The sequence below is a fragment of the Carassius auratus genome, chromosome 38, assembly GCF_003368295.1.
Source record: "Carassius auratus strain Wakin chromosome 38, ASM336829v1, whole genome shotgun sequence".
In the NCBI taxonomy this organism is placed as follows: domain Eukaryota; kingdom Metazoa; phylum Chordata; class Actinopteri; order Cypriniformes; family Cyprinidae; genus Carassius; species Carassius auratus.
Window position 1 is genome coordinate 1697288 of NC_039280.1, and position 65272 is coordinate 1762559.

The following is a 65272-nucleotide window of genomic DNA, read 5'->3' on the forward strand; positions in this document are numbered from 1 at the left end:
CTACGAACTCCCGAACAGACTAAAATGATTCGCGATCCCCAAACTGACTCAAATGATTCGTGATCCCGCTACGAACTCCCGAACTGACTCAAATGATTCGCGATTCTGCTCCGAACTCCCAAACTGGTTCAAATGATTCATGCCCCATACTTCGAACTCTGAAAATGACTCAAATGATTTGCAAACCCGCTTTGAACTCCCAGATTGACTCAAATGAATCACGCTCTGATCTCCCGAACTGACTCAAATGATTCACAATCTGAAGTTCCCATCCAAATCAAATGACACTGTTAACGCTACTATTGACTTAGTTCTCTAATTTCATAACATTTACTGAAATGAAGGTACGAAAAGTATGTTGTTAACAAATAAAATATGAATATTTCCATTCCAAACGGCTTTCCACGTCGAAACATCCATCGAACATAACCAGTTGAGCAGATCACGCTGTCACTAATTGATTGCTTTAGTCTTTATCCACTCATCATCATCATCCACCAATCAGAACACACGAGAACTCTTTGACCACAGCTGCTGTGCTTCAAAAGCTCAAAAGCAAAACACTGGTTTTCTCTGAGATGGTTGGATCACGTCAGATAGTGGTTAATCATGCAGATCATGACTTATATCTACTCTTCCTCTCCCTGCAGTTTGGTAATATAAAGATTCCTCCTTTGAACTCCCACCTCTTCTGTGGGTTTTATTGTTCTGGGCTCCAGGGATCTCAAAAAAGAAACATTTTCAGTCTCCAAGGTGAACGTTATGACAACAAACTCTTAGAAAAAAAGGGTTCATTGGGGTTCTATATAGAACCATAGGGTTCTTTACTCAACTCCAAAGAACCTTTTATGCTAAAAAGGTTATATAATGACAAGTTCTTTAGGCTATTATTCATTCATTCATTCTTGAATTTTGTGATCATTCTATGGAGTCAATTAAACGCGTATATATACGCAAAAAAATATGGAGGAAAATAAATTTGCTTTTTGCAAACAAAAATTAAGAATTGCAAAACATAAATGAAACAGCGCAAAAGCAATGATATCGTAATACATATTTTCCATGGTCATATCTATTAATTTATTTGCAATGCTGCTTTTATTTTGCGTGTCAGTCTAGTTTGAACTTGCGATCCCATTTTCCTTTGCCAATTACTTTTCTGCCAGGCAGCAAGGAACTCGACCGGAAGTTGAAGTCGGGTGGGGGCTGCAATCTTTTAGCAGAACTTCACTTGCGTTAGCATTCCCATTGACTCCAGTTTGCATGCACAGCCACTTAGAAGATTTACATCTGCCAGACAGGTTGCTGACGTCGTCAAGCTTCGTTTGAGTCTGCGAGCCAGAAACGGAAGTGCTAAAAAACGCTAAAAATGGGCTTCACTTGGGGTCGCTGTGTCCATTTCTTTTACTGTCTATGTTTTCTGCACGTCTCTCTTGGTGGCATTGTTTTGACGTGGGGGTTGACTCAAGGGACGGGGGCATGTATAACATGCCTCCCTGGAAGTGACGTCATTGGCCCGAGACGCAGCTCACTGATCCAGGTCCTGTCATGATGAGCAGAGACTTTCGAGTGGATTGTTTCTTTTTATTCAGTAGCATTAAAACATTCATTTTTTCATTTTATTTACTTTATTAACAATCATGTGAAAGGTCTCTCCTCAACGACCAGCAGTTTGCAGCATCCACTTTGATATATTATATATACCGTATTTTCCGGACTATAAGTCACACCATTTTACATAGTTTGGCTGGTCCTGCAACTTATAGTCAGGTGCAACTTATTTATCCAAATTAATTTGACATGAACCAAGAGAAAACATTACCGTCTACAGCCGCAAGAAGGTTCTCTTGGTTCTTGGTTCTAAATAAATGTGAATTATAGTCCAGTGCGATTTATGTTTTTTTCCTCGTCATGACGTATTTTTGGACTGATGCAACTTATACTTAGGTGCGACTTTTAGTCCGAAAAATACGGTAATGATAAAAATAATAATAGCCTTATATGAACATATATTACATAAAAGACACGATCAACGGACTGTGGGATGGATAAAAAATATTTTATCAATCTCTGATAATCTCAGGTTGCTCTGGTCACCCTGATTCATTGAACCCGTGGCCACGACATTATCACGTTACCAAGAATTAATACCTCATGGCAAAACTAAACCAAAAAATAATCTTACAATGAATATCATTTATTAATTTTAGGCCAGTGTAGTTATGTAAATGAAAAAGAATTTGTGATCAATATGAAACTTGAGTCCTAGACCTCTTTAATAATGTATGATGATGTGATAATGATGAAGTGAATTGCATTATTTTACATTAAAACTAGCAGTAACTCTGAACTAATGTGAGCAAAGAAGGCTTCTGTGTGCTAGCGTCCTCCCACAAGTTAAGAGATTTTAAACAAACACTAGCAGTTAACCAAATGAAACAATACACATTTTAATGCTATAAAAGTGTGCACATCGAGAGAAATAAACAGCAGATGTTCATGTTAACAGCTTCTTTAACTTGAGCAAATGCAGCTAATACACATCCATTTGTTAATAAGGTAAATAAAACAAAAACATGAATGTTTTAATGCTATTGAATAAAAAGAAACAATCCACTCAAAAGTCTCTGCTCATCATGGCAGGACCTGGATCAGTGAGCTGCGTCTCGGGCCGATGACATCACTTCCAGGGAGGCATGTTGTACACGCCCCCGTCCCTTGACTCCGCCCCTACGTCAAAACAATGTCACAAAGAGAGACGTGCAAAAAAGTGAAGCGCAAAGGGAAAATGGTATCGCAAGCTCAAACTAGACTGACAAACAACATAAAATCATCGTTGCAAATAAATTAATAGATATGACCATGGAAAATATGTATTGCAATATCATTGCTTTCGCGCTGTTTCATTTATGTTTTGCAATTCTTAAGTTTTTTTTGCAAAAAGCAAATTTATTTTCCTCAATACTTAAATTTTCGTTTGAAAAACTTTATTTTCTTTTGCTAAACTTACATTTTCCGCGTATATATACGGTGTTAAATTGACTCCATATCATTCACATGCATTCATAAATGCATTTGAATATACCGAATAATGCAGTAAAAAGAACACACTCAAAATACACAAGCTCAACTAGTATGTCTTCATCATGTAATTTTACATTAGCCTAGATGCTTGCACTTTTTAGGCACGATTTGTTTAGTTTTTGAATATACTTGATACTATTAAAAGGCACATCATTAAAACTAAAAACACGAGTTCACCTATCACACCTAAACATGCTTGGAAAACATAATTAGAACTACCTACTAAATTAATTAAAAATGCTTATCCATATACAGCTGTGATTCGCGAACCCCAAATTGACTCAAATGATTCGCGAACCCACTTTGAACTCCCGAACTGACTCAAATGATTCGCGATCCCCAAACTGATTCAAATGATTCGCGAACCTGATTTGAACTCCCGAACTGATTCAAATGATTCGCGATCCCCAAACTGACTCAAATGATTCGCGAACCCACTTTGAACTCCCGAACTGATGCAAATGGTTCGCGAACCCGCTTTGAACTCCCGAACTGACTCAAATGATTCGCGATCCCACTTTGAACTCCCGAACTGACTCAAATGATTCGCGAACCCACTTTTAACTCCCGAACTGACTCAAATGATTCGCGATCCCCAAACTGATTCAAATGATTCGCGAACCTGATTTGAACTCCCGAACTGATTCAAATGATTCGCGATCCCCAAACTGACTCAAATGATTCGCGAACCCACTTTGAACTCCCGAACTGACTCAAATGATTCGCGATCCCACTTTGAACTCCCGAACTGACTCAAATGATTCGCGATCCCACTTTGAACTCCCGAACTGACTCAAATGATTCGCGGACCCGCTTTGAACTCCCGAACTGACTCAAATGATTTGCGATCCCCAAACTGATTCAAATGATTCGCTAACCTGATTTGAACTCCCGAACTGATGCAAATGATTCGCAAACCCGGTATGAACTCCCGAACAGACTCAAATGATCCACTAACCCGCTACGAACTCCCGAACTGACTCAAATGATTTGCCATCCCGCTCCGAACTCCCAAACTGGTTCAAATGATTCACGCTCCATATTCGGAACTCCCAAATTGACTCAAATGATTTGCAAACCCGCTTTGAACTCCCAAACTGACTCAAATGAATCACACTCTTAACTCTATTGGCTTAGTTCTCTAATTTCATAACATTTACTGATTTTAAGCTACGAAAAGTATGTTGTTAACAAATAAAATATCAATATTTCCGTTCCGAAATGCTTTCCACGTTGAAACATCCACTAACAGGGGCGGACTGGCCATCTGTGTGATCTGGAGAACGGCTGGTACTCCCCACCACCCACCACGCACGCTGTCATCACTCATCACCTCATTCATACTATAAGTCCCACCTTAGTGGGCTATAAGTCGCATCAGTCTAAAAATACGTCATCAAAAAAACATATAAATTGCACTGGATTGTAAGTCGCATTTATTTAGAACCAAGAACAAAGAGAAAACATTACCGTCTTCAGCCGCGAGAGGGCGCTCTATGTCTTCAGTGGTAGACTACAGGAGCACCGAGCAGCATAAAGCGCCCTCTCGCGGCTGTAGACGGTAATGTTTTCTCTTGGTTCATGTAAAATTAATTGTAATAAATAAGCCGCACCTGACTATAAGTCACAGGACCAGCCAAACTATGAAAAAAAAGTGCGACTAATAGTCCGGAAAATACAGTAAGTATGGAACATGAGAGGAGAAAGAGTTACTTGCTAGGGATGATGTTAGGAAGTGATATTCAGGTTGCTACATTTTTAATGATTACAGTAGTTAAAACAGCTAAACTTCAACATTTTTGCTGTAAAATGCCACATGCAGTAGCTCATATTAAGAAATATTTTGTGCTTTTACTCATAAAAATGTTGGTAACGTTACAGTTAATGCTTACAGACTTTGAGGATTTTGAATACAGAAGTTACATTTGTAATGGTGTATTTTCATTTAGATGTGGTATTATTATTTGTGCAGTAAGATTAATTACTGCATTAATTAATTAAGATTATTAAGTAATAAATTCATTTTAAGACAGCATGGAATAGATTGTATAATATGCTGTTATAACAGCATATTATATAATCTATTCCATGCTATCTTGGAATAAAACCTTTATTTTCTTTAATCCATTTCATAATTAGTTTATTCAGGTTGAGCTTAGACTAAGAGCAGAGAAAACCCTCACTCCAGCTCAACTTTAAATTACTTTTAAGCGCCCCAAGTCAGATTTTTTTTTTGTCAAACCACCCTCAGAAGAAGACAAAATACCTGACAGTACAGAGAGTGTTTAAGTTGAGTGTTTAAATCAACAGTACACAAAGATGGCGCAGACAGACTGTTGTCTAGTTTGGGCCAGGTTTAGTCGAATGTCCAGGACCGTTTTTTATTCCCTGTCCGTCCCTGGGTGTGGTCTAGCAACACGCTTGGTCTTTGATTGGCCAATGCAATGTTTGGCGATGACGTTGAATCCCGGAAATCGAAACTTATCGATCTAAAGCGAAGAAATGAAAGTGAACTCGTGTCTGTGATCAGTGTCGGTGTGAACCACTGTCACTGTTAGTGCCGTGTTAAATTGATTTAAAAACACGCTAATGCGTCTTTTAGTGTTCGTCCGCTGAACATATGACGCTCTGCGTGGCGCTCACGTGCTGATCAACGCAGTGAACCTCTGTCACTGTCTCTTATCTTAGTTCTTTTTTAACTGTGCAATGGAGTCTCAGCCATTGAATTATGTTTCTCAGCTGAACGAGTACCAGCAGACGACACAGTGCACCGTGGAGTATGAGGAGGGATCCACAGATGGACCGAGTCACGACAAAACGTGTGGAGCTATCAATCATTCATTATATGTGCAGATGAAAAGAGGAGTATAAAATCATTATTGTTGACTTGTTTCTAATCACATCTGTGTTATCAGGTTCACTATGAGGGCTATAGTTAATGGACAGCAGTATCCTGAGGGCACTGGGAAAACCAAGAAAGAGGCCAGGCTAAATGCTGCCAAGAACGCCCTTGATGCCATAAAAAACACTCAAAATACTGAACCTGTAAGTATAAATATGTTATATAGTTTAGAAAATATTGTTTACTGTCTCTCTCTCTCTCTCTCTCTGTGTGTGTGTGTGTGTGTGATCAAAATAAATTTGAAAGGCTACAAATCCTATAAACAATATTTTGATAATACACCATACACTGATATATTCTTAAACATATACTTATAAATTTTCTTAGTGGTCTATGTAAAGATTAGTGTGTCACATTAAATATTACGCTTAATATTATACAAAAATATTATTTAAAAATGCATATTATACACACGTGGAGAGAATTGTTGGTAGCCTTGGTAAATATGGTCAAAGAAAGCTGAAATAATAATCCTGCATTTTTAATCCTTTTGATCATTTATTTAAAAAATCACAAAAATATATCCTTTCATTGAACTGAATCAAATTTTAAATGGGTTAAAATCTCATTATGAAATATGTTTTTTTCCCCCTCTAATACATGTTGGACACAATTATTGGTACCCCTAGAAATTCTTAAAATATCTGTGAATATAAAGGTGCATCTCAATAAATTATAATGTTGTGAAAAAGTTTATTTATTTCAATAATTCAACAAAAATTGTGAAACTTGTGTATTAAATAAATTAAGTGCACACGGACTGAAGTAGTTTAAGTCTTTGGTTATTTTAATTGTGATGATTTTCGCTCACATTTAACAAAAACCCACCAATTCACATTACCCTAATATTATGTATAATAATATTGTTATAAAAAATACACATATAAATAACATTCAATACTCTAAAGCATTTATAGGTTTTGCAATATTTTTTAATTACAATTTTCAATATTAAACAAAATACTTAGAATATTAAATAATTTAAGAATTACATTTAAAACATTATTAAATCAAATGTTGTATGTGTTTATATTATTTAATGGATTTGAGCTAATAATATGAACTAACAATGAATAGTTATATTAACTAACGTTAATGAACTTGAATAAATACTGTAACCAAAGCATTGCTCACTGTTAATTAATGCATTCCTAATGGGGCACTTCACAGATTTCATTTTCAATTTGTTAATAATAATAATGTTCTACAATCTAGATAATTTGTTAAAAAAATTAATGTGCATGTGTTTACCTGCAGACAACGTCATCTGTTCAAAACACTCCCAACAATATGACTGTATCTCAGAAGAATTATATTTGCTGGCTCAATGAGTATTCAATGAAGAACAAGTTATGTTTTAAGGCGCGTGAGTCCACAAAGACAGGAAACACTGCTCAGTGAGTATTTAAACATTTGCACACACATCTGTTCTTCTAATTCACAATGTCCTGCTGAGAAAAGATAGAAAAGTATAGTACCTTTTACATTAAAATGAGTGCAATCTGCAAAATAAATTCCAGCCACTAGCAAGTAATAACATTTAATTCTCTCTTATCTCTTTTGCAGATTGAATACTTATGTTTGTAAGTATGTTTGTGGTGATAAAGAGTTTCCTGAGGCTTGTGGAAATAATAAGAAGGACGCTAAAGAAGCAGCGGCAAAATGTGTTTATGAAGAGTTACTCAAAACACAAGATGTAGAGGTAACAGCATTTATCTACTTGGACTGTCTAATAATATTATTTATTTTTTGTTTGACTTTTTTATTTTTTGGAATTTAAGGTCTTCGATGTCAACAGCAATCGAACACAGAGGTCAGAGGTTGCATCTCGTGGGTAAATGATAAACAACTTCATGATAACTGACTTATATTTGATAACGTGTTCACCCTCAGGTCATCCGAGATCAGGATGAATTTGTTTCTTCATCAGGTTTGGAGAAATGTAGCATTGCATCAGTGTCTCATCAATGGATGCTCTGCAGTGAATGGGTGCCGTCAGAATGAGAGTCCAAACAGCTGATAAAAACATCACATTTAAGATGTTCACTGATGGACTGGAGTGCTGTGGATTATTTTTGTGATGTTTTTATCAGCTGTTTAGACTCTCATTCTGACGGCACCCATTCACTGCAGAGCATCCATTGATGAGACACTGATGCAATGCTACATTTCCCCAAATCTGATGAAGACACAAACTCATCCTAATCTCGGATGACCTGAGGATTAGCACATTTGTCATCTTATTTTTGGCTGAACTATTCCTTTTAATTAATATACTCTATATCTAACTGTTAATTTGATGTCTTGTCCTTTATTCAAGTGCTAGTCTGGACCGTGCCAGTTTGAGTTTAGCTGATGAACCTCGATGCACCATGCCTGACAACAACTACATTGCACTTCTCAATGACTACAGCCAGAGACGTAATCAGGCATTTGATTTTAACTTGGTGGAGAGACGAGGACCTCCTCACAACCCTGAGTAAGTCTTGAGCTCTCCAGATTTATTGGAGTTGAAAACAAGAAAACTTACATTTTCTTTTTCAGGTTTGTATATAAAGTTGTATTCAACGGGAAGGAATATCCTGAAGGACAAGGAAAGAGCGCAAAAGAGGCAAAGCAACATGCTGCTCAGCGCGCTTGGAGCGAAATGAATGACAATTCTGGATCGACCACACAGGCAAGATGCTTCAGAAATACAGATATATTTATAAGTCTAGATGTTCATGATGTTGTGTTTATTAATGCACATGCATGATATGAATCAACAGAGTTCTGAAGATGACAGCTCCTCACAAACTCAAGATACATCGTGAGTTTAAAAGAACAAAATAACAATACAGCTTTATAGAATTATATAGTAAGTGCATATAATGAAATAGAGATGCATTGTAGTTTACTGTTTATCTGTTTCATAGTAAATCTGAGGATGAACAAAACTCTTCAATAAGCTCGTCTGAAACTCCCAGCTCAAGTTCTTTCATCGTCTTCCAAGACTCATCTGCTGTCGGCTCTCCTATGGCTGAAAGCCCTGTAAGTCCAGTTTGTTTTACTGGTAGCATTTGCATTTTTGACTTTGAAATATTCACACACTAATATTTTATTGGCTATACATTTCATATTTTAAATGTATGAATTGCAAACTGTGTTACAGTGTGAGATCCCGAAAATGGATGTAAAGCCGAAAATAAAGTACACTTTTACAGATATTAAATATCATAACATACATTTCACATTATTATTATTATCAGTGACTTAAAATAACAACTTTCTCTTTTAGGTTAGCACCAGTTTTTCATATGTCACCAATCCAGCCTTGCCTGGCCAAGAGTAAAGAGGTATTGAAGCATTAATACGTTCAGGATAACAGTAGAACAATATTAAGTCATCGGACAAGTTAGTTTTTCTTTGAGGAATTAAGTTTGGTTTGCATATGTTCAGAGTATCCTCCAGGTGAATGCAAAAAACCAATGCAAAGGGACATGTAAAGTTCTATTAAAAAATTAAACTTGGTCTTTAATTTTCTTCTTCCAATGATTTCCACAGGTTGATCCCATCGTGGATGCCCACAGTCTGACAAAGCCATCTGAAGATCAACCTTCAAACCAAGCTGTAAAGTCAAGGTAAATCCTGAGCTCTTTTTTTTACTTTTTACTTTTTGTGTGTTTATAAAGCGTCTTTGTAGTTTCTGAAAACATTTTCCTTTAAAAATCCATTTTGTGACAGTGTTATGCTCCTCTTTGTAGGTTTTTAGAAGACTTTGACTCAATAAGTCGAATCGGCAAAGGTGGCTTCGGCCGTGTTTTCAAGGCACGACGAAAGCTTGAGGACACATATTATGCTGTGAAGATAGTGAAGAGTAAAGAGTAAGTACATGAAGATCATCTTAATGCAGTTTGATTGACTAAGACAGAGTGTTGACAGCAGAAATAGAAATTTAGTTTTTGTACCACATCTACATAACGTCAGGATATTTATTATATTTCCCCAGAAAAGCTCTTCGTGAGGTTGGGGCTTTGGCTGGTTTTAATAATGCCAACATCGTCCGGTATTACACAGCCTGGGTCGAGGACACGACATACAGATACGATTCTTCAGAGAGCTACAGCCATTCAGAGTAATTCACCAAAAACTCATTTAATATTCCTTTAATTGTGGGACATGCATGATTACTTGTTTTTGATTGTCAATTAGTCAGCAGTTGTTGTTTTCCTACTGCTTTAACCGTGAGTTGAATTGTAGTATGTGATTTACGATTAGTCGACACAGACCCAACACATTAAAGGGGTCATATGAACATTGTTGTGTATTTGTTGCAATGAAATGTGTTTGTGGTTTAAGGTTAAAAAAACCACAGTATTTTCCACATACCGTGCATTATTGTTTCTCCTCTATGCCACACCTTCTGAAAAATGTTGATTTTTACAAACCTCATCGTTCTGAAAAGCGAGGTGTGCTCTGATTGGCCAGCTATCCAGTACGTTGTGATTGGCCGAATGCCTCAAGCATGAGATGGAAATGTTATATCCCTTAACATACTGTGATGCCGTCTCCTGGTGCAAGGAGACAAAACCAATAAAACCCATTACAAACAGGACATTTGTTGCATCCAGTTGGGACAAAATTACTGATTATAATGATTTATACTGTGTTTTTATGTGTTGTGTTGCGTATAGCGCCATGTAAACATAAAACCATGTCTGCATTTTTAATCGCATAATATGATCCCTTTAAAAAATGACAGAACTAATCGAGTAATCATGCAAGCCTCTACCAGCATTTACATTTATGTGTTTGGCATTTGATGCTTTTATCCAATGCGACTAACATTGCATTCAAGGTATATACTTTTTAACAGTTCATGCATTTTCTTAGAATCAAACCCATGGAATTCCTCCATGCAACTGCTAACATGTACCATTTAACCAGCTGTAACATGTATATTTGTGTTGCTCTCTCTGTCTGCTGGCTTTAGTTCTGGCAGTGAACCAGTCACAAAATACCTCTACATTCAGATGGAGCTTTGTGAGGGAGACACGCTTTATGCCTGGATTGGTAAAATGAACTCTTCAAATGTTGATTGTCCTGAGCGGAGGACGGATGCAGCACAGATCGGCAGACAGGTGATGAAGGCTGTGGAGTACATACACTCCAAGAGCTTCATCCACAGAGACCTGAAGGTAGACATTTGGATGATCGGTTTAATGTTTTAATGGTTTTAGCCAATAATGATAACCCTGGATTAAAAATTAATCCTGTTTTCTCAACTTCGACAAGCTTGGTTTTGATCACTCTTTCCCGTTTCCTTCTTTCAGCCTTTGAACATAATGTTCAACAGTGAGGGAACAGTAAAGGTTGGAGACTTTGGCCTCGTGACCACAGCAGAAAATGACAATGACACACAACTGCTGGAACGGACTAAAGGAACAGGAACCAATTCTTACATGAGCCCAGAGCAGGTGAGTCCGGAGGCATGCCTTAGAATATGACCCGCGGTTCACAAACCAATTTACTGAACCCTAATGCTAGAAAAGTTGATTTTACATTCCAGAATGGTTGTAAAGAGTTTTCTGTCTTCATTGTTCCAAACCAAATGTTTAGGGGGCTCAAACATCCTATGACAAAAAGGTGGATATATACGCTTTGGGTCTCATATACTTTGAACTCATCTGGAAACTTGCAACGGTGTATGAAAAGAGCCAGGTTTGGTTCATCTTTTGGTCTTTTATATAATAATACAATCCATGTGTCGTGCATGAACTTGCGTGTGAAGTATCTAAATAACATTTTAATATTTCGCGACGTTTAGATTTGGGAAGATATAAGAAGTAGGAAATTTCCAACACAGTTCCCTAGGAAGTTTAACTTTGAGGTAAGTGTAATTTTATGATTGAAGAATTTGGAGAAGCAAGTGCTACTTTAATTTTCAAAATATCAATCAGAGTATTTACCCAAAGCTGACTCTTTTTTTCGCGACTGATGAAACAGCACAAGCTTATAGATCGAATGCTGAGTCCCCGTCCTGAAGAGAGACCAGACGCCTCCGAGTTGATCAGAGAGCTGGACCGATGTACTAACATCCTGAATGCAGATAAAGACAACAGGACCATTTAATGAGATCTCATCTCTTAAATGCCTATGCAATAATAGCAGTTGCTCATACTGTAACATGTAAGGTGAAGCATTTGGCAGATGCTTGCATAGAGCAACTTACAAAAAGGTTCATATGGCAAGAGTGCAATTCTAAAAACAAAGGGACGAAGGGGAGGTTGACGTTAAACAATGAAAATCTTGGCATCAGTTACTCATTTTTAATGCCGTTCTTCTGTGGAAGATATGTAGTTGAATGCCTGCTATGTTCTGTAGAACACAAAAAAAAAAACAGAAATGCACAAAGGTATAAAGTGATTTTATCTTGCGTCTAACACTTTTCTGTGCTCTCTGATCATGCTGTTGTATTACTTTAATTCAGTCTGTATGTTTCCATGAATTATCATGTCATGAATCATGTCAATCATCAGTGTTGATTCACTCCGTTTCTATTTGCATGAATTTCCTTTGGAACAGAAGTTGAATCCATTAATCTGTATTGGACAATATTCTGTAACAATAAATCATGGAGCTTTTAAACTTGTCTACAGTTAAAAGTGGTGCATTTGTATCCATGCTTTTCTCTTTTTGCTTACTGTGAAGGTTTTCTTATTTGCTCACATCTGATTTTATATTATTGGGATGTTCTTGTGAAAATATATTTTCTATCTGTTTAAGCATACTTAATTACTTCAATTGCTAGGCTGCCATTGTAAATAAGAATCCTGTAGAATTACCTACACATTCCCTCGTCTGAAAATTTCCAAATTGGGTCTAAGATATGATCAGTTTATTCCAGAACATTAGCTAAAAAGGGAGAGAAGAGATGAGATTTTTTAAGTTTAAAGTTCCGCTCAACAGTTAACTTTATATGGACATAAAAAATGTAAAACTTAGTTAAGTAACCATGTTCTAAATGGTTTTGGAAAACATTTACAATGTCAGTCCATGGAGAAAAATCACAATCTGGTGAGCAAATGGAGACCATTCAAGCGGAGTTGATTAGGTTAAAGGAACAATTGAAATCTCATACCTCTCATGGCTTAATCAGTTTGCCACCTGCCTATACCAGAGACTTCATTCCAATTGAATGCTCCCACATTACTACTCCTGAAACTGCTAGAAGATGGAACCATCTAAATGAAATTGCTCAGGAAGTTCCAGTGCTGCTGGATTGTAAAGACAGACTCCTGATAGGTTACAATTGCTCAAGAGCTTTGGCATCACGCCAAGTCATCACATGAGGTGATGACTAACCATATGCCATCAGGACATACTTTGGTTGGAGAATAGTTGACTCCACCTCGGATTGCAAAGTCAACTAAAGTTTCAGGACAGTGCCATTGTGTATCTGTTGAGGAACTCCCAATACTGAAACCTACCTCTGTCATCAGAGTCAATGGGAAAGGAGCATATCACAAGATGATATACAGTTCACTCAACTTCTGAATGAGAAAATTCACCAGAACTCAGTGGGACGCCGCTGGCTCTGGTGCGGAAGAAGCGCCTGGAGAAAGACTCCAAATTTAAGGATGGTTATGTTAAATTTATGGAAGGTGTCTTCAAGGATGGTGATGCGGAGAGAGTTGAACACCAACCAAAATCAGGAAATGTCTGGTATATTCCTCACCAGGGGGTATATCATCCTAGGAAACCAGAGAAGATCAGAGTTGTGTTCGATTGCTCTGCCAAATATGATGGCATCACATTAAATGATCACTTGTTAACTAGACCTGATCTTACTAATGGGCTAACAGGGGTACTCTGCAGGTTTCGCAAATATCCAGTCACATTCATTTGTGATGTAAAAAGGATGTAGGCCAGGAAGACAGAGATTACTTATGGTTTCTCTGGGGAAAATGGCAATACAAACACTGCAGGTTGGTGGTTGGTGATCCTGAAATCAGGGCAACACATGTGCTACAAACAAAGGTAGCAAATGATGACAGCTTTTTGGAGTTGTTCAATTGGTTTTCGAAATGGCACACTGCATTAAAAGTTGTTGCTCGAATTCAACAGTTACAGTTATAAATGTCGAAGGCATGAGAAATGTCAGCATCAGGCTTGTAAAATTGGCACAAAGGGATTCCTTCAAAGATAAGATACAAAAACTGAGACAAGGCAAATTGCCAAATACTCATCCTTTGTTCCAACTTGACCCAGTATTGTTCTCAAGTTGGGTCTATGTTGGGTCTTTTCTCAGAGTGCATGAAGATTGGATGATGCCTCCTTGAGAACTTTCTTGATTCCATATCAGTCATAAATAGTCGCCCACTCCACCATGAAATCCTCTGTTCCTCTGCCTCCACCTGGGAAATGTGCGCCAGTCGACCTGTATGCGAAGAAAAGGTGGTGCAGAGTACAATATCTGACACAGCAATTTTGGAGTTGATGGAGGAAGGATTATCTGATGACATCACTCTTAGACAACAGTGGCGTTCTCTAAGACGAAATGTAAAGATCAGAAATGTCGTCATTGTCAGGGAGGAAGAGATTCCCCGCAATAAATGGAGACTTGGACTAGTGCTCAATGCTTGTGCAGATGAAGACGGATTGGTGCAAAAAGCCAAAATTCAAATAGGAAATAGGAAGTTAGGGAAAAAGGGTCAAAGACTGACCAATCCATCAATTCTTGCACGTCCTATTCATGAATTAGTGGTACTTGTAGAGAACAAATAAATCTGATGTATTTTCTAATCTTGAGACTTTAAGTGTCACAAGTTCATCTGGTAGTCTTGAACCAAGAGTCGGAGATATATATACTTTATGTAATAATTTGTTCTAACATTTATATAATGTTTATCATAAATTGTAGTAATTTGGTGGAAGTGTCTATAATGTATGAATGTAATATTCAAGGTAATAAGCAGAGAATGTGCTCTCTTAAAATGCTTAAGGTTATGGGTTCATTAAGAAAGATATTATTTTGAAGAGTAACAGGTCATATGACCAGGTTGAGTTGAACGCGGGACCATTACATTATGGGTTGAAGTAACATGGATACAGAGAAACGCTAATGGCTCTGTCCCAAATGGCACCCTAAACCCTCACGTCTTCCTCTGACTCCGCACTTTCATTACGTAATGCCGCTTCGACTGTTGGATAGAAGTCTGCTGCGGAGCTCGTCCCAGTCGAGGGCACCCTTTTGAATGCTAAAATGATGAATGGGACACCTTACGGTCAGTCTCGTGGACTTAACAGGCAAGACCGAAAGTACACATGAATAGTTCCATTTGGGACAAGGTCCATGGTATGCAGAGCCTGAAAAAGAGTACACGGTATTTCATCTTTAAAACTTTTGCATTTTATGTTGGTCAGTTTGTCGCTTCAGTTAAGATTCCCCCCAGTTGTTGCAGAAAACATTATATTACATGGTATAATCATGGTCAGTGCAGACATGTAGTTGAACTTACTTTCTCATCGACTGTTCCTTGCTCGTCCACTCAGAGAAGTATAATAAAGATGATGTCCACTGCTGATGGTGTTCACAGGTGTCTGAGGAACGTCTACCATTTCTCCTACTATGACACTTCTCTTGGTTACTGCAAAACATAGGTTAAAAGACATTTGTGGCACATTTAAGAGAATATTCGGTTAATCCTGTATGTCTCTACATGCTCAGTGAAGTTGCAAAACAACTGTGATTCTGTGTTTTATTGTGGTGAGTTACATGTGTTTTGGTTGTGGTGGGCACCTGTTTAAGTCTGGTAACTGTAAAATGAAGAAACAGCAACTTCAAATGATCTCGGACATATTCTGAGACATATTTCACACGGGAAAAAAAAGAGACTGAATCCTGGGACAGTGAGGCTAATCTGGGAGCAGTTTGGGAAAGCATAGGGAAAACCTGTTCGCGACAGAGGAGAACATATATTGCCCTCTGTTCTTCTCTCTGTCATGCTCTCCCCTAGGCAGGGACACACTCACAATGCTGCGGGACCCGGGAAACTGTCCAGTGTCTGACAATGTGGAATTTCTGCTACAATGAATGGATGGGGTAGCATGCCCTCCACGCTGAGGTTTATGTTGCAGCTATCCCAGTCTTTCATGCTGCTATTGACGGGCATTCATTGGGAAAACATGATCTAGTGTTCAGATTTTTGAGAGGCACGAGAAGACTGAAACCCTTTCAAAAGGGCAGCCTGTCTCCAAACAACGGCTGCCACATTGGGTGGAAGACGCTTTTGCCTTGGCATATTCTAGCCATGGTATGGAATGTCCTATTTGTGTCCGAGCCCATTCGACGAGGGCTGTCACCTCCTCGTGGGCGTGGACTAAGTTAGTTTCTAAGATATTTGAATGGTGGCTGGATGGTCTTCTGAAGAATACCTTCACCAGATTTTTGACTGTGCTCGTGGTCTCGACTAGGTCCTATAGGGACATCGGGGGCGGGACCATCGTCAGGTTCAGACTGTGGAACCTCCATTCAGCCGTTCTCTATGAGTGTTATATTGTGCCCTGCATTGCCTCTCACATGCTTTTTGCACTGTTGTATTACATGCTTGCATGTGTTCACAGGACTGTAATGTCTTATCTTTGTAGGGAACTGTGCTGCATCTCTTTCTCAATAAGAGACCTGTCATCGGACATGAATTTTAAGTAACCTGATTGAAACCCCATACGGGAATCTACATCCAACCCCCTCTAGGCATGTCGCAGGGTCACATATGATTTGTTGGGGATTAATTTTTTGTGTCTTGCAAGAACTGTTCATGGCAACTCCGCCAAGGCTGAGCCTTTTTACTTCACTGTTTCCATGGCATTGTTCTATACAGTCCCCAAGGTGTTAACGCCATGCCGAAAGACCGTCCTCAAGAGGGAACATCTCCAGATAATGATGTAACCTCGGTTCCATGAGAGACAGGAACAAGACATGGCAAAGGGCGCTGTGTTCACTGCTCAGGTCTGCTGTACTGTCGTTTCAGTTGGAAGCTTCTACCGCCAATACGGCACATTATATATTAGCAGGGCCCCGCCCCATTTGCCATCTTGGCTGGCATTGGATAGTGAGAGTTGCAATTTCACTGACATTGTGCAATACGATTTTAGGTAGGTTAGGAAGGAAGGAGGTCTCCAAGGCGTTAACGCCATGTCTTGTTCCCATCTCTCGGGGAACCGAGATTACGACAGTAACCAGAGACGTTTTCTGGCAAATCAGCTGTCTCGCACGTGAATTTAACATATTCCAAGTTTCATTATGAAGTTGCAAACTAAAATACTAAAATGTAAAAACACATCTATGCTTACGAGAAATATTTTATCATTAAAATCCCATACATCCGCATATCTTGGTAGATAAACCGTTGTGATTTGCTTTTAATCAAAGCTCAGAGCACACCATAAATACCATATAGACTGTATAAGAAGAAGAATGAGCTTTATTGCCAGGTATGTTTACATATATATAAACTAACAGGGATAAAAACAGGTAAACACACAAGATCGATTTTAAAGTTTGTAAACTGAGAACAGCGAAACATGACATATATTTTATACTTTTAAATGAATGAATAAAGTAAAATAAGTATATAACATAAAATAAGTTAAAAGAAGCCGAGATGTTTATGTAGTTGTGGTCTAGCAACACGCTTGGTCTTTGATTGGCCAATGCAATGTTTGGCGATGACGTTGAATCCCGGAAATCGAAACTTATCGATCTAAACGATACGAAGAAGTGAAAGTAAACTCGTGTCTGTGATCAGTGTCGGTGTGAACCACTGTCACTGTTAGTATCGTGTTAAACTGATTTAAAAATACGCTAATGCGTCTTTTAGTGTTCGTCCGCTGAACATATGACGCTCTGCGTGGCGCTCACGTGCTGATCAACGTAGTGAACCTCTGTCACTAGTTCTTTTTTAACTGTGCAATGGAGTCTCTGTCATTGAATTATGTTTCTCAGCTGAACGAGTACCAGCAGAAGAAACAGTGCACCGTGGAGTATGAGGAGGGATCCACAGATGGACCGAGTCACAACAAAACGTGTGGAGCTATCAATCATTCATTATAGGCGCAGATCATTATTGTTGACTTGTTTCTAATCACATCTGTGTTATCAGGTTCACTATGAGGGCTATAGTTAATGGACAGCAGTATCCTGAGGGCACTGGGAAAACCAAGAAAGAGGCCAGGATAAATGCTGCCAAGAACGCCCTTGATGCCATAAAAAACACTAAAAATACTGAACCTGTAAGTATAAATATATTTACAAAAATATAGTTTACTTACCAAATATTCTATTATTTACACACTGTGTGTGAAGGTGGCTTTTCAAAATATTGAATTGCTATATGATACATATTTTTATATTGTATACAAACACATATACATTATTTATTCATTTATATATTTTCTAATACTGTATATTCTGTATACTAATATTGTAAAACTGCATGTATAATATTTAATATGTTTAATATACAAAAATATTATAAAAAGCATATTATAAAATGTATGTGCATGTTTTTTACCTGCAGACAACGTCATCTGTTCAAAACACTCCCAACAATATGACTGTATCTCAGAAGAATTATATTTGCTGGCTCAATGAGTATTCAATGAAGAACAAGTTATGTTTTAAGGCGCGTGAGTCCAGAAAGACAGGAAACACTGCTCAGTGAGTATTTAAACATTTGCACACACATCTGTTCTTCTAATTCACAATGTCCTGCTGAGAAAAGATAGAAAAGTATAGTACCTTTTACATTAAAATGAGTGCAATCTGCAAAATAAATTCCAGCCCCTAGCAAGTAATAACATTTAATTCTTCCTTATCTCTTTTGCAGATTGTATACTTATGTTTGTAAGTATGTTTGTGGTGATAAAGAGTTTCCTGAGGCTTGTGGAAATAATAAGAAGGACGCTAAAGAAGCAGCGGCAAAATGTGTTTATGAAGAGTTACTCAAAACACAAGATGTAGAGGTAACAGCATTTATCTACTTGGACTGTATAATGCTCTATTTTTTGTTTGACTTCTTATTTTTTGGAATTTAAGGTCTTCAATGTGAACAGCAATCGAACACAGAGGTCAGAGGTTGCGTCTCGTGGGTAAATAATTATGATGACTGACAGTAATCGACTTACATTTAAAATTGTGTTCACCCTTCAGACCATCCAAGATCAGGATGAGTTTGTTTCTTCATCAGGTTTGGAGAAATGTAGCATTGCATCAGTGTCTCATCAATGGATGCCCTGCAGTGAATGGGTGCCGTCAGAATGAGAGTCTAAACAGCTGATAAAAACATAACAATAATCCACAGTTCTCCAGTACATCAGCTGAACAGCTGAAACACATCCATCATTAAGGCATTTACTTCAAACCATTGCTTCTGGCTAAATTATGAATCCATAATAATGCTTCATTAAGAGAAAAAGTGCATCTCCTGTTGTCTCTCACAACAAAATCCACCCACATATTTGTGTAGAGCTGTTATGGCTTGTAAACGCTACTTGATCTGTGCAGATTTCTCTCCTGATTCTTATCTGAGTTATTATGGATTATGGACTCTTGAAGTTAAAAACGTCTTGATAGATTTGTTTCAGCTTTTGTCTTCTCCAGATGTTCACTGATGGACTGGAATGCTGTGGATTATTTTGTGATGTTTTTATCAGCTATTTGGACTCTCATTCTGACGGCACCCATTCACTGCAGAGCATCCATTGATGAGACACTGATGCAATGCTACATTTCTCCAAACCTGATGAAGACACAAACTCATCTTGATCTCGGATGACCTGAGGATTGGCACATTTGTCAGTTTATTTTTGGCTGAACTATTCCTTTAATCAATATACTCTATATTGTGCTGTTAATTTGACTTTTGTCCTTTATTCAAGTGCTAGCCTGGACCGTGCCAGTTTGAGTTTAGCTGATGAACCTCGATGCACCACGCCTGACAGCAACTACATTGCACTTCTCAATGACTACAGCCAGAAACATAAACAAGCACTTGATTTTAACTTGGTGGAGAGACGAGGCCCTCCTCACAACCCTGAGTAAGTCTTGAGCTCTGCAGATTTATTGGAGTTGAAAACAAGAAAACTTACATTTTCTTTTTCAGGTTTGTATATAAAGTTGTCTTCAACGGGAAGGAATATCCTGAAGGACAAGGAAAGAGCGCAAAAGAGGCAAAGCAACATGCTGCTCAGCGCGCTTGGAGCGAAATTAAGGAGCAATCTGGAAGGACCACACAGGCAAGATGCTTCAGAAACACAGATATATTTATAAGTCTAGATGTTCATGATGTCGTGTTTATTAATGCACATGCATGTTATGAATCAACAGAGTTCTGAAGATGATGAAAAAAGTTTGAAATATTCACGTTTTACACACTAATTTATTAGAGTCTATCCAATTCATAAAACATAAGCGCATTTATGTTTATTATATATATTTGAAAAACGTATGAAATCAATCTGTTACAGAGTGTGACTCCACTGGATGTAAAACCGAAAATAAAGTAAGCATTTTTTAGATTTTGTTTTTATGTATATAATTTTTTTTTCAGTCATTAATGACATAAAATAACATGCTACATTTTTTTTCCTTTAGATTAGCAGCAAATTTTCCTCGGTCACCAAATGGTCTGGCCGGGAGTAGAGAGGTATTGCAACATTATTTGCCAATAATGGTGAAGTAAATGAGTACAAACCAGTATTAGCTGAACTGTAAAGTAAAACAGAATTAAGTTATCTGTTAAATTAGTTGCATTTTCTGTGACAAATGAAAAAATATAAAGTAAGGCTGAAAATATATATGCTTGTGAAGTTTGGGACATATATGTTTTTCATTATGAGTATCCTCCCTAAAGTAATGTTTGCAAAATGAATAGATAAATCCCCCAAAACTCTTGGTAAATCATAATTATGACAAGTTATAATTATTAGATTTAAAAAATGCAAAATTATGACATAAAAATCATGTTTATAGGTTATTTTTATGTCATAATTTTAACCTTTTAGTACCATAATATACACCTCTCATAATTATGCCTTTTTCATATCATAATTTTAACCTTTTAATATAATATCAACTTTTTAATCTCATAATTTTGACTTTTTATATCATTATTAGGTTTTATCAAAGCTTTTTTCTTCATCTGGAAAAATTTGCCATCCATAAGAATTTCAAAGTTATATAAATAGGATGTTTTCATAAAACCAGTCCCGAAATTCTCCAAACGCTAGAAAATAGTTTTTCTTTTATTGACTTTTTTTTCTAGTATATTCTTCTTCTAATACTTTCCACAGGTTGGTCCTAACATGAACGAACAGAACCCAGCAAAGCCATCTGGAGGTCAAATTTCAAACCAAGCTACAAAGTCAAGGTAAATCATAACCGGCTTACCTTGTTTCAGTCAGCATAGCTTTAGAAAAGCCTTTTTCCTAGCTGATATGTTCATTTTTTTGTAGGTTTTTAGAAGACTTTGATTCAATAAATCCAATTGGCAAAGGTGGCTTCGGCCGTGTTTTCAAGGCAAGACGAATACTTGAAAACACATATTATGCTGTGAAGATAGTGAAGAGTACAAAGTAAGTCAATGAAGTTGTGGTATCATCTTTGTCTTTACATTATAATTTGATACATATATATGTTACATAATCCCAATACTTGCCATTTTAGATGGGTTGTGTGCCTGGGATTGCCAAAAAAAGTTATCTAGGCCAGCAGCTAAATAGGTTTTAAAACAAAATATACAGCAGTGTACCTAATATAATGTTGTCACATGCTGTATTTCCTTAGAAAAGCTCGTCGTGAGGTTGATGCTTTGGCTAAGTTTCATAACAGCAACATCGTCCGCTACTACTCATGTTGGGTCGAGGGCACTTCGTACAGACACGAGTCTTCAGAGAGCTACGGCCCCTCAGAGTAATTCACCTAAAACAACTCTTTCTGAAACAATCTGCAGTCTCTACATTCAACTATCTGTAACGTGTATATTTGTGCTGCTCTCCCTGTCTGCTGGCTTTAGTTCTGTCAGTGACCGGAGAACGCAGTACCTCTACATTCAGATGGAGCTTTGTGAGGGAGACACACTTCGTGCCTGGATTGATCAAAGAAACTCTAAAGATGTCGATTATCCAGAGAGGAGGACGGATGCCGCACAGATCAACAGGCAGGTGCTGAAGGCTGTGGAGTACATTCACAAAGAGGGCTTGATCCACAGAGACCTGAAGGTGGGCAGCTCACTAAAATACGTTTTGACACTGTAATAAAGGGATCCATTTGCAGCTTTAATAAAGTTATAACAGAATAGTAAATAGAATCCAACAGTATGGTCACAATGGCAGGCAGCAGAGAATGTAGCCGGGGCAATACAAGACTTTGCAATGGTTTAGAGTCTGGAAGCAGTTTAAATAGGGGAGCTAAGGGGAAACACCTGTGCTAGCAGTCAGTCCCAGGCACAGGGATTATACGAAATGAAGTCCATAAACATAGTACTCAAGACAGGGTTTCCTTCAGTGGCGATCGGAGAGAGCAATTGTGGTCTAGTTCCTTGAGTTGGGGAGGTCCGTGAAAAAGTCTATGGCTATGTGAGACAATGGTCGTTGGGAAACTGGAAGTGGCTGAAGTAGGCCTGCTGGACACTGTTGAGATGATTTAGAGATGTTACAAATGGTACACTGATGAACAAAGGCAATAGTATCTGATTGAAGAGTGGATTAGCAGAATTTGTTAGAAAGGAGCTGAATGGTGGCTTTTATACCTGGATGCCTGGTACTGATAGAGTTATGGACCCATTGCATCACACATTGATGGATACTGAGCGGAAAATAGGTGTGTTCAGGAGGACATTCTGGCAGAGAGTTTTCACTGAGCTGTGCCTCTGCGTTTTCTGTCATGATATCCCATTGGATAGGAGCGAGAATGTGGTAAGAGGTAATTATTGGTTCATTGGATGCAGGAATCAGAGAAGAATCGAACTGCCTAGATAGAGCGTCCGGCTTGACATTCTTTGAGTCTGTACGTTTAGTTAGTTTAAAATTGAATTGAGTGGAAAAACAGAGACCATCTTGTCTGGATCCTCTTCAGTTTGCCTACAGAGCAAACAGGTCTGTGGATGATGCGGTCAACATGGGACTGCATTACATCCTGCATCACCTTGACAGACCTGGGAGTTACACAAGGAACCTATTTGTGGACTTCAGTTTTGCCTTCATTACCATCAATACCACCTTCTCTCAGACAAACTCACACAGCTCTCCGTGCCCACCTCCATCTATCAGTGGACCACCAGCTTCCTGACAGACAGGCAGCAGCTAGTGAGGCTGGGAAAACTCACATCCAGGACTATTACCATCAGCACTGGTGCCCCACAGGGATGTGTGCTCTCCCCGCTCCTCTTCTCTTTACAAGGATAACTGCACTTCAAAGGACCCCTCTGTCAAGCTCCTGAAGTTCGCAGACGAAACTATAGTCATAGGCCTCATCAAGGATGGAGACTAGTCTGCTTACAGACAGGAGGTTAAAGAGCTGGCTGTCTGGTGTGGTCTTAAAGGGGTCATATGATGCTACATGCACTTTTAGAAGTTGTTTGAACTGAAATGTGTGTTGGCAGTGTGTGTTCACAACCACCCTAAAATTATAAAAAATCCACCTAGTGTTTCTTGTTTAATCAACTCAAATCTTTACCCCTTTTTTAAATCAAGCCCATCTTAGATGCCTGTCTGCCAAAAATATCCCCCTCCCAAAATAGTTTGATTGATAGTAGAATTTCAGCACAGACTGGAATGGCGTTGTCTTGCCTTAGAACCACCCTGAGTGAGCTGTCAGTAGTCCACCATTATTTCATCGCAGGAGCAGTTGTATATAAGAATGACTCTTAAGCAATTGAGGTGTTCTGTTGTTGGATTTAATAATGAACACAGCAGCCATCATTTACTCCCTACATCTGAGCCACTGAAGGTGCAGTGGATTACGTATGTTTTTGAAGATAATGCACCCCCGACCTACATAATTACGTCTATGTTTGCGCTTATCATTTGTGAAACAGCTTCACCTACAGAAGAATGAGTGTAAGGGTTTTTTTAATGAATCTTTGTATATTGCCTTTCCTAATAATGTGCCAATTAGAAAGACTCTTGATGGATGTGGCTAAAGTAAACAGTCCCTCAGAGAGTAGCTCGGAAGAGAGGGGCGGGGTCAGCATAGCTACCAGCAGATGACATTGAACCCCAAACCATCACTGACTGTGGAAACATTACACTGGACCTCAAGCAACGTGGATTGTGTGCCTCTCCTCTCTTCCTCCAGACTCTGGGACCCTGATTTACTGTCATCAGAGAACATAACTGTGGACCACTCAGCAGCAGTCCAGTCCTTTTTGAAGCGAGATGCTTCTGACGCTGTCTGTTGTTCAAGAGTGGCTTGACACAAGGAATGTGAAGCTGAAACCCATGTCTTGAATACGTCTGTGTGTAGTGGTTCTTGAAGCACTGGCTCCAGCTGCAGTCCACTGTTTGTGAATCTCCCCCACATTTTTGAATGGGTTTTGTTTCACAATCCTCTCCAGGTTATCCCTATTGCTTGTACACTTTTTTTCTACCACATATTTTCTTTCCCTTCTCCTCTCTATTAATGTACTTGGACACAGAGCTCTGTGAACAGCCAGCCTCTTTAGCAATGACCTTTTGTGTCTTGTTCTCCTTGTGCAAGGTGTTAATGATCGTCTTTTGTATAACTGTCAAGTCAGCAGTCTTCTCCGTGATTGTGTAGCCTACAGAACTAGACTGAGAGACCTTTTAAAGGCTTTGCAGGTGTTTTTATTTATTTGGTTAATTAGAGTGTGGCACCAGGTGTCTTTAATATTGAACCTTTTCACAATATTCTAATTTTCTGAGACACTGAATTTGGGTTTTTTCTTAGTTGTCAGTTGTAATCATCAAAATGAAAATAAATAAAAATTTGAAATATATCAGTCTATGTGTAATGAATTAATATAATATAAAAGTTTCACTTTTTAAATGGAATTAGTGAAATAAATCAACTTTTTGATGATATTCTAATTATATGACCAGCACCTGTAGAGTATAAAAGAATAGTTACGCCAAAAATAAGCTGACAAATGTGCTCATCCTCGGGTCATCCAAGATTAGGATGAGTTTGTTTCTTCAATAGATATGGAGAAACGTAGCATTGCATCCGTGTCTCATTAATGGATCTTTTGCAGTGAATGGGTGCCGTCAGAATGGGAGTCCAAACAGCTGATAAAAACATCACAAAATAATCCACAGCACTCCAGTCCATCAGTTAACATCTGGAGAAGACAAAAGATTAAACAAATTCATCAAGATGTTTTTAACTTCTAACCATTGCTTCCTACTAAAATATGAGTCCATAATCCATAATAACTCATCCTCCAGTGAAAAGGTGGTCTGGACTGAATCAGGAGAGAAATCTGCACAGATCAAGCACTGTTTACAGCTCTAAACAAATATGTGGGTTAGTTTTGTTGTGAGAGACAACAGGAGATGCACTCTTTCTCTTAATGAAGCATAATTTAGCCAGAAGCAATGGTTTGAAGTAAATGACTTAATGATGGATTTGTTGAATCTTTTTTCATATCCAAATGTTAACTGATGTACTGGAGTGCTGTGGATTACTTGTGGATTATTGTGATTTTTTTATCAGCTGTTTGGACGGCACCCATTCACTGCAGAGCATCCATTGATGAGACACTGATGCAATGCAACATTTCTCCAAACCTGATGATGAAACAAACTCATCTACATCTTGGATGATCTGAAGGGTGAGCACAATTTTAAACCGAAGTCGATTACTGTCAGTCAGTACTGATGCTACCAAATCTGACCTCAGAAGACTACAGAGGGTAGTGCGGACTGCTGAGCGAATCATCTGTCCAACTGTTGCCATCTGGTCATCACTACAGAGCTCTAATCCCCAGAACAGCCAGACACAGAAACCGTTTTCCTTACCTCAGGCAATCCATCTCATGAACACCTGTCAATAATTCCCTGCGTAACCTCTGCGTATTCTACACCCATGTCTCAGTTAATATTATTTTATTTCAAGTAACAAAAATGATCACTTTTTATTTCAGCCTTTGAACATAATGTTCAACAGTGAGGGAACAGTAAAGATTGGAGACTTTGGCCTCGTGACCACAGCAGAAAATGACAATGACACACAACTTCTGGAACGGACTGAAATGACAGGAACACTTATTTACATGAGCCCAGAGCAGGTGAGTCCGGAGGCGTACTGTACCTTCAAATATGACTTGCTATTCACAAATCATTTTACTTAACTGTAATGTTATGATTTTTCAAGTAAAAATGGAAATTTATTCAATGAAAAATGTAGAATAGAACTTGATTTTATCGACTGGGAATAGATTGTGAAATGTTGTTACATGCCAGCTGGTTAATGGAGAGAGATTTATGTTGTCAGGTCAAGAAAAAGTAATTTCAGAGGCATTTTTCTAAAAGATCATTAGATATTTGTGTGAATCATGCACAACGAGATTAGGAATGTGCATTAGCAAAAGCATATTTTGATTTCATGTTGATTGCAATGTTTCTTACAGTGTTTAAATGCCTTTGTGCATAAGTTCAATTTCCATTTTTCCAATCCAAATGTTTAGGTGGCTCTAACACCCTATGACAAAAAGGTGGATATATACGCTTTGGGTCTCATATACTTTGAACTCATCTGGAAACTTGCCACAGTGTCTGAAAAGGTTAGGTTCATCTTTATTTAATAATACAATCCATGTATGCAAGTATGCACATTGTTATAAATAATGATATGATTGTTTTACTTTATTTGTGACATCTAGATTTGGAAAAACATAAGAGATAGGGATTTTCCACCACAGTTCTCCAGCAAATTTAGCTTTGAGGTGAGTGTAATTTCATGATTGAAGTTGAAACTAAGCATGCTTTTTTTAAGTGCAATTGCTAATTTATGCTGGAATTATCAATTAATGTATCAGCTAATTTGAATATTAGCTTGCTATGCTCACTTACTCGAAGACAACTGTTACATGCTGTCTCATTTTTCACGTCTGTTGAAACAGCACAAGCTTATAGATCGAATGCTGAGTCCCCGTCCTGAAGAGAGACCAGACGCCTCCGAGCTGATCAGAGAGCTGGACCGATCTTCAGCCGTGCTGAAAGCTGATCCCAGTGACTTCGTTTCAGGGTGAGCATACTGAACCTGACCGGTTTGTGTGCACCAGAAATATCTTGTTTAAATAATTCAGATGTAACCGAGAAATGGTTTAAATGAATGTTTTGTTATAGGATAATGCATAATGATTTTCTGCTGTATATTGCTTTTTGATATTTTTATCTTCTATAGATTGTCTGATAGTTTTGATGTGATCGCAAAACTTGGTCGTGGAGCCTATGGCTGCGTTTATAAAGTAAAACATATATATGATGACAAGATCTATGCTGTAAAGAGGGTCATCTTAACCGGGTAAGTCATTATTTCGTTATTAATTCATTCATTGTACTCATTCACTGTTTGTATTGATTTCATTTATTCATTATTTTATTTATTTGTTCATTCATTCCTTATTTATTTCTTGCATTTCTTTATTTATTAATTCATTACTTTACATTCTTTTTTTTTTATTCATTTATTGATTTTGAAAACAGGAAAGCTGAATCTGAGGTGAAGGCATTGGCTCGACTAGAGCATCCAAACATAGTGCGTTACATCACATGCTGGCCAAGTTCTGAAGACTGGACGTCAAACCAAGAAAGAAACCAAGAGTCCAAGTAAGCAAGTCTCCTGCACTTTTGATAAAACATTCAGTGCTTCTCAACAGTCTCGTTTATGCATTTTATGTTCAGTACACCAGGTTCTTCATCAGATGTAGAGACCTATGAGGATGATGATGATGATGATGATGGTGGTGACAGTGACACATCAGGAGTGGAAAGTCTGGGTGTGACAGAGTATGTTCAGCAGTCTTCTTATGAGATACTTGATTAGTCTTTATAGGGTAAACTGGTTGGGAGCATGATTCCCTTTTTTGGATAAAAGTATCTGCTAAATGCATGAATGTAACTGGGTCTGTTCTTAGATCTTCATCTGCTGCTGCTGAGCCCTCAGGATGCAACAGAAATAACAGTTTAGACTGTTTATCTGTTGATTTAAATTAATGACACATTATCTGCATTTTCCTTGATCTTTTAAAATAACTGATTTCATTTTACTGTAACTTTCAAATCTGTCCAAAAAAGGCCATCTGTTGAAAAACCAAACCTCTGCCCTGCATTACCCTTTAAAGAATAACAATATTAGAAACAAGTTGAGATTTATTTTAAAACAGTGGAATATCACTATTTAAAAATAAATTATGAATGATTTGGTACAACTTGTAAAAAAATGAAAATGTGTATCTTTTAAGACAATACCTCACAATGTTAAATATTCGTCCATGGGTGATGCCTGTTCTTTCTTTCGCGCTTATTTCAGCAGCGGGACATATTTGTTTATTCAGATGGAGTTCTGCGAGGGAGGAACACTGACTGATTGGATACAGGCGAGGAATGATCTGAAAAAACAGAGAACCATGATGGAAATCCATAAAATATTTTATGAAATTATCACTGGAGTGGAATTCATCCATGCAAAGAATCTCATCCACAGAGACTTGAAGGTGCTGTATTTAATTTTATTTACTGGTTTTGCCTTTTTCGGGATATTTACCCATGTGTTCTCTCCCTTTAGCCTGATAACATACTGTTTGGAGCTGAAGGCAAAGTGAAGATCGGAGACTTTGGGCTGGTGACCGATCAGAATGGTGACCCTATAGAGAGGTCAAACAGTGGAACACCAACTTACATGAGTCCTGAACAGGTAATGCATTTCTATTGCTTGACAGCTTAGGGTCCTTTATAGCTCATAAATAACCCTAGAACCACATTTACAATTTTAGATTTTACAGTTATATTTTTAAAAATGAATTTTGTGTATTGTATTTGGAAAACATTGAATGGATTAATAAATGAGAAAATATATAAATAACACTGTTTACTTCAGGAAAATAAGAGGACTTATGATGAAAAAACAGACATTTTTCCCCTTGGACTCATTTGGTTTGAGATGCTCTGGAAAATATCTACTGGTACGGAAAGAGCAAAGGTCAGTAGAATTTGATGATAGTCATAAGTCTATACAGATATTTACAAAAAAAAAATGTATGTTTAATACATTCACTCTGTCTTGCCACTGCAGCTGTGGGAAGACCTGAAAAATCGAAGGTTTCCAAAAGGTTTCAGCCAGAGTTATCCAAATGAGGTCAGGAACTTGATTTGACCTTCAGATAAATATTGATTGGACTGAGTTTAGCCTATAACTTTATGTTGTTGTTTTCAGAGTAAATTCATCGTGAAGATGCTGTCGAATTCACCAGAGCACAGACCACATGCAAAAGACATGAAAGAAACACTGAAGAAGTTTTTCTCTCTGGATCCGAATCTGTTAAGCCAGAAAACTGTCTGAGATTTTTGTGTATTGAAACTGTCTCAGCAGTTAATTATGTCCTTTCAAAATAATGAATTTACACACAGAGCACAACTGACAGGTTACAACGTTTCGATGATTTCATGGATTTGTTCATGATTTAATGATAAACTATTTAATGATCTCTGATTAAGGTGATAATATAAACTCATGATTTGTAAACTTCGGGGAGTGATTTTTCTAAACAAAGTATGAGAATAACTTCTGAAGGATCTAAGGATCCTCAATGCAGCCTGCAGGTGTTTTGCTTCAAGAGAGCAACCATACATTTGTTTTGTTTTACATTCTTTCTCTTATATTAATTTGTTCATAATCATTTTAATAATTTAATCATATAATAATTTTGAATAATTTAAATACTAATTTCATTTATTTATAAACTGATTAATTATGTAATCACGAAGGTGCAAAAGCACCTATTGTATCCGTTAGCATTAGTATCCTTCCGTATGTTCCTCCATTGTGTCTATGGCATAGAACAGCTTGCGGGAATGTTGTGATATTTGGCACACTGATAGAGGACAGTGAAAAAAGTCACCATAGCAAATTTGGAGTCTCTAACTCAAACTCTCTAGCGCCACCACTTGTTCAAAGTTTCACTCATGTATATGCTAATAACTTTTAAATGTAAGACACAGAAGGAATTTTCTGTTTTCCTCTGATTCCTTGGCTCATGCCAAGTCGAATGGACCCAAAAATTAAAAAAAAATGTAAGGCATAGTTTTTTTAGCTATTTTTAATTGTTTGTAAAACCTACTTTTTCGAACTCGTCCTAGACGGTTTGCATGATTTTCACCAAAAAAGCATACAGAAACGGTTATGAGGCTATATATTCGCAGCGGTTTATCGCGGTTTATCGCATTTAGACCAAACTCAGTGTGTGTTATAACAAGCATGACCTGAGGCTACCTGCAGTGTTTCAGCACAGTGCCACCTAGTGGTCAGGAGATAAAAATAAATGACCATTTTTATTTATGTCTTCTGAATATATTCATCGCCACCTATTGGTCAAAAGTGATAAGCCAATAATTAATATTACTAGTGGTTCTATTTATGATTTATCAGCCATTTTGACTGAAATAATAGTAAAATGGTTTTGACTCAATGACTCATTCCCGCAGTTGGTCTGAAGCTTGCTTTTGTAGTGCTTGGCTCCATAATTACTGCTTGCAGCTCTATTTATATTGTTTTTTATATTACTGTTTTCATTGTTGTTTAATCTTATGACTCTGTACTTTTAAATGGCTGTTTGTCTTTATGAATAAGAGGTAAGTGGGAATGTTTAAGGAATCTCATGGGTTTATGGAATGTTGTTGTGAAGCAGTTTGATGTAAAGCTACTTGTTTGACTAGTGTTTATCAGACGAAGTCTAAGCATTGAGACGTGCAGCTAAGATTATTCAATAAACTCTGCTCCTTTTTACAATCATCACTTAGTCTCCTGCTTCTGCTCTTCACTGGCTTTGCTCAGTCAATTTCTTGACTGATAGAACACTGTTAATACAGTTTTGGGTAACAGACAAGACCACCTTTTAACAGCTTTTGAGAATTAGATATCAGGATCAGGCATCCAGGGCTGGATCAGATATTCCTGGCATTAAGGGTTGTTCTAACAATTTCAGATTTATTCTATTAGATTTATTAGAGTAGTGTAAATGACAGGTCTAACCATAGCAAAAGTTCTGCGTTATAAATTTACTGAAATGAATGAACTTTTCCACAACATTCTAATGTATTGAGAATCACTTGTAGTATCATAGCTAACATCTAAGAATTCATCTACTCTCCTCGCAAAACCTGAAGAGATTGCTAAAAAGTTTGGTGAGTCCCTGCATAAAAATACATATACATTTACAGATGATCAGGAAATAAAATGTTTTTTTGGATAGTATGCAGTTACCACAATTAACAGAATATGAGTTCAGAATTAGATAAACCAATTACGGAATAGGAGATTTTGGAGATAATTCAGAGACTTACAATTAACAGCGCAATCACTTGCATGTTTTCCATGGATACGCCATCATTTTGCTCATAAGGTAAGAGTCATTAATCATTCGTAACTGTAAAGGGTCTACTTTAATTTTAGTTCACTCAGAATATCAACAAAACATTGTGCTTTTATAAAATAAAGAATACAAACATGATGTGCTTTTTGCCATCTGGTCTTGAATAGGTGCGCTTCAAAAAAATACAATAAAATATAAAAAACGATAACTTTCTTTATAATCATAATCTGTAGCTATAGATGGAATCAAAACTTTTGATGCTCTGCATGGTCACCTGTATGCTAATGCGGTTGTATATGCGTTGCGTAGGTGATGTATACTATTTATAATAGCCTACAAACATTATAACAGTATTTCAGACAGTAGCCTATGTGTGCTCTGTGAGTATATGAGCACAATAAAAGGAGTAACAACAATCCAAAAACAAAGCAGAGGGTCTAAAAAGGCAGACATCAATTAATTCAAAATGATAGAAACAGTCTAGGGCCATAACACAGAAATACAATAGTGAAAACGTAAACAATCAGAGATGTCAGCCAGGGAAACAACAAGATTTCAATGAGAGCGTTTGAAACGGCGACTTAAATAGTGCCATGAATGCGCATCGGGTGTGCTCTAATCAGAGTCAGGTGTGGAATCATGGGAAATGGAGTTCAGAGAAGAAAGTCAATATTCCGCTGATGGCGTCCTCTGGTGACGATCAGGGGGAACTACAGTTGCGGAATTCATTACATAGTGATTCATTACATTCTGTTGGTCCACCGGGAAAATGTATAGATGTATATAAATATAGATGTATTCTATATGTTACTGTGCCACTATATTGGTATGTTGTGTACTATATTGGTTAACTTGCGTAATAAAAGTTTATAGTGACGTTTCGAAACCTAGAGCTGGAATGGGCGTGTTAGCGCCGAGGAAAGAGAGATTGAATCGAAACTGAAAGCTAAAGGAGACTGATTTAAATACCGACGCGGATCTATAAAACCTTGGGTCTAGACCGAGCATAGAAGGTAGAAGACAACTCTCTGACAGCATCTGAACTGTATTACAAACCTTTCTGACTGAAGCAAAATGCCTGTCGTCGATAGTGAAATGGAGAGAAAGATCTGTGACTTCTTGAGGCGAAATGGCAAAAGCACCGCTTTGGTAATTGCTAAAGAAATCGGAACAGATAAACGCACTGTGAACAAACATCTGTACAACCTAGAGAGATCAAAACAGGTGTTCAAAACTGACAAACAGCCTCCTGTTTGGGACCTTTTGGAGAATAAGACTGAGATCAAACAGACAGTCAAACCAGAGCAAAAATCTCGGACGACAAGAGACACGAGTGAAGAGAAAGATGTTGAGGATCTGCTGATGAGGTCAGGAGGTTTAAAAGCCCATCAGATCGCCACAGACCTGGGACAGTCAAGACAAACCATTAACAAACAGCTGTACAGTATGGAGGAGAAGGGAAAAGTTAAGAGGTGTAGCAAAAGCAAGTTGTGGTCTCTGAATGAGGAGTGGAGCGATGATAGTTTCAGCCAAGAGAGGTTTGTGTTATAAGCTACTGACTATTCTGTGTTTTTAATTTGGTGCCAGTGTTGGAGAATAACTAAAAATGATTTGTTATTGATCAGTTCCAGTTCCTGTCCCAGTGATCATGGATTAGACTCAATTTCAGGGTAAGCATACTGGACCTGACAGAAATATCTTGTTAATTCAGAAACAATGAAGAAGTTTTTCTCTCTGGATCAGAATATATATATATTCAGAAAAAGCATAGTGATTTAATTGTCTATTAACATGTATGTGTCATCTATAGATTGCAGAATTTTAAAGTGATTGCAGAACTTGGTGAAGGAGGCTTTGGCTGTGTTTATAAAGTAAAACATATATATGATCGCAAGATCTACGCTGTAAAGAGGGTCAACTTTACCAGGTAAGTTTATACGAGTCAAAAGAACATATCTAATTTTAAAAAGAACATTTGTCATGATTATGAGGCAAAAAAAAAAAAAAAAAAAAAAATATATATATATATAATGTTATTCATTCATTCATTTTATTCATTGTTTTTATTTGTTTTAGTCAGTCATTCAAATATTCATTCATTCATTATTCATTTATTTTAATTTTAAAAAAAAATCTTACATTGAAATATGTACTTTTTGTCCATTCATCATTTTTTATTATTTTATTCATTTATTGATTTTGAAAACAGGAGAGCTGATTCTGAGGTGATGACATTGGCCCGACTAGAGCACCCAAACATAGTGCGTTACATCACATGCTGGACAGATTCTGAAGACTGGACGTCAAACCAAGAAAAAAAACAAGTGTCCAAGTAAGCAAGTCTCCTGCACTTTTGATAAAACATTCAGTGCTTCTCAATAGTGAAGTTTGTGTTTTTTATGTTCAGCACTTCATCAGATGTAGTGACCTTTGACAGAGACGGCTGTGAAGAGAATGATGAAGATGAAGTTGATGATGAAGATGATGTGACATCAGGAATGGAAAGTCTGAGTATAACAGAGTATGTCTAGCATTCCTCTTATGACACGTTTTTTTTTTTTTGCTCCTATACAGGTGTTTCTCAATACATCAGAATGTCACGGAAAAAATCATTTATTTCAGTAAATCAGGGTATTAAATAAATTCAATACACACAGACTGAAGTAGTTTAAGTCTTTGGTACTTTTGATTGTGATGATTTTGGCTCACATTTAACAAAAACCCACCAATCCACGATCTCAACAATTTAGAATGTGGTGACATACCAATCAGCTCAACCCAAAACTCAAAACATCTGCAAAGGATTCCTGAGCCTTCAAAATGGTCTCTGACAATCATTGACAATCCTTCACAAGGAGTGTACTTCACAAACATTCATTGCCAGTAAACTGGCTTTTCACAGAGTGCTGTATCAAAGCATGTCAACAGAAAGTTGAGTGGAAGAAAAAGATGAGAGCAAGTTTTGTATTTCATTTGGAAACCAAGGTCGTAGAGTCTGGAGAAAGGGTGGAGAAGCTCATATCCCAAGTTGCTTGAAGTCCAGTGTTAAGTTTCCACAGTCTGTGATGATTTGGGGTCAATGTCATCTGCTGGTGTTGGTCCATTGTGTTTATTAAAAACCAAAGTCACTGCATCTGTTTACCAAGAAATATTGGAGCACTTCATGCTTCCTTCTTCTGACAAGCTTTTTGAAGATGCTAATTTAATTTTCCAGCAGGATTTGGCACCTGTCCACACTGCCAAAAGCACCAAAGTTGGTTAAATGCCATGGTGTTGGTGTGCTTGACTGACCAGCAAACTCCCCAGACCTGAACCCAACAGAGAATCTGTGAGGTATTGTCAAGAGGAAGATGAGGAACAAGAGACCAAACAATGCTGATGAGCTGAAGGCCAGTGTCAAAGAAACCTGCTTCCAGACCACCTCAGCAGAGCCACAAACTGATCACCTCCACGCCACGCCGAATTGAGGCAGTAATTTAAGAAAAAGCAGACCCTACCGTATTGAGTACATGTAAAGTAAATTAACATACTTTCCAGAAGACCAGCAATTCACTAAAAATATTTTTTTTTTTTTTATTGGTCTTATGAAGTATTCTAATTTGTTGAGAGTGAATAGGTGGGTTTTTGTTAAATGTGAGCCAAAATCATCACAATGAAAAGAACCAAAGACTTAAACTACTTCAGTCTGTGAGCATTAAATTAATTTAATACACAAGTTTCACAATTTGAGTTGAATTACTAACACAAAATGTACTCTTTCACGACATTCAAATTCATTGAGAAGCACCTGTATTAGCTCCTTTTAGGGTAATGTAGTATTACAGTGTGTCAACTGATCGTGTTTTTTAGCTCTAAGTAGTTTGTCTCTTTGGTTAAAAGTGTCTGCATGAATGTAAATGTAATTGTGTCTGTTCTCAGATCAGCATCCGCTGCTGCTGAAGCCTCAGGAGACAACCGAAGTGACAGGTTAGACTCTTCAGATCACTGACTTTACTTGTTTAATTGAAACTAATTACATAACAACTGTACCATTCGAAGGGGTCTTGTAATGAGCAATCAAAATTTCTTTGCTCTCAGAAATGGAAAGATTTTATTTTACTTTAAATTTTACAGTACCTCAGTTCAAGGACCAGATAAAAGAGTGGAAAATCATCATACACATCTTCTAGAGAAACACAAAATGATGATATTAAATGTTTGATTTGAAAAACAATATGTGCATTGCAATGTTAAATATTAACCCATGTGACTCTCTCTTATTTCAGCAGCGGGACATATTTGTTTATTCAGATGGAGTTCTGCGAGGGAGGAACACTGACTGATTGGATAAAGGAGAGAAATCAGATGGAAAAACAGAGAAACATAGTGGAAATCCATCAGATATTTTATGAGATTATCACTGGAGTGGAATACATCCATGCAAACAATCTCATCCACAGAGACTTGAAGGTATTTCACTTTTGTTCCTGGGAGGCAACTTAACTTGTGTTTAAACAAATAAGCATTTTACCCATTATCATGTCTTTTAGCCTGATAACATACTGTTTGGAGCTGAAGGCAAAGTGAAGATCGGAGACTTTGGGCTGGTGGCGGCTCAGACCGATCAGAATGGTGACCCTATAGAGAGGTCAAACAGAGGAACACCAACTTACATGAGTCCTGAACAGGTAATGCATTTCTATTTTACCTGTTTTTTTATTATTTAAAAAAATGCACTAAAATAAATTCATATAATTGTTTTCCTTAGAAAAATGAGAAGAATTATGATGTAAAAACAGACATTTTTCCCCTTGGACTCGTATGGTTTGTGATGATCTGGAAAATATCTACTGGTAGTGAAAGAGTAAAGGTCAGTAGAATTTCACGACAGTCATCAGTAGTGATACTATAAGCTCAGTTATTACCCATATTTGCAAAAAAAAATAAATAAATAAATAAAGTGACAATTTAAAATGTCTTTTGCAGTGAATGGGTGCCGTCAGAATGAGAGCCCAAACAGCTGATAAAATTAAGCATCAATAAATAAAAGCATTAAGACGTTTTAACATCAAAATATCTATAATCTATAATCCATAAAAACACTTCCTCTAGTAAAAAAAAAAAGTTTTCTGCTCAAATAATAAATATAAATATTTTTGAGCTATTTTGGCTTGTAAACAGTGCTTGATCTGTGTAGATTTCTCTCCTAATTCAACTTTTTAATTGAAGGAAGTGTTATTATAGGTTATGATCTTAATGCTGGATTTGTTTCAGCTTTTGTCTTCTCCAGATGTTAAGTGATGCACTCGAGTGCGGTTGAATATTGTGATGTTTTTATCAGCTGTTTGGACTCTCATTCTGACGGCACCCATTCACTGCAGAGCTTCCATTAATGAGACACTGATGCAATGCTACATTGTTTTTTAAGTGATTTTTTCCCTGTCATTGCAGCTGTGGCCGGATCTGAGAGATCGAAGGTTTCCAGAAGGGTTCAGTGACAGTTATCCAACAGAGGTTAGGAACTTGATTTTACCTTCTGATAAATATTGATTGAACCAAGTTTAGCCTATAACTTTATCATGCTTCCTTTTCAGAGTAAATTCATCATGAAGATGCTGTCGAATTCACCAGAGCACAGACCACATGCAAAAGACATGAAAGAAAAAATGGAGAAGTTTTTCTCTCTGGATCAGAATCTGTTAAGCCAGAAAACTGTCTGAGATTTCTATGAAAAGAAACTGTTTTAGCAGTAAAATAATGAATTACCACAGAGTACTTATGACAAGCAACAGCTTTTTCATTATGATGATTTAATTGATTTATTCATGATATAATGAATTATTTAATGCTCTCTGATTAAAGTGATAAGATAAAATGTGGAACATTTTGGCGAGTGATTTTATAAAAAAAAAAATGATGTGAAATAACTTTCAGATCTCTACTAGATTTCTTCTAGTATATTTTAAATATTTAAAAAGTTTCGAAAGTTCAGTCTCATTCTGTTTTCATCATAAAAAATACATTGTATTGATGATATGAGGCTTTTTTTAATGTCACAATGTTAGCTGCATAAAGTGAATATGATTTACATCTTAAATGTAATTGCAACTAAAAGATAATCAAAGTTGCATTTACAGTCGAAATGCAATATAATGATATGTGAAAACGTGCTTGCTGGGAAGATTGCTGCTTGTCAAATATACTGTTTATGCTGGGTGCAGTGAAAAGAAAAAAGAAAATGTGTCATTAATATCAACACCATGTGTTCTGATATTAGATCAAATAAACTCACATCTGTAAGAAACTGTTACTTTTTTACACGGACATAAAAGCAACCATAGATTTATATTTTAATTGTATTTCAATTCTTAATTTGGAAGGATGTTTACATTTTGCCTTGAAAAACGAAACATTGGGCTTTTTTTAATAAAATGTAAAAAAAAAAAAAAATCCTGGATTTTTTTTTGTTTTTGTTTTTTTTTACTATCTTTTAAATTGTTTTAATTGCTAATCGTTGTATTTTTTTCTGTTTTGTTCTCAGTATTACTATTTATTTATTAATTGCTAGTTTGTTTGTTTATAAATTCAAAGATTTATTTCTTAATGACATCATCCTCCAGGAAGTGACATCATTTTGGAGGGAAAAGCAAGTAAATCTAAGTGTGTATTCACGATAAGTCAGATGAATTCTGTGATGTTGTTTTATCAGATGGTTTGTTTCACTCCGAAGCAGCCCAACCTGACTGAAAATATCAAGATTAATGTTTCGTGTTCTTATGTAAGTAACTTTAGCTCTTTATTTACATCCCCTTACACAAAAATAATGAGGTACTTGCTCAAACTCTTACACAAGCTTAATCATTTGCACGTATATCCTGTACACAAGCATTTAAATAATTGGCTACGAAAGCTTCAAGTGTTTTAAATGATTTGTTTCCCTCTCATCTCAACACAGGGCAGGGTGTAAGTGCTCGTCTAGTCCTCTAGGTGTCGCTGTCAAGGCATTACTAGAGCTAAAATACAGTAAATAGCCAACTGAAACATCTTATTATTGATGTGAACGTTTTAGAATAGCAGTTTTGGATTTACAGTACAAGGGGGAACATGTGTTTTGTGTGTTAAACATTACTGCAAGAGACCAGGTGTTTTTCTGTAGCATGAATACAAAATGTTTTAAGTTGCCATATGCTTTATAAGTATATTAACAACACTGAAATTTGTCATTAAATTCCAACATGACATAAAACATTAAAAAAGCATGGATAAAGAAAAAAGATAAATATAGACACTTACACATTTAGCCAAGTCTTTTCATGGAAAAGTGCAACATGAACATTTGTCAGAATTTGTCTTGTGGTGCTCCTTCAAAGAAAGAAAGTAATTTGTATTTGGAACGTGAAGGTGAGCAAATTATGAGAAATATCTCTTGTAAGACCATTTATTTAATTAATTTTTTTCAAATTGGTTGCCTGGAAATACTTTATAATATTTATTAGTGCTGTCAAACGATTAATTGCATCCAAAATATTTATATATATATATATATATATATATATATATATATATATATATATGTGTGTGTGTGTGTGTGTGTGTGTGTGTGTGTGTGTGTGTGTGTGTGTACTGTGTATATTTGGAAAATATTTGCATGTATTAATTCATATAATTTATGTTATATAAAAATATATTATCATTATTTTTGATGTGATGTGATTATTCACAATTAATCTTTTGACAGCACTAGTATTTCGATTTGAGTTTATGTATGTAGGAGTAACACTTGCCAGCTGTGATCGCACACGTCACTATAAGCCCAAATACTCTGTTGTACGTCTGAATGAATGGAGGCATTAAACACAAGCAGATGCAAAACAACACTCTTTTATAATGGATGAGCAGTTACAGTGTGCGTCTAAAGAAAAAGATATGAATGAGTGTATTATAGGCAAGAACAAAATCACTGTTTATTTTAGTAGAGAGCACATGCTTCTTAAAGGAATAGTTCACCAAAAAATGCAAATACTGTATAATCACCCTCAGGTCATCCAAGATGAGTTTGTTTCTTCATCAGGTTTGGAGAAATGTAGCATTGCATCAGTGTCTCATCAATGGATGCTCTGCAGTGAATGGGTGCCGTCAGAATGAGAGTCCAAAGAGCTGATAAAAACATCACAATAATAATCCACAGCACTACAGTCTATCAGTTCACATCTGGAGAAGACTAAAGACCATCATTAAGACATTTTAACTTCAAACCGTTACTTCCAGGAAGCTTTATTATGGATTATGGACTTGTATTTTTGCTTTGTTTCAGTTTTTGTCTTATCCAGATGTTAACTGATGGACTGGAGTGCTGTGGATTATTATTGTGATGTTTTTATTAGCTGTTTGGACTCTCATTCTGACGGCACCCATTCACTGCAGGGCATCCATTGATGAGACACTGATGCAATGCAAATGTAATGTAATCAAATGCATCTGCTCTTGATTTAAAGTGATCTCAATGTCTTTAATATAGAGAATTTTTATTAATGTAGAAAACAAAGTCAGACAAAGTGCAAAAGCTACAAACTGTACAGTCAAACACTAAAAAGGCATTTATAAAAAACAGTGGACAACAAACCAAACCCCTTCAATCACTTCTCAACATTTGAAAATATATACTTTAATTTTTTTTGGTCTATAGTGATCATTCTGTTAATGCATTATATTGCAGTTGTCTATTTTTTAAAAAGTCTCAAAAAATAAACATTTTTAATGGGAGAGTGTCAAAAACAGTTTCACAGTTCAGGCCAAGTAAATATGAAATGAATTATTTCCTTCATCTGGTTTTGTTAAACAGGTATGTGTCCGAATCTGAACAGAACTGAAATGAAGATAATGATTTTGTTTATGGAGCAGCAATACAAAAACTGCAACAAAAACTATGTTTCACACAGAGGAAAGTTAGCATACTTTTCTAGTATACTTAATATATTAATTAATATATATTCTTCTGTATATAATTGACAGTGCAAACTCAGAAATATAGCTTTTACAAAATAATTCAGAAAAGTTTTGTACATCTAAAAGGAGAACTACTGACCTACAAGTTTTAAGAAATGAACAACGAACGAACAGCCACATTTTCGGCGGAATTGATTCTGGAAATATTTTCACCATTCATTTTCTCCATAGGAATTTATTTCAATTTGTGTTTGAAGATGAAATTATATTTATTGCTCTAATGAGGCAATGTGCTTCTCTTCCCAGAATTTACTTGTTTTTGTACAAGAAAGCATACTCAATTTATTTAATGAGGCAATGAACTACTGTTCCCATGATGCATTGTGAAACATGTGTAACATGTGACCCTGGAGCATGAAACCAGTCATGAGGGTCAATTTCTCAAAGCTGAATAAATCATATTTTTATTGATGTATGTATGGTTTGTTTGGAGGACAATATTTGGCTGAGATGCAACTATTTTATACAACTATAAAAATCTGGAATCTGAGGGAGCAAAACAATAAAAAAATCAAATAAACATATATTGAGAAAATCATCTTTTAAGTTGTCTAAATTAAGTTTTTAGTAATGCATATTACTTTCAAAGATTAAGTTTTTATATATTTACAGTATGCCATTTACTAAATATCTTCATGGAACATGATCTTTACTTAATATCCTAATGATTCTTGACATAAAAGAAAAGTCTATAATTTTGCTTCATACAATGTATTGTTGGCTATTGCTACAAATATACCCCAGAGACTCACGACTGCTTTTGTGCTCCAGGGTCATATATAAAACAACTGACCTATCTAATAGTTTAATAAATGCAAATATTTAAATCTATAAGTGTTACTATGTGGAATTCAAGGCAAACTCGATTAATTAATTTGCGATGAATCATGGGATTTCCATTGTAACAGTGATTTCTATGATGGATCTCTTGGAAGTGAATTTGAAATCACATTTACTTCTATGGAAGCGAATCTTTCACACATTATTGGTACAAATCTATTTCTTGTTGGAGAAAATGATTGGTGGTGTTGCTTCCAGAGCCATACTGTCGTATTATATTGAAATACCGTAATAAATAGCGGTAAAGACATCTGTGGTATATTATATTTCCCATCAATGATGGAGAATGTGCAAAATGATACCACTCCTCATTGGGAATGTTCTAGTAGGGATTCAGCTCCTCTGGCACCAAATGAGACTCTTCACCTTCGACGTATGCGTGAAAACCCCAATCATAACTCTCCGACGTAAGACTGTGAACCAAAGCATCAGCAATTACTCAAACAGTTCTGGTCAGATTTACATTCAGGTCTAACATCAGTCTGATTTAGAGCAATGCAGCTTTCCACTGAAATACTGAAAGCTGAAGTATGTATTTTTCATGTGTATTTCATGTATATATGTGACCTTGGAGCACAAAAGCAGTTTTAAGTCTGTGGGGTATATTTGTAGCTATTGTAAATTGTATGGGTCAAAATGATAGATTTTTCTTTTATGCCCAAAATCATTAGGATATTAATTAAAGATCATGTTCCATGAAGATATTTTGTAAATTTCCTACCGTAAATATATAAAAACTTAATTTTTAATTAGTAATATGCATTGCTATTAATTGATTTGATGATTTTCTAGTATTTAGATTTGTTTTTGTTTTTTTTGCACCCTCAGATTCCAGATTTTCAAATAGTTGTATCTTAGACAAATATTGTCCGAACCTAATAAACCATACATCAATGGAAAGCTTATTTATTCAGCTTTCAGATGAAAAACATTGACACTTAAGACTGTTTTTGTGGTCCAGGGTCACACACACACATACACACACACGTATATATATACATCATTCTGCTGTACCTGGCTTGAATGTTTTGTGGGATGATACTCCACGCGAGATCATCATCGCTGTCGTAACGCCGCGGGTTGTCAAAGAAATAAGCTCTAGATGAGAACATGTGGCCGGGGATCACTGACACGCTCTACAAGACAAAGAGATGGTCTTCAGCATTATATTCTTGATATTATGTATAATATACCATTCAAAACTTCGGGGTCGGTATGATTTTTTTAATCCTTTGTGTTTTTTTGTTTTTGTAAATTTGCACATTTAAGTCTGCATTTATTTGATGGAAAATACTATCAAAATTCTGACATTTTTACAATTTAAAATCGCTGTTTTAATGGTGAATCTCTGTTAAACTGTAATTTATTCCTGTGATGTGCAGCTGTATTTTCAGCATCATTACTTTTCAGTGGCACATGATCTCTAGAAATTGTTCTTTTGTAAGATTATCTTTACTTGTCATCCTCAATGAATCAAAGTATTACATTTTTACTGACCCCTAACTTTTGAATGGTAATTTGAATATTGTATGTGAACAGGGGCGGACTGGGAATACAATTTAGGAGTTCGGAGCAGGTTAGCGAATCATTTGAGTCAGTTCGGGGATCACGAATCATTTGAATCTGTTCGGGAGTTCATAGGGGGTTCGCGAATCATTTGAGTCAGTTTGGGGATCACGAATCATTTGAATCTGTTCGGGAGTTCATAGGGGGTTCGCGAATCATTTGAGTCAGTACGGAGATCGCAAATCATTTGAATTAGTTCGGGAGTTCGGAGCGGGTTCGCGAATCATTTGTTCGTGGATGTTTCGACGTGGAAAGAAGTTCGGAATGGAAATATTAATATTTTATTTGTTAACAACATACATTTTGTACCTTAAACTCAGTAAATGTTATGAAATTAGAGAACTAAGCCAATAGAGTTCAGAGCGTGATTCATTTGAGTCAGTTTGGGAGTCGGAGCGGCTTCGCGGATCATTTGAATCAGTTCAGGAGTTCGTAGTGGGATCGCGAATCATTTGAGTCAGTTTGGGGATCGCAAATCATTTGAGTCAGTTCGGGAGTTCAAAGCGGGTTCGCGAATCATTTTAATCAGTTTTGGGATCGCGAATCATTTGAGTCAGTTTGGGGATTGCAAATCATTTGAGTCAGTTCGGGAGTTCGTAGCAGGTTCGTGATTCATTTGAGTCAGTTCGGGAGTTCAAAGCGGGTTCACGAATCATTTGAGTCAATTTGGGGTTCGCGAATCATATCTGTATATGGATAGGCATTTTTAACTAATTTAGTAGGTAGTTCTAATTACGTTTTCCAAGCGTGTTTAGGTGTGATATGTGAACTCGTGTTTTTTGTTTTAATGATGTGCCTTTTAACAGTATCAAGTATATTCAAAAACGAAACAAATCGTGCCTACAAAAATTTTTTACATTTTGCAAAAGAAAATTAAAGTATTGAGGAAAATAAATTTGCTTTTTGCAAACAAAAATTAAGAATTGCAAAACATAAATGAAACAGCGCGAAAGCAATGATATCGCAATACATATTTTCCATGGTCATATCTATTAATTTACTTGCAACAATGCTTTTATTTTGTGTGTCAGTCTAGTTGTGTGTCAGTCTAGTAGTCTTGTTAACATGTATAATTCTCTCGATGTGCACACTTTTATAGCATTAAAATGTTTATTGTTTCATTTGGTTAACAGCAAATTATTGTTTAAAATCTCGTAACTTGTGGGAGGACGCCAGCGCACAGAAGCGTTCTTTGCTCACATTAGTTCAGACTTCAGAGTTACTGCTAGTTTTAATGTAAAATAATGCAATTCACTTCACAAACTATAACTTCATCATTATCACATTATCACACATCATTAAAGATGTCTACGACTCAAGTTTCATATCGATCGCAAATTCGTTTTTCATTTACATGACTACTGGCATAAATTAATAAATGATATTCATTGTCAGATCTTTTTTTTTTTAACTCGAGTCTTTTTGGTTTAGTTTTGCCATGAGGTATTAATTCTTGGTAACGTGATAATGTCGTGGCCACGGGTTCAATGATTCAGGGTGACCAGAGCAACCTGAGATTATCAGAGATTGATGAAATATTTTTTATCCATCCCACAGTCCGTTGATCGTGTCTTTTTATGTAATATACAGTATGTTCATATAAGGCTATTATTATTTTTATCATTACTGTATTTTTCGGACTATAAGTCGCACCTTAGTATAAGTCGCATCAGTCCAAAAATACGTCATGACGAGGAAAAAAACATAAGTCGCACTGGACTATAAGTCACATTTATTTAGAACCAAGAACCAAGAGAACCCTCTCGCGGCTGTAGACGGTAATGTTTTCTCTTGGTTCATGTCAAATTAATTTGGATAAATAAGTTGCACCTGACTATAAGTCGCAGGACCAGCCAAACTATGAAAAAAAGTGTGACTTATTGTCTGGAAAATACAGTATATATAATATATCCAAGTGGATGCTGCAAACTGCTGGTGGTTGAGGAGAGACCCTTCACATGATTGTACAGCGCTTTGGGTGGACAGCAATACACAATAAATCACTATATAAATGCATCATTCATTTATTCATTCATTCATTCATAAATGCTAACCGTACATAATTGCTAATAATATTATATTAATTAGGGCTATATTTTTTTATTTATTGTTATGCTTATTTTCCCCTTTCAATTTGTGTATTGCTTACCTAATTAACGTTCTGTGATAAATGAGGGTTTTCAATTACAAATGAAACTAGCGAATTATTAATTTATAATTCTACTATTAATTATTATGGGGTTAGGATATTTATATAGTTATTGTTAAATTCATCCTCTAAAGTGCACTTCCAGTAAAAATTCCTGTCACATAGCATAATCAAAGCTTTGTTGGCATGTCAGGCTTTTAAAGGCTTTTATTTACAAAACTCTTCAGGGCTGTGTTTTCCTCTGAACTAATGTAAACAAAGAAGGCTTCTGTGTGCTAGCGTCCTCCCACAAGTTAAGAGATTTTAAACAAACACTTGCAGTTAACCAAATGAAACAATACACATTTTAGTGCTATAAAAGTGTGCACACTGAGAGAAATAAACAGCAGATGTTCATGTTAACAACCTCTTTTAACTTGAGCAAACGCTGCTAATACACATACATTTGTTAATAAAGTAAATAAAACGAAAACATGAATATTTTAATGCTACTGAATAAAAAGAAACTATCCACTCGAAAGTCTCTGCTCATCATGACAGGACCTGGATCAGTGAGCTGCATCTCGGGCCGATGACATCACTTCCAGGGAGGCATGTTGTACACGCCCCCGTCCCTTGACTCCACCCCTACGTCAAAACAGTGCCACAAAGAGAGACGTGCAAAAAAGTAGAGCGCAAAGGGAACATGGTATCGCAAGCTCAAACTAGACTGACACGCAAAATAAAAGCAGCATTGCAAATAAATTAATAAATATGACCATGGAAAATATGTATTGCGATATCATTGCTTTCGCGCTGTTTCATTTATGTTTTGCAATTCTTCGCGAATCATTTCGCGGGTTCGTGAATCATTTGAGTCAGTTTGGGGATCGCGAATCATTTGAATCAGTTCGTAGCGGGATCGCGAATCATTATGACCATGAAAATATGTATTGCGATATCATTGCTTTCGCGCTGTTTCATTTATGTTTTGCAATTCTTCGCGAATCATTTGAGTCAGTTTGGGGATCGCGAATCATTTGAATCAGTTCGTAGCGGGATCGCGAATCATTTGAGTCAGTTTGGGGGTTAGCTAATCATTTGAGTCTGTTATGGAGTTCATAGCGGATTCGCGAATCATTTGAAATATGTATTGCAATATCATTGCTTTCGCGCCGTTTCATATATGTTTTGCAATTCTTAATTTTTGTTTGCAAAAAGCACATTTATTTTCGTCAATACTTTAATTTTCGTTTGCAAAACTTTCTTTTCTTATGCAAAACGTTTTTTTTTTGTATATATACATCGTTTGATTGACTCCATAGAATGATCACAAATCAAGATATGAATGAATGAATGAATAATAGCCTAAAGCCTAATAGCCTAATAGCCTTTGTGCCCAAAGTGTTCTTTCTTTTCATTATATAACCTTTTTGGCATAAAAGGTTCTTTGGAGTTGAGTAAAGATGTCACGATTGGTATTGGGAAAACACAAAGAGAGGGTAGATCCAAATGCAGGTAAGGGTTTTATTTAAACAGAGGGGTAAATACAAAATAAACAGTCATGAGAGACAAATCAAACAACAAGGGAACCGGATGAAACGGGGAACTCGGAAGAACGGGAAGGTAGAGGAAGTCTGGTGGAACGAGAGAATGAGACACATAGGGTAAGGCAAAGCAAGACTGATGGACCTGAAACGCAATGACATCAAACAAGGACTCCGTAACATAGACTAAGACAGACTGGGTATTTATACACAGAAGGATAATTGGGAAACAGGAGACAGGTGGGGTGAACAATCAATCACGTAACAAGGAGGAAGGTGACCATATAAGGGAACAGGAAGTGATCTGGGACAGACACCGTGAGAAGGAGGACATCTAGTGGAACCCCGGGGAACAACAACCCAGACACTGTGACAGTACCCCCCCTCTACGGAGCGGCTACCAGACGCTTAAAGACAAAACATGACACAGAGACCAGGAGGGAGGCGGACAGGTGGAGGCTCAGGGGGAGGGACGGAGGGCCAGAAAAGGAACACAAGGGGAACAAACACCAGAAATGATACATAAAACCGGGAGACCAGGAGGGAGGAGGACCGGAGGAGGTACAGGGGGAGGGACGGAGGGCCAGACTAAACTAAAAGGAACAGACAGAAACAGAACTCAAAAAAAACACAAAACATAAGTCCATGAAGGACATGTTGAGGCGTCCACTAGGACGGAGCAGATGACCACCACAGCCGTGTGGTCAAGGCCAGAGCCCTCCAGGGCGGAGCGGAAGACCACCATGGCCTTGTGGTCAGAGTCAAAGCCCTCCAGGGCGGAGCGGAAGACCACCACGTCTCTGTGGTCGAGGCCGGAGTCCACCAGGGCGGAGCAGAAGACCACCACGTCCTCATGGTCATCACCAGAGTCCCCCAGGGTGGAGCGGACGACCACCACGTCCTCGTGGTCACCACCAGAGTCCCCCAGGGCGGAGCGGAAGACCACCACGGCCTTGTGGTCACCGCCTCGGGAACTGTAACGGACACCGCCTCGGGAACCGCCTCGGGCACCGCCTCGGGAACAACATCGGGCACCGCCTCGGGAACAACCTCGGGCACCGCCTCGGGAACCGCCTCGGGAACCGCATCGGGCACCGCCTCGGGAACTGCATCGGGCCCCGCCTCGGGAACTGCCTCGGGAGCCGCCTCGGGAACAGCATCGGGCACCGCCTCGGGAACAGCATCGGGCTCCGCCTCGGGAACAGCATCGGGCTCCGCCTCGGGAACAGCATCGGGCTCCGCCTCGGGAACTGCATCGGGCTCCGCCTCGGGAACGACCTCGGCCTCGGGAACCGCATCGGGCACCGCCTCGGGAACTGCATCGGGCACCGCCTCGGGAACTGCATCGGGCACCGCCTCGGAGACAGCATCGGGCACCGCCTCGGGCTCCGCCTCGGAAACTGCATCGGGCACCGCCTCGGGAACTGCATCGGGCACCGCCTCGGGAACTGCATCGGGCACCGCCTCGGGAACTGCATCGGGCACCGCCTCGGGAACTGCATCGGGCACCGCCTCGGGAACCGCCTCGGCCTCGGGAACAGCATCGGGCACCGCCTCGGCCTCGGAGACAGCATCGGGCACCGCCTCGGGAACTGCATCGGGCTTCGCCTCGGGAACTGCATCGGGCACCGCCTCGGCCTCGGGAACTGCATCGGGCACCGCCTCGGCCTCGGGAACTGCATCGGGCACCGCCTCGGAGACAGCATCGGGCACCGCCTCGGGAACTGCATCGGGCACCGCCTCGGGAACTGCCTCGGCCTCGGGAACAGCATCGGGCACCGCCTCGGCCTCGGAGACAGCATCGGGCACCGCCTCGGGAACTGCATCGGGCTTCGCCTCGGGAACTGCATCGGGCACCGCCTCGGCCTCGGGAACTGCATCGGGCACCGCCTCGGAGACAGCATCGGGCACCGCCTCGGGAACTGCATCGGGCACCGCCTCGGGAACTGCCTCGGCCTCGGGAACAGCATCGGGCACCGCCTCGGCCTCGGAGACAGCATCGGGCACCGCCTCGGGAACTGCATCGGGCTTCGCCTCGGGAACTGCATCGGGCACCGCCTCGGCCTCGGGAACTGCATCGGGCACCGCCTCGGCCTCGGGAACTGCATCGGGCACCGCCTCGGCCTCGGGAACTGCATCGGGCACCGCCTCGGGAACTGCATCGGGCACCGCCTCGGGAACTGCCTCGGCCTCGGGAACTGCCTCGAGCACCGCCTCGGGAACTGCATCGGGCACCGCCTCGGGCTCCGCCTCGGGAACCGCATCGGGCACCGCCTCGGGAACTGCATCGGGCACCGCCTCGGGAACTGCATCGGGCACCGCCTCGGAGACAGCATCGGGCACCGCCTCGGGCTCCGCCTCGGAAACTGCATCGGGCACCGCCTCGGGAACTGCATCGGGCACCGCCTCGGGAACTGCATCGGACACCGCCTCGGGAACTGCATCGGGCACCGCCTCGGGAACCGCCTCGGCCTCGGGAACAGCATCGGGCACCGCCTCGGCCTCGGAGACAGCATCGGGCACCGCCTCGGGAACTGCATCGGGCTTCGCCTCGGGAACTGCATCGGGCACCGCCTCGGCCTCGGGAACTGCATCGGGCACCGCCTCGGCCTCGGGAACTGCATCGGGCACCGCCTCGGAGACAGCATCGGGCACCGCCTCGGGAACTGCATCGGGCACCGCCTCGGGAACTGCCTCGGCCTCGGGAACAGCATCGGGCACCGCCTCGGCCTCGGAGACAGCATCGGGCACCGCCTCGGGAACTGCATCGGGCTTCGCCTCGGGAACTGCATCGGGCACCGCCTCGGCCTCGGGAACTGCATCGGGCACCGCCTCGGAGACAGCATCGGGCACCGCCTCGGGAACTGCATCGGGCACCGCCTCGGGAACTGCCTCGGCCTCGGGAACAGCATCGGGCACCGCCTCGGCCTCGGAGACAGCATCGGGCACCGCCTCGGGAACTGCATCGGGCTTCGCCTCGGGAACTGCATCGGGCACCGCCTCGGCCTCGGGAACTGCATCGGGCACCGCCTCGGCCTCGGGAACTGCATCGGGCACCGCCTCGGAGACAGCATCGGGCACCGCCTCGGGAACTGCATCGGGCACCGCCTCGGGAACTGCCTCGGCCTCGGGAACTGCCTCGAGCACCGCCTCGGGAACTGCATCGGGCACCGCCTCGGAGACAGCATCGGGCACCGCCTCGGGCTCCGCCTCGGGAACCGCATCGGGCACCGCCTCGGGAACTGCATCGGGCACCGCCTCGGGAACTGCATCGGGCACCGCCTCGGGAACTGCATCGGGCACCGCCTCGGGAACTGCATCGGGCACCGCCTCGGGAACTGCATCGGGCACCGCCTCGGGAACTGCATCGGGCACCGCCTCGGGAACTGCATCGGGCACCGCCTCGGGAACTGCATCGGGCTCCGCCTCGGGAACTGCATCGGGCTCCGCCTCGGGAACTGCCTCGGCCTCGGGAACAGCATCGGGCACCGCCTCGGCCTCGGGAACAGCATCGGGCACCGCCTCGGGAACTGCATCGGGCACCGCCTCGGGAACTGCCTCGGGCTCCGCCTCGGGAACTGCCTCGGGCACCGCCTCGGGAACTGCCTCGGGCACCGCCTCGGAGACAGCATCGGGCACCGCCTCGGGAACTGCATCGGGCACCGCCTCGGGAACTGCCTCGGCCTCGGGAACTGCATCGGGCACCGCCTCGGGAACTGCATCGGGCACCGCCTCGGGAACTGCATCGGGCACCGCCTCGGGAACTGCATCGGGCACCGCCTCGGGAACTGCATCGGGCACCGCCTCGGGAACTGCATCGGGCACCGCCTCGGAGACTGCATCGGGCACCGCCTCGGGCTCCGCCTCGGGAACTGCATCGGGCACCGCCTCGGGAACTGCATCGGGCACCGCCTCGGGAACTGCATCGGGCACCGCCTCGGGAACTGCATCGGGCACCGCCTCGGGAACTGCATCGGGCACCGCCTCGGGAACTGCATCGGGCTCCGCCTCGGGAACTGCCTCGGCCTCGGCATCGGGCACCGCCTCGGCCTCGGGAACAGCATCGGGCACCGCCTCGGCCTCGGGAACAGCATCGGGCACCGCCTCGGGAACTGCCTCGGGCACCGCCTCGGGAACTGCCTCGGGCACCGCCTCGGGAACTGCATCGGGCATCGCCTCGGCCTCCGGAACATTAGCGGGCACCGCATCGGGAACGGCCTCGGCCATGGCCTCATGGACGGCAGCGGCCCGCTCGGGAACGTTCTCCGGGTCCTGAGGAACAGTAGCTGCCTGTCTCCTCCTCCGCCCTCTACGATGGGGAGTCGGTGGCGTTGAGTCGGCCATCTTGTGCTGTGGTGCTGGGCTGGCGGCCATCTTGGGCTGTGACGCTAGGTTGGCGGCCATCTTGGGCTGTGGGGCTGGGTTGGCGGCCATCCTGTGCTGTGGGGTTGGGGTTGCGGCCATCTTGTGCTGTGGGGCTGAGCTAGCAGCCTTGTCTGGACACTCTGGTGTGGTTGTTGCATCCCACTGGGCACGATGGTGCAGGTAATTGGTAAACCCCCAAAAGTCCAGTATCTCTAACCCCTTCATCTCCCATTGAGGTAAAGGATCATCCAGGCAATTATTAAATAAATCCTTTAGTGCTGCATCATTGTAACCTAGCCCGACTGCCATAGTCCAAAACAATTGCGCCAGGCCACCCACCTCACTTCCCTCTTGATGAAGGGTGATTAAGTTCCGGAATCTCCCCCTCCGTTCCTCCATGGTGGCTGGGGAACCGATTCGAAATCCCACACCGCTGGATCTAGGCATGACGGAGTCCTTCTGTCACGATTGGTATTGGGAAAACACAAAGAGAGGGTAGATCCAAATGCAGGTAAGGGTTTTATTTAAACAGAGGGGTAAATACAAAATAAACAGTCATGAGAGACAAATCAAACAACAAGGGAACCGGATGAAACGGGGAACTCGGAAGAACGGGAAGGTAGAGGAAGTCTGGTGGAACGAGAGAATGAGACACATAGGGTAAGGCAAAGCAAGACTGATGGACCTGAAACGCAATGACATCAAACAAGGACTCCGTAACATAGACTAAGACAGACTGGGTATTTATACACAGAAGGATAATTGGGAAACAGGAGACAGGTGGGGTGAACAATCAATCACGTAACAAGGAGGAAGGTGACCATATAAGGGAACAGGAAGTGATCTGGGACAGACACCGTGAGAAGGAGGACATCTAGTGGAACCCCGGGGAACAACAACCCAGACACTGTGACAAAAGAACCCTATGGTTCTAAATAGAATCCCAAATGAACCCTTGTTGTCATAACGTTCACCTTGGAGATTGAAAATGTTTCTTTTTTGAGATCCCTGAAGCCCAAATTCAGACCCAGAACAATAAAACCCACAGAAGAGGTGGGAGTTCAAAGGAGGAATTTTTATATTACCAAACTGCAGGGAGAGGAAGAGTAGATATAAGTCATGATCTGCAAGATTAACCACAATCTGATGTGATCCAACCACCTCAGAGAAAACCAGTGTTGAGCTGCTGCAAGAGCTTTTGAAGCACAGCAGCTGTGGTCAAAGAGTTCTTGTATTTTCTGATTGGTGGATGATGATGATGATGAGTGAATCAGTTCGGGAGTTCGTAGCGGGTTCGCGAATCATTTGAGTCAGTTCGGGAGTTCAAAGCGGGTTCGCGAATCATTGGATTCAGTTCGGGAGTTCAAAGCGGGTTCGCGAATCATTTGAGTCAATTTGGGGATCGCAAATCATTTGTGTCAGTTCGGGAGTTCGTAGCGGGATCGCGAATCATTTGAGTCAGTTTGGGGATCGCGAATCATTTGAGTCTGTTATGGAGTTCATAGCGGATTCGCGAATAATTTGAGTCAGTTCGGGAGTTCGGAGAGGGATCGCGAATCATTTGAGTCAGTTTGGGGATCGCGAATCATTTGAGTCTGTTATGGAGTTCATAGCGGATTCGCGAATAATTTGAGTCAGTTCGGGAGTTCGGAGCGGGTGCGCGAATCATTTGAGTCAGTTTGGGGATCGCGAATCATTTGAGTCTGTTATGGAGTTCACTTAAAGTCTGAATGAGGTGATAACTGCGTGCGTGGTGGGTGGTGGGCCGGCCCGCCGGCCGCCCTGGAGTGTTGTGCCCAATTTCGACACCCTGCCGAATTATTACCCCCCTACTATTGGTAGGTTTAGGAGTAGGTGTGGGGGAGGGGTTAGGATTAGGGGTGGGGTTAGGATTAGGCAATCAGGTAGCGATTTGACCAATGGTGGTAATAATTCGTCAGGGGGTCGAAATTGGGCACAACACCGGCAGTTCTGTGATACTCCAGATCACACAGATGGCCAGTCCGCCCCTGTATGTGAAGAACTGGGAAGTCCGTTAAAAGATGATAAATCTCGTACTCGGTCCTGAGCCGGCTTACGGACTCTGAAAATGAAGACCACCAGTGAAGTGGGCAGCAGCTCCCAAACAAACAGGATCACCCCAAAAACCACATATCCAGCATCGCCCAACGTCGACTTCAGATCTGCCTGGAGAAAAAAACAGAAATCAGCAAAATGACCAAATTCATCAAGACATATGAAAAATACTAAAAGGCTCTTTGTGTCAAATCAATTTCCCAAACTCAGATTTTTGCTATGGTTCATATCTTTCTAAAGAAAGAAAAATATAAATAGTAATTAAAGACTTAATAGTAAAAGCCATGGATGAATATTTACTGAATAATCCACTATTTTATAAAGGAAGGTGAGCAAAAAGTCACCAAATTTAGAGCCTAATCATCAGAGAGTAGAAATTACTTAAGAAATATGGCATTATTATTATTTTAACACACAAAATCTGTTGATTTCAGCAATCTTTGTTGAATTTCATGCCAATGAAGTAATCTTAATATCCTTTCAGGTTCTGGTTTTTCACAAATCTTTTCTCAGTGTGGCTCTTTTACGGGTCACTTTGAATGTACTAGATGATACCCTTTTTATTTTAAAGACAGACATCTGAAGAACAAATCATGCTGAAACTGAAAATGTGAATCAGAACAGTTGCACTGAACATACTTGGTCTGATACGTTGTACCAGTCGTAGTCGAATGAGTTGATGCTCTTGATTTTGGCCAGAGCCAGCACCACGAGGTTATAACACGCACGGGACGAGTACAGCAGGATCACCATCGCCCCGATCAGAGTCACCTGACACACAGATGTTCCCTGGACAGAAAAGACCAGAACGGATTCACTTCGGGTGTGAAACACCATCCGATTCATCTTACAGAGAAGAAAATATTATTTTTCTCACCCATGAGTTATTCCACTCCATGGGTGTTTTAAACTCTTAAACACTTTGAGACACTGCAGGCAAAAACACTGTTTCTTCAAGCACCGGTCAATTTTGAGATTTTGGGCTTTTTGGTTTTGCTTTTTTAAACTAGTGAAAGGAGAATATCCAAAAGACAGTGTTAAGTGTTTCTTTTATAGCACTTTATCTGTTTGTGTCAATAGATTTCAATTACAATACATATTATTAAAGGCCGTTTTCTCAAATTTCGTTTTTTCTTTCTCCAACACGGAGCCATAAATCTCCACTTCAGAAGCACTTACACACACCAGACTTTACATTTTTATTCCTGTCTATATTCTGAAGGTTTTTACAGAGGGATGTGTTCATATATATCTTCCTTGATTATATACAACATACTGTTCCCCCAGAAATAGTGAAAAATATATTGTTTTCTGGCTGTTCAAAGTATTTTCTGAATTATGGAGTTCGTAGCGGGATCGCGAATCATTTGAGTCAGTTTGGGGGTTAGTGAATCATTTGAGTCTGTTATGGAGTTCATAGCGGATTCGCGAGTCATTTGAGTCTGTTCGGGAGTTCGTAGCGGGATCGCGAATCATTTGAGTCAATTTGGGGATCGCGAATCATTTGTGTCAGTTCGGGAGTTCGTAGCGGGATCGCGAATCATTTGAGTCAGTTTGGGGATCGCGAATCATTTGAGTCTGTTATGGAGTTCATAGCGGATTCGCGAATCATTTGAGTCAGTTCGGGAGTTCGGAGCGGGTGCGCGAATCATTTGAGTCAGTTTGGGGATCGCGAATAATTTGAATCAGTTCGTAGCGGGATCGCGAATCATTTGAGTCAGTTTGGGGATCATGAATCATTTGAGTCTATTATGGAGTTCATAGCGGATTCGCGAATCATTTGAGTCAGTTTATTAAAATATTATTCTTCTCACCCATGAGTTATTCCACTCCATGGGTGTTTCAAACTCTTAAACACTTTGAGACACTGCAGGCAAAAACACTGTTTCTTCAAGCACCGGTCAATTTTGAGATTTTGGGCTTTTTGGTTTTGCTTTTTTAAACTAGTGAAAGGAGAATATCCAAAAGACAGTGTTAAGTGTTTCTTTTATAGCACTTTATCTGTTTGTGTCAATAGATTTCAATTACAATACATATTATTAAAGGCCGTTTTCTCAAATTTCGTTTTTTCTTTCTCCAACACGGAGCCATAAATCTCCACTTCAGAAGCACTTACACACACCAGACTTTACATTTTTATTCCTGTCTATATTCTGAAGGTTTTTACAGAGGGATGTGTTCATATATATCTTCCTTGATTATATACAACATACTGTTCCCCCAGAAATAGTGAAAAATATATTGTTTTCTGGCTGTTCAAAGTATTTTCTGAATTATGGAGTGACAAAAAAAAATTCACAGTAAAAACATTTGACTCTAATATGTCAAAAAAATGTAACGAAACTTTTGAAACTGACTTCATCTAGTGTTCAGATTTTTGTACTAGACATTTATGCAAATTAGCGCATATTTCATTAAATACTGCCTCATTTGCATATTTAAACATAGCATTTTTGAAAACTTGTTAAACAAAAAATGTTTCAGTAATCAATGTAATCAAGTAAGGTGACTTAGTTATTTTTTTTTTACCCTATTCACCTGCAGTGTCTCGCCTTAATAAAACTCAGTTTAACATGAACTGATCCCGTTTTGCGTTTACAGTCATGAGAGTGAAAGAATAAACTGAATATAATTTAAAACCGGTGTGATGTTTGAAAATGTGCCTTCCAACCCTGTATGTAATATATATATAAATCTGTTTTAATTCATTATAAAAAAAAAATATGCATCAGTGATATTTTAGTATCACATACACTTTTTGTTTATGTTTTGAATTGGGTTTAATTTTTATATTTTGCGTTTTCACTTTAATTTTAGTTACCTTTTGGTAATTTCATGTTTTTGTAATTTTTTGTAGTTTTTTAATTAATTTTAGATTTTTTTTTATTTAGTTAGTTTTAGTGTTTCATCTGAAACTAAATGAAAATCAATGGATACTTGCCAACAGCATTATATTTTAGTATCTTTGAGATGCTGTTATTTTTTACAATCTATATTAAATCATAAAAAGCGAAATGAAGATGCCACAAAAACCTTATGGATGTAATTATAATATAAATAAGATACTGAAGTGAGCTGAAGAAGATTAATTTACTTGTTTACCAGTGACTTTCCTTTCTATTTTAAAGATGTTTTCCTTTTATTGTTTGACCAATCAAAAGAGAATATAGTTAATAGTATTATTAAAGTATTAACTGTGTTATATTTCACATATATAAACAAAAATATGGCTCTAAACCCCTTTTTTCATTACTCAAAGTTGAAGTATCCTACCTCATGAGTCCTCTTAAGCTGTAAATGTATATATATTTTTTAAACCTGGCAACACATCTTTTGCAAAAATGCACCACATAAAAAACATGGTTATTACACTTATGCTATAAAAAAAATCCTTGAATATTTTTTTCTGATTCATAAATGATTTGAGATGCACACTCAGAAGTTATGATTTAATCTGAATGAATGTATATATTGTAGTATGTTTCCATCTTGCTGTACAGTGTTTCATCTGCTTGTATTTGTGTATTCGTTACCTTGGACTCCAGGTAGATGTTGGCCAGAGACATCTTGGCGATCTTATAGAGACACAGTGCGAGTGAGACGGCGCAGAGGACGAACAGCGTGTCGTTGATGGCCACACGCACCAGGACTACAGTCTCTGTGTCGGCCTTGGTCTGCATCTTCACCAGCAGAGCACAGGTCAGGTTCACCAGCAGGAAGAGGAAGCTGACGCACAGGAAGAGCAGGTACAGCGGCAGCCTGACAGAAGCAAAACCAGTAACATCACCATGGCTTGAGATAAAATAAACTTTAACTGAAATAGAGTCAAATCATTTCTTGTTTTAATTTGGTTCAACATGACATACTAAAAAAAAAAAAAAAAAATATATATATATATATATATATATATATATATATATATATATATATATATAGTAAGGTGTGTGTGTACTATCATAAATAATATTTAATATTGAAAAAAAAATACTTTTCTTCTTTGACCTACATTCAAAGTTTTCAAGCGTCACATACACAATTATATAGAGCATATATAACCAGCAGTGAAATGTGTGTATTTTTTTTGTTTTGTTTTTTATTCATGCATATATATATATATATATATATATATATATATATATATATATATATATATATATATATATATATATATAGATACACACACACACACACACACACACACACACACACACACACACACACATACATACATATATATTTAAGCATATAAAACAATATATAATACTGCATTGAATTGCTGATGCATAATTTTTTTTAAGTTATCCGTTTAATTTAATTGTTTTGGTTTTTCTAATCAAATAATTAATTTCATATATTTTCCCCCGATTTACAGAAGAGAGCCACTAAAATCTCATTAAGTGTAACAGTCTTGTCACGCATATTAACAATAAAAAGCTATTTGTGACATATTAAAAGACTAATTAGTTTCACCCCAAATACTAGTTAGCTGTAATTAACTATCCAAGGTTTTGCCCATTTGTCAGTAAGAATTTTTTAATAATTTAAAACACTATAAAATGTAATATGCTCCCTTATACTAATATGTACACATCAGAATAAGCATGTTTTCATTTTTAAATAAGGATTGTGTTACTCTGAATGACAATATATCATTATTTAAACCAGATTGTGACATTTTATTCTCCAAAAACTAATTGCAGAAACAAAGAACACAGAAGTAAAAGCAAAACATTTGTTAAATAAGTGGCATTTAAAAATCTAGATAGATTTTGAGGTGCATTATTCCAAAGTTTAGGAAAAAATATAAAAAATGATAAACAAGATGTATTGTTAAATGTACAAATAAATAAGTTTCAGATTTCTGGATCCGTATTCACCTGTACTTCTGAAGTTCTGGTGAATGTTTAGACTTCGCCTTGAATATGACCTGTAGCAGAAAACAAGCGTAAGTTACTGTAAATATTACATGCATAAACCATTTCAGCTCATGATTTATTAAACAGAGAAAGACACATTCAGGATCATAACAGTTCCTCTCTCAAAGCACGATGGTCATAACAGAAACAGCGAGTGCTTTACTGCTCATCTCCATCTGAAACATTATCAGCATATTCAGAAATATCACATAAGATTTGATTTAGGCACATTTAGGGGACTAAAGAGTGTCTTACACTGTTAAAAGTTATCTTACTGAGCTATTTCAAGCTGATCTGGCCTTTACAAATGACATTAGTGTGAGAGAAAGCTTGAATAAAACTAAATTAGAAACTAGTTTCATCTGCAATAAAAAAAAACTTTCACTAGTTTATTCCAAAAATACAAAATGTACAGCTCTTAAGCAAATATACAGTAATGACACTAAATGACTAAAGTATGTGGACACCCTCTTGTGCTTGTTGTGCGTTTAAAATAACATGCATTATTTGATTATTGTATGTCTATGGTAGATAAGGTGATTTACAGTAAATAATTCACAGCTTTTTCCTGTAGTGTAGTGTCGACGCTTCAGACCGCAGTGAATGATTTCAGTTCTCAGTTTTTGCTCACACTGTACTCCCACACATATGATTCATTTACATATACAGCTCTGATCATAATAAAACAGGAAGAATAGATCTGTACTGCAATAGCTCTGCTTTGAAACAATATGCATTGTGAGGATATACTGTACAATACACACTCGGAGAGATCTAGACGCTTTTTGCTGTTGATGCTTTTTGCATTAAAATCTATGGTTTGACTAAAACTTAAAAAAAAATTAAATTATACAGGAAATATAAAAACAAAATCTAGTTTAAAATATTAATAAATGCTACAATGCTAAACCAATATAAATTAAACAAAAAGAACTTAAATTATAATAAAAAACACATATAATTTAAAATATTAAGAACCATTATAAATGTATATCAATAATTAAAAAAAATACTAAATCTGGTTTATTTTCTTATTTTAGTAATTATAGTTTAATAATTAACTTTTAAAATTAAATAAGTAAAATTTAAATAAAAAAACAAAGTTTTGTATAGCCTATAGTATATTTAGTTCATTTTAAATATTGACAAATCTATAATAGTAAAACTATGTTATACTAAAATAACAGAATTACTCAAAAATATAAATATAAAAATAAAATCTATTGCAAAATATTAGAAAAAGCCATAATGGCATAACAGTAATACTTAACATAATTGCTGAAACATTAATTAAAATTAAAAGAAAATAAAAATGTAAAAATAAAAACAAAATCTAATTTATAATATTGATAAATATATTTATGGTATGTGATATTAAAGTAACACTGGAGGAAGCTGGATAAATCAAAGGGACTGACATCAGCCAAAAATGAAAGGTAAGTAAGTGGTTGCAAACTATTTATTTGAGCTACATTTAAATAAATAAAACAATTGAAAGTTTGAAGTATTTAAATGTAGTTAAAATAAATTGATTGCAAGCACTTACCTTAAAAAAAAAGTAAATTCAATGAAAAAAAAAACATTTCAGTAAAATTGGTGAAATTAAAAAAAGTCAGTTTCTTCCTGGAATTAACTATGCATTTATGCATAATGAAATATGCTTATTAAAACCAGGAAATCCTTGCTTATTATATTATACACTGTCTTTATTTAATGGAAATGTTATTGCTTCCATATATAAAGACAGAGGAGAATGGACAGAAAATCTCCTCCTGCTTACATTTTAATGTCCAAAATATTTTTTGTTTGCATTCTGCTCTCATAAATGTACATGTGACCTATAGTCTTTAAAAAACCCTGATTTTACTGTCTCTGCAAGGTGCAAAGGTGTGGAACTCACCTGTGCGAAGTACAGATTCATGAGGCTGAGGGTGAAGAACTGCAGGCAGACGGGGAAACAGTAGAGCAGCCAGAAAGACAAGGGTCCGAGTGTGTTTGCGGTCACACAGTTTCTGAAATAAAAGGAGAAGAGCAGCGCTCGCAGAGCCGCCCACAGCAGACACAAGAACAGAAACACCGTCTGGTAGCTGAAGCGCTTGTGTCTGTATCTCAGCACCAGCCAGAGCTGCACGTACACGAACACAAACAGCAGCGAGTAGAAGATGGTGTAGGCCACCGTCAGCCCCAGCTTGACGAAGGGAGGCACGGCCGGGCTGAGCGTCGGCGGAGGAGGGAGACGGTCGCTCTCCATGACTCGGTTTCCTCCTGCTGCCTGGAGAAGGAAGTCTAGAAAAGCCCTTTCCTCCTCCAGCGGCTTCTGTTGCTCCTCCCTCATGTGTTAAAATCACCACAGCCCTGATTCTGCAGAGCAGCCGAGGGCTTAGGGGAAGGAAACCAGGGAGAAAGAAGAAAAGAAAGAGCCGCTTTCAGCTGCAGGAAGAGCATTGTGCAGCAGACAGTGAAAGCAGAGGGAGGAGGAGGAGGAGGAGGAAGGACAGCCCCTCTGACGCTGTGATGACGTGTTTCACTGCACCTTTAACCCTGCGCTCAGCTTCCCATGCACTTCCCATGCCACGGGATGCTTCCTCTGATTCCTCCTTCTTCAGATGTTAGTTTAAGGTTCTTTATGGAACCATTTAGACACAAAAGGTTCTTCTATGGCAACTTTATTATTAAGAGTAGCTTGAAGATTCAGTAGAGCAGTTTATATGCTTTACTTGATGAAACACAGTTTTAATAAAATTTGATTCATATATTTTTTCACTAGTTTGATTGTATTTTCTTTCAGTTGGATTGAAGTCATTAAGAGTACTGTATAAGTTATTATATGAATATTGCATAAATCCTTTTGGTAAAATATATATATATATATATATATATATATATATATATATATATATATATATATATATATATATATATATATATATATATATATATATATTATTAAATGTTTAATTAATTAGTGTTTTTGTTTGTTTAGTTTGTTTTAAACTAAAAACTTTGTTTTTGTTTCCTTTAGTGGGATCCAAATCCCAATTAGGACATTATCCCAATTCCTGGATTTAATATATATATATATATGTGTGTGTGTGTGTGTGTGTGTGTGTGTGTGTGTGTGTGTGTTTCATTCATGCATTCATTTTTATTGATTTATTTGCATGTTTATTTGCATATAAGCAATTTTATACTGTGTAAACAAGGGACAATTTTTATGTAGGTATGTATTAATTAATACATTTTCATATAAACCAAGTGCACTTATTTTATTTTATTTTATTTTATTTTGTTCTGCATTTCCCTTTATTAGGACATTAATCTTCATGCTTTGAATCATCTTTTTATTTTCATTTTCATTAATTCATTCGTTCAATCCGTTTTTTATTTGCATTTTCCTTTAGTTTGCCATAAAACCTAATTATTTAATAGGTTATTGCATAAATATTGTATAAATCCTTTTAGTATAGAGCAATCTATAAACGTGAAGCTTCATCAAAGCCTTAAAGGTTTTTATGTTATTTGCTTTGCATAATCACACCCAGGTTTGAACTTTATATAAATAACTTTGCATTCTGTTTAGCTTTATTTCAGTCATTGTTTTAGTCATTTTAGTTCTTTAAACTTATTTTGTTTTCAATTACTTGCTATGGCAACATTTTTAATTTTCTACCACGCTCCTCTAGCCATGAGAACCTCTGGGACTGTGTTTGTGAATTATTGCTGACGAAGCCTATAGGTTCTCATTCACAGGTCAGAAATTCAGTGATGAATGCAGCTTGGTCTAGAGGTCAGAGGTCGAGCTGTCATCATACTCTGAGACAGGACAGCTGTGAGACAAATCAGTCAACAGTGCAATAATAATAGTGCAATAAGGCTCATTTGATCTGGTTATTAGGGAACTGAGTGTATCTTTTAAATAAAAACTGGCTCCGTTTTAATTCAGGACACAACACAGGAAGTGGAACGACAGGAAGAGGAATGAAAGATGTTCAGCAAAATCAGTCAGCTATGGGATTTCACTAGTTCAACATAACAACTAAAATGTTCCAGAGCAGATGATTTCTAATGTGTTTCGTTCAAGGTTTTCCATCTATGTTGTTTGACTCCCCTTATAGAAGATTAATAATAGACAATAGAGCATTCTGGGAAATAATGCATTCTTCCATCATGGTCTAACATGTCAGTATATAGTTAAATATGTTTAAAATAAATACAGATTTTATTAAAAACAAAGTGCCACTTCAGACACTGAACAAGATAATTTAATGTTTCTGCAAAAAACACAAATTATTGATAAATGCACTTTATAGAGAAAAAAAAATAAGTTACCGGTATATGAATTTCATTTTATATATATATATATTTTTATCTAACTTGAATTGCATTTCTGCATCATGTCTGCCACCTCAATTTAATCTGTTTAAATTAAATAATGTTAAATTAAATAATTCTTGCGTGAGCCTGGGTTTGTTGTAGAGATGTGCTTGAGCAGTAGATGGCGCTGTTATTCTATATTACAGCACTACTAGACTACTGAACTAACCTTTAACCCCTAATTAACTAAAGCAACCATCCAGTCCAATTAGTTTGCATTCATATGTAGCCTATCAACTGAAATCTCCCATTCTTCTCATGTCACTGTTCATTTGTACACAGTACAGTTAACTCAGGATATTACTGCCAGTTATTGTGCAGCTAGCTTCAAAGGGAAACATTGTCCAAAAGGTCATGCTCTGATGGTCTTTTGGATGGTGAAGAGTTGTTATACTATCAAAAGGACAAGCACTGATGATGTAGTGAACACTTCTGAGCATTAACTCTGCTGTCTGACCGGAAACTGCATGTAAACTATTACATAACATCAGCAGCCATTCTCAATCAGCTCTATATTTTTGGTGATGTAATGAAAGTACCAGTTTTCAGTATCCAGCAGCACAGTGAACTGTTTTGCACAGCTAAATGGAGATTGCTGACATTGCCTCACACACTCAAGTTCACTAAAATAAGTTAAAAATAAGATAAAAACTGAATAGCATGTATCTGTACACTGTGAAAAAATATTGTGTAAAAAACAGTGAAAATGCTACAATGAAAACCTGTTAGATGGTTAATAACAAGTTACAGAAATCTATTAACTTTAATAAGCTGGTCTCATTGGTTGCTTTTAAGAGGATGTTCACTGACTTGGAGGCAGACACATCTGGCTGTAGATGTTTTGCCTGATTGTGGTTGATTTTAAAGGATTTGTTAATTTCAGTTTTTCAGTTTTATGTTACTATAATTTTAGTGTATTTGTGTCTGTATGTATGGTTGTACTGCTGTCTATTTTGGCCAGGACACTCTTGAGAAAGAGATTTTTAATCTTAATGAGTCTCTTCCTGCTTAAATAAAAGTAATAAAAAATAAAAATAAAAGGTTGTTTTATTATTTATTTTCTTATTTTAATTGTAAATTAACCCTGTTATGTTGCTGAGTTAAGTTAACCCTGAAATGTTGCTACTATATTTTTTATGGTAAATTTCTGGCAAACACAGCTGCCAGGTTTTGTAATATTATTTATTTAAATATTACAATTTATTTATTTTTTACCCTGAAATACACACACACACACACACATATACACCTGTAGACAGTTCTATTCCTACAAAGAAGACCTGATTTAAACTAAATTAATATATCAAACAAACAGATGCAAAGGCTTCACTGTACAAAACAAATGTAAAAAAATGAAAACACACACACACACATATATATATATATATATATGTGTGTGTGTGTGTGTGTGTGTGTGTGTGTGTGTGTGTGTGTGTGTGTGTGTTAATTTAAAGAGTGTCTTGACACAAGGAATGTGAAGCTGAAACCCATGTCTTGCATACGTCTGTGTGTAGTGGTTCTTGAAGCACTGGCTCCAGCTGCAGTCCACTCTTTGTGAAGCTCCCCCACATTTATGTTTGACAATCCTCTCCAGGGTGCGGTTCTCCCTATTGCTTGAACACTTTTTTCTACCACATCTTTTCCTTCCCTTCTCCTCTCTATTAATGTACTTGGACACAGAGCTCTGTGAACAGCCAGCCTCTTTTGCAATGACCTTTTGTGTCTTGTTCTCCTTGTGCACGGTGTCAATGATCCTCTTTTGGACAACTGTCAAGTCAGCAGTCTTCTCCGTGATTGTGTGTCCTACAGAACTAGAATGAGAGACCATTTAAAGGCTTCGCAGGTGTTTTGAGTTCATTAGCTGATTAGAGTGTGGCACCAGGTGTCTTTCATATTGAACATTTTCACAATATTCTAATTTTCTGAGACACTGAATTTGGGATTTTCCTTAGTTGTCAGTTATAATCATCAAAATTAAAATAAATAAACATTTGAAATATATCAGTCTGTGTGTAATGAGTGAATATTATATACAAGTTTCACTTTTTGAATGGAATTAGAGAAATAAATCAACTTTTTGATGATATTCTAATTATATGACCAGCACCTGTAGATGGCGCTGTCACACACACACATAGGCTCCTCAGACTCGTTAAAACAGGGTTTGACTTTAGTCAGTCAGTCAGTGAGTCTCAGGCAGCTTCAGCTTCAGCTTCAGCTTCGCTTCTGGACTGGAGATGGGTCAGCAGGGGCAGAGATGGTCAGTGTGGATCTTATTATTGGGATGCTCAGTGTGTGTCAGCGGGATAACTCGAGAGGAACTTTTTCCATTCGGGAGAAACGCAGGGGACCAGAGTCTGGATGAAGGCAACGACGAGACTCGAGAGATCAGGCTGGAGAAGCCCGTCACATTTTACAACGCACAGTTCAACAAGATATACGTGAGTGTGAATGATACAGGAGTTACTGCTTACCCAATTACGTCATTTAAGTACAAAATAAATACAACTAATCTGTTACAGTTACTGAGAAAAAAATGTGGAATTAAATTTGAGTTGCTTATGAAACTGAGAGTCACATCTGAATATTTTCACACACATAGGCTACAGATTTGATTGAGTTATTTCCCAAATTGCACTGACTGCTCTAAAATACAAGACACCAAACTTTCAAGCTTATTCGCTAGGTATTTTATTTTCTATTTGGCTTTATGTATAAGCTTTATTTGTAGATGCCAGTGTTTCCTCTCATAGAGTAGCTATGCAGGGATCTGATTTCAAAAACAGAAACTTTGCTATTAAACTATTTCTTAAGTTATGGTTTTAAATCTGTATTTACCTATCTCAGAGTAAGGAGCTTTAAAATTCAATTATTATACTCCTAATTCAAGTGATACT

The 65272-nt window shown here is 38.5% G+C and overlaps 4 protein-coding genes across 7 annotated transcripts in view; 3 read left to right on the forward strand and 1 right to left on the reverse strand.

Annotated features, from left to right (window-relative positions):
• The first annotated feature begins 5535 nt into the window (after window positions 1–5535).
• On the forward strand, window positions 5536–37468 carry LOC113056626 (interferon-induced, double-stranded RNA-activated protein kinase-like). Of its 4 annotated transcripts, XM_026223401.1 has the most exons (28): window positions 5542–5903; window positions 6000–6129; window positions 7244–7383; window positions 7553–7688; window positions 7768–7820; window positions 8307–8465; window positions 8531–8663; window positions 8755–8795; window positions 8902–9016; window positions 9138–9175; window positions 9264–9321; window positions 9530–9606; window positions 9730–9849; window positions 9975–10100; window positions 10959–11163; window positions 11299–11442; window positions 11585–11678; window positions 26867–26931; window positions 27109–27233; window positions 27393–27512; window positions 27695–27817; window positions 27893–27997; window positions 28521–28704; window positions 28776–28904; window positions 29088–29189; window positions 29283–29345; window positions 37152–37306; window positions 37432–37468. In XM_026223401.1, exons 1-27 carry the CDS (start codon window positions 5791–5793, stop codon window positions 37275–37277), a joined length of 3024 nt encoding a protein of 1007 aa, XP_026079186.1. In that variant the 5' UTR covers window positions 5542–5790; the 3' UTR covers window positions 37278–37306; window positions 37432–37468. The 4 variants fall into 4 exon arrangements, with proteins under 4 accessions (XP_026079188.1, XP_026079186.1, XP_026079185.1 ...); XM_026223400.1 differs by lacking the exons at window positions 37152–37306; window positions 37432–37468 and adding an exon at window positions 29424–31001 and having other exon boundaries at window positions 5543–5903; XM_026223403.1 differs by lacking the exons at window positions 6000–6129; window positions 7244–7383; window positions 7553–7688; ... (13 more) ...; window positions 37152–37306; window positions 37432–37468 and adding exons at window positions 17964–18052; window positions 18130–18259; window positions 18547–18686; ... (11 more) ...; window positions 26674–26769; window positions 29424–31001 and having other exon boundaries at window positions 5536–5814; window positions 26869–26931.
• Window positions 32489–33914, forward strand: pkz (protein kinase containing Z-DNA binding domains). The gene is made up of 4 exons (XM_026223404.1): window positions 32489–33116; window positions 33204–33248; window positions 33389–33505; window positions 33788–33914. The coding sequence occupies exons 1-4, from the start codon at window positions 32653–32655 to the stop codon at window positions 33912–33914; spliced, it is 753 nt and encodes a 250-aa protein (XP_026079189.1). The 5' UTR covers window positions 32489–32652.
• Window positions 37469–41286: 3818 nt separating the features above from the next.
• On the reverse strand, window positions 41287–60522 carry gpr137ba (G protein-coupled receptor 137Ba). The gene is made up of 7 exons (XM_026223405.1): window positions 59902–60522; window positions 57963–58012; window positions 56619–56844; window positions 53725–53874; window positions 53068–53196; window positions 42418–42539; window positions 41287–41816 (listed from the first exon to the last, which is right to left on the reverse strand). The coding sequence occupies exons 1-7, from the start codon at window positions 60334–60336 to the stop codon at window positions 41726–41728; spliced, it is 1203 nt and encodes a 400-aa protein (XP_026079190.1). The 5' UTR covers window positions 60337–60522; the 3' UTR covers window positions 41287–41725.
• Window positions 60523–64540: 4018 nt separating this feature from the next.
• Window positions 64541–65272, forward strand: part of nid1a (nidogen 1a) — a 26303-nt gene continuing 25571 nt past the window's right edge. Inside the window, exon 1 of the mRNA XM_026223406.1 lies at window positions 64541–64816. Within this exon, the coding sequence (XP_026079191.1) occupies window positions 64613–64816 (204 nt within the window). The 5' untranslated portion in view covers window positions 64541–64612. The remainder of the gene's footprint in view (window positions 64817–65272) is intronic.

Bases quoted from the DNA above. Each gene is read 5' to 3' on its own strand.
- LOC113056626 (XM_026223401.1), top strand. From the start codon at position 5,791: ATGGAGTCTCAGCCATTGAATTATGTTTCTCAGCTGAACGAGTACCAG. The intron at 7,821-8,306 runs GTAAATGATAAA...CCTTTATTCAAG, and splicing joins TCAGAGGTTGCATCTCGTGG to TGCTAGTCTGGACCGTGCCA. The intron at 27,234-27,392 runs GTGAGCATACTG...TATCTTCTATAG, and splicing joins CCCAGTGACTTCGTTTCAGG to ATTGTCTGATAGTTTTGATG.
- pkz (XM_026223404.1), top strand. From the start codon at position 32,653: ATGCCTGTCGTCGATAGTGAAATGGAGAGAAAGATCTGTGACTTCTTG. The intron at 33,117-33,203 runs GTTTGTGTTATA...GTTATTGATCAG, and splicing joins GATAGTTTCAGCCAAGAGAG to TTCCAGTTCCTGTCCCAGTG. The intron at 33,249-33,388 runs GTAAGCATACTG...TGTCATCTATAG, and splicing joins GGATTAGACTCAATTTCAGG to ATTGCAGAATTTTAAAGTGA.
- gpr137ba (XM_026223405.1), bottom strand. From the start codon at position 60,336: ATGAGGGAGGAGCAACAGAAGCCGCTGGAGGAGGAAAGGGCTTTTCTA. The intron at 53,197-53,724 runs GTATGTTCAGTG...TTTTTTCTCCAG, and splicing joins GGTACAACGTATCAGACCAA to GCAGATCTGAAGTCGACGTT. The intron at 41,817-42,417 runs GTACAGCAGAAT...TTTGGTTCACAG, and splicing joins CCACAAAACATTCAAGCCAG to TCTTACGTCGGAGAGTTATG.